The 72,089-nt window shown below is 45.5% G+C and overlaps 1 long non-coding RNA gene across 1 annotated transcript; it reads left to right on the top strand.

Annotated features, from left to right (window-relative positions):
* Positions 1-21,149: 21,149 nt before the first annotated feature.
* LOC115088768 lies at positions 21,150-65,240 on the top strand. Its single transcript, XR_003855856.1, has 3 exons — positions 21,150-21,272; positions 40,430-40,471; positions 65,154-65,240. It is a non-coding gene; the product is annotated as an uncharacterized LOC115088768 (long non-coding RNA).
* The last annotated feature ends 6,849 nt before the right edge of the window (positions 65,241-72,089 follow it).

Raw genomic sequence — 72,089 nt, 5'->3', positions numbered from 1 at the left:
GGGGGGGAACATAGCTTAACAAGATCGAGCAATACTCTGACTGGAAAGGCTAGAGACAAGAGATGTGTCTTTAAATTCTTCCTAAACTGAGAAAGATCACTCTCTGCTCTAATAGCTGCAGGAAGGCTGTTCCAGAGAACAAGGCCTGCCATACAAAACATTCGCTTGCGAGAGGTCGCTAATCGGGCAAAGGAAGATTGATGGAATCTCAACCAAATGCTGTGATGAGGAGCAGAGGCAGTGGATGGGGTGGTGTCTACTTATAGAAGACACACTGGTTAGAGGGGTCAGACTGTGGAGAGCTTTAATCATCAAAAGGAGGACTCTAAACTTCACCCGCCAGGCTATTGGAAGTCAGTGAAGGCTAGCTAGAGTTGGAGAAATATGGTCATGCATTCTGGTACCTGAAATGAGATGCGCTGCAGAATTCCGTATAAGTTGGAGTACCCATAAATAGGTATCGGGGAACCACAAGAATAGAACATTGCAGTAGTCCAGTGAAGACCGAATAAATGATTGAGTTACAGTATGAAAATCTGAATGAGATAAGGAAGGCTTTAGAGAACGCAGTGTTGCGTCAGAGGTGGACCCTTGGGCCGAGGTGGGATTGACACAACCCGTAGGTAAGAACCTATAGGTTCCCACCACCGGCAGGTGGAGTGGGCTGAAGGTAGAGGCCGCTGGAGCTTCACCTATACCAGCCCTCGTTCCCCGCGGGTTGAGCCTTTGGGTGCCGGGGCCGGCAGGACTTGGGTGGGCTTCGAGGTTGATTGAAGAGTAGTTGGTTCAGGCCAGAGACAGCAGTCAATAGGTGGCATAGTCCTACCCTGGACTGGGTACGGTACAGGAACTCGGGCACCAATGGAATGAAGACTAACTGGGGGCGCTCGAGCAAAGATAGGCCAGAGCCTGGTAAGTCCATGTCCAGGGAATAGGTTAGGAGAGGCGTCAAGGACAGGCTTGGATCTGGACCAGCGGCAAGCGGAGGTCATGGCAAGCAATGTAGAATTCTGAACACGGAGAAGTCTATAGCGTATCAATCAAGGCGATGGTCTGATCACGGAGAAGTCTGGCGGTCAGGCGTAGCAGAGGTCTGGTTCTGAAGATAGGCGGTAGAGTAGTCAGGTGTAGCGGAGGTCCGGGTCTGGAGATAGGCAATAGCGTAGTCAGGCATAGCAGAGGTCTGGGTCTGGAGATAGGCAGTAGAGTAGTCAGGTGTAGCAGAGGTCTGGGTCTGGAGATAGGCAGTAGTGTAGTTAGGTGTAGCGGAGGTCCGGGTCTGGAGATAGGCAATAGCATAGTAAAACAAAGCAAAGTTGATATCCGTAGAGTCAGTCCAAAACATAGACAGGGCAGGAACAACGAAGACAAGAACTGGGAACAAGGAAGGTCAGGAACAAGGAATAGAGAGGATTCTCTATCAGCAACAAGTACTCGGAGTACTCGGAGACCTGTTGCAAAGGTAATGTTACGAAGCGAGACCTGAGCTTATATACACTAGAGAGTCTGACGTCAACATCCGGGGCTGTGGCCAGGTTCCCGCCACGGGCCCTTTAAAGGAATTAGCGAGGTGTGCGCACGCACCTAGGGAGGGGCACAGTGCGGGTTGCGGCGTCTCTTCCGGGACCACGCTGAGAGGCCCGGCAAGCAATGACATCTTGACTGGCAACACTGGGGACCATGGCAGAGCCGAAGGCACCGGAGACAGCCCAAGGACGGAGCAGGCGGCCCACCACCGCCAGCGAGGAGGAACCAGGAGCTGGAGTCCATGTAAGAAGGTGAGGGGGCCATGCTGCGGGTCTGCCACGGAGGACACACGTAACACGCAGTAGCTGCAGCTTGTAGTAAGATGACTGGACTAAAGAATCAATATGGGATTGCATGGAAAGAGAAGAGTCTATTAATAACCCCAGTCTTTGTAACATGCCTATCAAACAGAAACTCAACATGGCTATTAACCATTTCAGTCCTGGATTACAAGACTATTTCAGTTTTCTTGATATTAAGGGCAAGCATGTTACAGGACAACCATTACTTAATCCTGACTAAGCAGGTTGCTAATTTCTCTAATGCAGATTCCAATGTGGAGGAAACCTAAAAAAAGAATTGGATTTCATCTGCGAACAACTTTACAAGACATCCAAACAGGAAAAAGCAGAGAGCATCAAGGGGATAGGTAGATATTGAACAAGGTTGGAGTATTGCTAAGATCGACTTTGGATAGCAAGAGGTGTCCACTAAAACAGAGAGATGCAAAGACATAGGTTGATAAGACTACTTATATGATCAAGACTTGTATTTTTGAAAATTGTAGCAATATTAGACATTCACGTTTGGAATCACCACTGGTGACCCATTACCTTGAACACTAACATTCTTTATTTGACCTGTGTTTTTTTTGTTTCGAATGATGTTCTCCCTGTACTCATGGAGGCAACTTGTTTCTAACCTGGAATTTTTTTTATTTATTTATATATATTGTACCGCATAGATCTCAATCAAGATACTGAGTGGTCTGTTTAATTTGACTCTGTTCATGTGCTTTTTCCTTCATTGTATATTCTACAATACACTACTTGATTGGCTGGTTTCTTTGCCCCTGCTTCCCTGCTGGTAAATGTATTATTGCATGCACCTTTTCAGCATCCACTTTAAATTTGATCTGTTACACTCGTCTCTTTGGAAAACAAATCTTTTGCTGGTGGTTATTTGTTTGGGTAATCTAATTCATTAATCTGCTTGGATACATGTATATATATTTTTGTGCAGTTGTGTTTCTGATTTTTTTTTCTACAAATTAACATGACTATGTCCCAGGAGACAGCTACAGTGAAACAAGGCCTATATCAGGGGAAACATATGATAATGTATTTGGATGTTCTTTAACACGATGGCTCACTCTGGGTCCACTAGTTTTCAATATTTGCAGTTTGTGATTTAACTTTCAGTACATTTTTGTTTATGCTGTGTGGTTCCATCTCATTTCAATAATTGGTATATTTAAGCATTTTTTTTTATTAAACAGCAAATAAGATATTTTTTCTGTTTTAGATAGTGTCATTTTCTCTACTGTCAAACCTCTTTTTTGTTTTTGCTCAGTCAACCATGCTTGTTGACCAAGCTGGGATGATACCAGGGGTGATTTTGACTAATATTTGCCCACAGACTAGGCACCAATTTTCAAATGAAAGCTTGCGTGTACTTTCCGACATTGTAATGGCACTCTTGTAAATACATTTCTAACCAAAATAAATATATGTGCCTATATGTAAACCGTTGTGATGGTGCAATACTAAACAACGGTATATAAAAGATTTTAAATAAATAAATAAATAAATAAATAAATAAATCACAGGAAAAACTATCTATGCACATTTACACCTACTAACCTGTGCAGGTGTTTTTCAGTAGAGAAAAGAAAAACATACTTTTGAAAATGCAACATTATGCACGAAGTTCCAAACCCATCCCTAATCCCATCTCCAGGAACATTTCTTGTCACCATGGGCAAAAGTACATGCACAGAAAAACCCTACTATGCAGATGTTTCTGTACTGTACTGCAAATGCTAATCTTCTGAAACCTTGAATACTGCAACTCCCTATTACTAGGTCTTCCAGCAAGTCATTTAAAATCAATACAGCTATTGCAAAATGATGCAGCTGTTGTGAATTAGCTGTTTTAGTGGACCCTTGGGCTGGCCTGTGAGAGACTGGGGAGAGATGGACTATAGTCTCAGCTTGGGGGCAGGCCGGGAGGACGATACCAGGCAGGTGATGGACGGTGAGCTTCACCCAGGAAGCTGGTACTCCACCGGGAGGAGCCCGTAGGAGCCCGGCCGCTGGGACTTAGGAGATCACGGAAGCTGGAGCTGAAGCAGGCGGGCAGGGATCCGGAATCAGGCAGGAACTGAAGCGGGACAGGTACTGGATCCAAGCTGGAACTGAAGCAGGACAGGTTACTGGAACCAAACTGGAACTGAAGCAGGACAGGTTACTGGAACCAGGCAAGCACTGAAGCAGGACAGGTACTGGAACCAAGCTGGAACTGAAGTAGGACAGGTACTGGATCCAAGCTGGAACTGAAGCAGGACAGGTTACTGGAACCAGGCAAGCACTGAAGCAGGACAGGTACTGGAACCAAGCTGGAACTGAAGCAGGACAGGTACTGGAACCAAGCTGGAACTGAAGCAGGACAGGTACTGGATCCAAGCTGGAACTGAAGCGGGACAGGTACTGGAACCAGGCAAGCACTGAAGCAGGGCAGGTACTGGAACCAAGCTGGAACTGAAGCGGGACAGGTACTGGAACCAAGCTGGAACTGAAGCGGGATAGGTACTGGATCCAAGCTGGAACTGAAGCGGGACAGGTACTGGATCCAAGCTGGAACTGAAGCGGGACAGGTACTGGAACCAAGCTGGAACTGAAGCAGGACAGTTTACTGGAACCAGACAAGCAAAGACAGGACTTGGACACAGAAGCGTAGCAAGTCTTAGGCAGGAACGGAGCTGCTAACGCAATAGCACACTCCGGGGCTCGGAGCAACTGGGAACCGCAAGGAACCCCGTTGCAAGGCAAAGTTCTGGGCTTGCAACGGGGCCGCAGCGTCTGATGTCAGGGGTAAGGCGGAGCCTTCAGTGGCGGGAAAAGGCCTTCATAAGCGCGGCTCCTGCACGCGCGGCGCCTAAGGAGACGGCATCCAGGAAGGGTTCCTCGGCGGCGTCCCCCCCCGTGGGGACGCCGTGAAACAGGCCGCAGGCTCTCAGAGACGGACTGGGACCACGGAGGTAAGGGCCGGGTCGCGACCGGGACCGTAACAGCAGCAAGACGATTACTAGGATCTGAGAAATAATGATCATATCACTATATTGGTTACCAGTTCAACCCAGAATCTGCCATAAAGTATTAATGCTAATATTCAACATCATTCATTCCCAATAACACCAGTGTGTTAGGAGTGACACTACAAACTTACAATCCTTTGCGAACACTAAGATCTCAAAATAAAGGACCACTGACTATTCCCACACTACGGAGCACACATCTGACGCAAATAAGAGATCGCGTGCTTTCCATAGCGGGTCCAAAGCTCTGGAATTCTCTGCCTGAGACGTTACGTATTCTACCAGATAGAAAGAGATTTAAATGTGAACTAAAAACATGGCTGTTCAAAACCGCATACAATTTAACTTAAAAACATCAGAATATACAGATCCGCAAAAACAAGAAGGACTAGATCAATATTAATATGGACTAGAAATGTTAACTTGATAGAAAAATGCCTGCCTCTGCATAACACCTCGGTAAGCAATCCCTACTGTCTATTCTTTGAGTTACAATAATGAATGTCACTTTGTAAACCGTTGTGCTCTATAAATGGAATGATGGCATATAAAATGTCTAAATAAATAAAAACTGTCTATGCTGATATTTTATATGAAATTGCAAAAGACCATAGTTTTTTCTTTTTTTGTGTTATTTAGTCATTATCACCTGAACCACAAAACCTCTGCGTTGGCACATTGTTTTTTGTAACTTAAATAAATAAAAATACATAAAAAAATAAATGTTTACCTGCGTGTAGGGCAGGCAGTTTTTAAAAAGCCCATTTCCACATTTTACCAGCGGAAATGACTTTGAAAATTACCCTCATTATGACCACAATCCTGTTTCCTGTGACAGCTCAGGAGTAGATTCTGTGGCAGGAGTTAGCTGCGTCTCTTTTGTGGCACGTTTCCATACATTTGCGTCTTTTTGCATATTAAATAATCATTTTATTCCCAATTTAAAAATCGTTTTCCGATCTTGCTTCTACATTTAAACAATTTATTAAGTTTTTTTTGTGTGTGTGTGTGGGAATAAAGGGTCTCAAATATCAGCACAGGGAAGGAATTTTGAGGATTAGGAAAGGGAAAAGAAGAAGGAGAAGGTGAGAAGACAGGAGAAGGAGAGAGGATCTGGGATCAGAGGTAGGAGGATCTGGAATGGTTGAGGGGAGGTTCCAGGATCTGGGGAAGAGAATTTGGATTCGGGAGAGGCAGGATCCGGATTGGTGGGGAGACAGATGTCCCTCACCAGCCCTGTTCCCCTTTGCATTCTCAGCCCTTGTCTAACCTCCTTTCTCGCTTCTCCCAAAAACCCACATGCCCTCACTCACTTCCCCCTCTGCTGGCACCAATTCCTTCTTTCTCACACATTCACTTTCCCCTGCAGACCCTCCCTTAGTCCCCCTCCTAACTGCCCCAGCCAGTGGTGGTTTTCTGCCAGGTCACTTGCTTCCTTTTCCCCATTGCAGCTGAAGTGGAACTTAGGTGGAAATCATGACACTTAAAAAAAAATTTTTTTAAGAAACTTTCCACTGCCCCCCCCCTCCCCCAGCTGATCCTTCATTATTCCTTCTTCACCTCCTCCTGCTGATCCCCTCTCATCTCCTCCCAGTCAGTCCCCCCTATTATTTTCCTCCATGTCCTCATCCTCCTAGCCTCTCTTCACCATCCTGGTTGATTCCCCTGGCACCTTATTTATTTATTTCTTTTAGTTTTGTATTCCACAGTTTACAAAAGCGTTCACTGTGGATCACAATGAGCATTTATTTTTATTTTTTATTTTATTTTTTGGTTTTTGCATACCGTCACTCGGGTTCCACCATAACGGTTCACAACAATAAATAATAATACACAATAAATATACTAAAATCAACTTCCTAGGACTAAAAAATAAACAAATTCCAACCATTCAAATAAAAACAACTCATAAAACAATTAAATAAATTTATCCTACCATGCTCCCCTCCCCCACCAATGATCCCCTTTTCCCTGCCCACCTATCTCACTAACACTAATTACTTAGGCCAGCAGAAGAAGGAGGAGATCGAGAGTGCACTGAGCCATGTCTTCCTCCTCCTCTGCAGCTCATGACCTGACTATTGCTTTCAATTGCAATCAAACCCTGCACATAAGGGAAACCACCACTGCTTTCAATTGCAAGGCAGTGCCTATTAGGCACCAAGTGTCAGCGGAGCAAGACACAGCCCAATGACCTGCTGATCAGTGACTAAGAGAGAGATATTGTTGGGGAGATCGCTGGTAAAGGGCGGAGGATTGCAGACTGCGATGGAGGAAGAATCATGCACCCCCACACATCCTTGACTCGGCTCCTGGTTCCCACGATTACACAGGATATATCCCTCAATTCCGTGCCTGGATTTTGCAGCCTTTGCCAAGGCTGTGTGCCACAATTATAACTGTAGATGCTAATCAATAGCTGAGAATGGATGAACTTGGTTTCAACTTGAAATATCCACAGAAGTAAACTATGGGCCTGATCCACTGACATTTTCCTCCCATTTGGTGTCTTTGGGAAAAGGCCTTGATGAATCAGGATCTATGGGACCCTGAAAGGTAACATAAAACAAGGCCTATGTATGAAAACTATTTATAGATCCAATAAGAGGTATCATAACTTTTAAAACTATCTAGTCAATACAACTTAAAAGCTAAACCGTCCCCCCTTCAGAATAGAATAAAGTATTGCATGGCTGATGATGTCACCCTGTAGTTTGTTCCTGTTTCATGAAAATGTAAGCGAGAGCCATTCTTTGGTTACCAGTGTGCCCAGGGAAGCACTAGGTAGAATAGGTTAATGGATGGGGGGAGGATCCATTCACATTCAGTCCCTCCCTTTCAGGGGCCTGGGAATGGCCGTCCCCCTAGGAGGCTTTATAACAGCTCTCTCCCGAGAGTCTGGAGGCAGTCGTGTATCATTTTTGGAGAGTTAGAAGGTAATAGGAGCTTACCTTTGTTGAACATTTTAGACCCAGTCAGAAAGAACAGGCTAACCCAGCCTGGGATTCCTAACCAAGGTCAGGAGGGTGTTCCTGCCAGTGTACTCCCTAGCTGGTTTGGATACCCCTCCGGGTTGTTTTTGGGATTTAGAGCTTTTTGTGGTAAGGGCCTCACTGGACACCTGGGCCTTTCTTAGATTCAGGGCATGGGGAATCCTGTGTCTGGGACACCCAGGGATAGGGAAGACCTGCCCTCAGAGGTGGTGACCCATTGTGAGGAGTAACTCCGGTGTTATATTCAGTTAAGGGAAAAGGACACTAAGTTGAGACGTTCAGGAGGAAGATTTTTGGCTGCCCCTTCCTACCTGCAGAGGAGCAGGGCAAGAGAACCTGGTTGTAGGGATCCCTCTCATAAGGGATCCAGAGGAGAGTCAGAGACTGAAATAAATCAAAAGAAGTGGAAGAACCTGCTAACCCTGAGTAACAGAACTGTAAGAATTTCAGAGGATGCTCATCAGGAGTCTTCAGCTCCTGGGGAAAGAAACACAGAAAAGAGCTAGTCGGGGTTCTTGTCCCAAAGAGCTTACAATACTTTTACAGCCCCACCCATGCAGGATGCGCACACCCGGGTGGAATTACAAATATATAATCCTCAGCGAGGGGCACATAAAATAAAAGAAGTCTAATGTTGGTTTTTTTATGCTCCTGATGCCAGCTCTGTAGGTTAAAAAAACACAATTGGTCAGGTAGATGTTGGACTGGACCTGGTTCAGAGGCTTTATGGCACTTATTTCTTCTGCTGGACAGAGAAAATACAAATTTGCTTGTTCTCTCTCGTTTGTCATGATCAGTCAGGCTGGATACTAGTATTCCTCCAGCAGGAGCGATACAGAGCTCTACAAGAAAACAGGGCAAAATCTTCTGCCTGACCAGCCACCTCCACCTTGGGTTGGGCTTGCAGATTCTGGTGGCCAGCAGGACTTTTCTGGCATGGTGCATGACAGGCTGGGGTCAGGACTGGCAGCAGTCAGGCAAGGTCAGAGTCTAGGCAGAGGTCGGGACTGGCAGAGATCAAACAGAGGCAAGTAAGCAGCGAAGATCAGTCCAAGGAAGGCAAACTGGAAAGGCAAGGCAACAGTAAGATAGGGGAACAAGGCTGGATGGGAAGACAAAGATGGGCAGGGCAGGAGCACAGAGAGACAAGGCTGGAACCGGGTAAAAAACATAGGCAAGAACAAGGTAACTCACACACACACACATATATATATATATAGAGGAAGGAACAGGGTAAGATATGGACTAAACCATAATAGGGGTGCAAGACAGGATTCAGACAGACTAGATAGGCCACTGGGAGGCCTAGACAAGGTACAGAAGAACCACTGGGAGCCCACAGGAAACCAGACAAACAAATAGACAGGCAAGGAACACAGGAAAAACAGAACAAGACAAGAACACACTGGAACACGGACAAGGCAAAGGTATACAGATGAGCTAGGCCACCAGGAGACCTAGACCCACAGGCAAGAAGGGCCACAAGAAGGCCCAGACAAGAAAGGACAAAGTATACACTGAAACAGGTAAATAAGAACCAATGGCAAGTCAAGGTAAATACAGGACAAAGAAGGAGGGTCACCGGAAGGCCCAGACAGAAACTAGGGAAACAAACAAATGAACAGGACAAGAGAGGTCCAGAGAAGAAGGAAGAAGAGAAATCAAGGACTGGAGCAGTTGGAGCAGCAGAAGCGGAGCCTATTAACAGCCCTGTTTTGACCAACCCACATAGGCTTGGAACTACCTGTACCTGGGGAACATCACTGACTGAAGATGTCCACGGGGTTTGTTAGCTTTTTAAATTAACTCTACATTAGTATGAGAATATGTTTTGTTGGGTTTTCCTATCTTGTTTCTACCCATTTCTGGGCATGATCACAGGTCCACCACTGTGCCTTTGACCTTTTCTTGGCAGGATACATCAGAATTTGTGATTATCTTCCACAGGCCACAGTTCACACTATCTGGTCTTCCCAGTTGAGGAACTAGCTAGGCCAGACCCTGCATAGCTTCTGAGATCTAACAAGTTTAGGCTCTCCTGGGGTGGACATAAGCAGCTAACTACTCCAAACATGGTGGGTATGAAAATAGCAGAACTTCCACAAATAAATATCTGTTGTTGTCTTGCTTTATTTTCCTATGTTCTCCTCAATTTCTTCCTTCCTAACAAGGTTCAACACTCACTGTACAAACTGCAGTGCCACATCTTCCAATGAGGGACCTCAGAATTTGAACTAATATCTGGCTCCAAACACAGACTTAGCCCCGAGTTAGAAGAGCTAGTAGAAGGAGCTTATTTGCCTTATCCTGGTTGTTCATATCCTTCCCCTTCTCACTAGTCTGCATCACACTTCTAGGAGATCCTGCCGGCTATGAACTGTAGTGACCCTCAGAATTTCGTAAATATTACTCTTGCAGACACTCTCAGGAGCCCGAAGCAATGCGCAGGACCAGGCCAGAAGAGGAGAACAAATGGGACAATTCCTATAGCTAAACTCAAGAACCACTAGTGGGTCACTTCTGCAGAGGAACTTGGGAATTGGGGGAAGGGGGAAGCACAGCTGTAATAATGTTTGAGAGTCAGCAGGGGTTACTATTGCCACTGAAAACATCCTTTCTCTAGACTGGGGCTTCAGATTAACAAAGTGCCAGACCCTACTAACCTCTGGGCTTGGGATGTGGGAGACTCTAGAGAGCAGCTCGGGGCATGAGACAAATTTTTCTCAAAGCAGCCAGAGTGTCTCTGTTCATAGCCAGCCAGCCAGCCAGCAGCTGAAGCAGCTTCCTCTGTGCTGTCCATCTAGCATCCCTGCCATGTCATGCTCAAGGACAGGTAATTTGTGTCTGTCAGCTCAGTGGCGAGGATGAGACAGGCTGATAAGAAATACAGGCCCTGTGCAGCAGGGAGGGAGCCAGAGCAGGGGAGGATGGTGACTGCTCTCTCCTGCCCATAGGCTGAGAGCAGAGGTACACCAATCCTGGCTAGCTGGTGATTTAAGAGCCTGCAGCCCCAGGCAGACAGCGCATCACAACCACGTGCGTATGTGTGTGTGTGTGTGTGTGTGTGTGTGTGCGCAAACGCTGTAACACTCATCTTCTGCAGTGATAATAAAGGCAATCCAGAACAATTAGGGACATCACTTCTTATCAGTCAGGCTGTATATCATATTTCCACAGAGGGTGATTGGGAGCATGGCCCTCTGCTTTATCATTCCTCAGTCTGCGATGCATCCAGCAGGAACACCAGCCAGCTAACCCATGCTCCTGGGCTTGGAGAGAGCTGAGTCCCAGTCTGGCCTTTGTTACGAGTGCCACCCGCGGCAGATCAGTGGCACGGCCCTCTCACCTTCTTGTGCGGACTCCAGCTCCTGGTTCCTCTCCACTGGCGGTGGTGGTGAGCCGCCAGCTCCGACCTCGGGTCACTTCCTGTGTCTCCGGCTCTGCCATAGTACCCAGTGTTGCCAGCCAAGATGTCCTTGCTCGTCAGGCCTCTCCACATGGCCTGCAGAGAGACGCTGCCATCGGCGCTGTGCCCCTCCCTAGGCGTGCACGCATCGCTGATTCTTTTAAGGGGCCCGAGGCGGGAACCTGGCCGCCACCCCGGATGCTGATGTCAGACTCTTCAGCGTATATAAGCTCAGGCCTCGCTCCATAGCATTGCCTTTGCAACAGGTCTCCGAGTACTCGTTGCTGATAGAGAATCATCTCTACGTTGTATTCCTGTTTCCTGTGGTTCCCGGTTCCAGTCTGCCTTGTTCCTGCCCTATGTGTTGGACTGACTCCCTGGATTTTGACTCGGCTTTGTTTGACTACTCCTCAGCTTGTCTCCAACCTTGGACCTTTGCTACGTTTGACTACTCTTCAGCCTATCTCCAATCCCAGACCTTTGCTATGTTTGACCACGCCTGTCTTCTCCGTGCCCTGACCATGGCCTTGATTGACTACGCATGCCTCCTCCCTGCCCTGACCATTGCCTTGATTGACTACGCCTGCCTTCTCCGTGCTCTGACCATTGCCTTGATCAACTACGCAACTGATTACTCTGCGTCCAGAGTTCTTCACTACTTGCCACGACCTCTGCTTGTCGCCAGACTTGACTCTAGCCTGTCAGTGATGCCTCCTTCAGCCTACTTCCTGTACGTGGACTTACAAGGCTTCAGCCTTCCTTTGCTCAGGCACCTCCAGTTACCTTCTGATCCACTGGTGCCCGAGTTCCTGTACCAAACCCAGTCCAGGGTAGGATTACACCACCTATCGACTGCTGTCTCTGGGCTGAATCACCTTACTTCATGAACCAACCTCGAAGCCCACCCAAGTCCTGCCGGCCCCGGCCCCCAAAGGCTCAACCCACGGGGAACAAGGGCTGGTATAGGTGAAGCTCCAGCGGCCTCTATCTTCAGCCCACTCCTCCTGCCAACAGAGGGGACCCGTAGGTCCCTACCTATGGGTTGCGTCAACCCCACCTCGGCCCAAGGGTCCACCTCTGACGCAACAGCCTTTGGTTCAACTTCCACCGCAAAACAGGCCTGGAACCGAAGTCCCACCAAGAATGGCAGAGAGGTGCCTGAACGGGGTATCTAGATGGGTGGAAGTCAGAGAGGCATTTCAGCTCCAAAGTTGACCCCTGCCCACCACCCCCAAATCCCTCGGTTGCCACCTGACCCAGATCAGTCCTGAGAGGCTGATCCCATTCCTGGATTTTCCCCGCTGAATCTAACAAGTTGTAGTTCCAATGCTTCTAAGAAGAGCAGGAACTACAAGCTGATAGATACCACCAGAAATAAAACATAGAGTGGCTCTGCTGATTCCTGATAGGGTTGCCACCTCACCATAGGTCAACTGAACAAGCTGATCTAATCCTGGCTTTTCGCATGGCATGGATTTGTAGTCATGCTGTGATGTATGGGGTTTTTTTTGCCATCAATTTCTCTAAACAAAGTGGGAATTATAAATCTATGCATGCAATAGGGCAAAAGCAGGACTGGAGTAGCCTCTTTTGGTTGACCCAGGTGAGGTAAAACACATAGTGACAGAAGAGCTAGATTTTGCATGTTCCTTACAGCTTAAGGCAGCATCAGCCAATGGAACTTGTAAGGAGAAATCCTATGTTGGCTAGGAAAAGTTGAAAAATAAATAACTTAAATATCTAACTCTTAACAGCACATCCCGCTGATTAGAATATACAGAATGCTGTCCTAACCTCCTTTACCTCTGCTTCCTAAAATATTATTAATTATTTTTTTCTGAACACGAATAGCATTTCAAATTCTGGCTGGAAACCAGGCATGTTTATTTTATATCGATGAAATGAAATAAACTTCCTGGAAGTGAATGGATAAAACCCAAGATATGAGTTTAGATCCCTATCACAGGTTTGCCAAAGAGTGCCTTTTGTTGCATTCGGTGGTCCGTGGACTGACCCTGTGAAGTGCCACCCTTTCCTTTGTGTCCGGGCCGGCCACTCTGCCTCTAGACATGGTGAAACGCCGCCAACCTGCTGCCGAACACCTTGCAACAGGACACCATCAGACTCAATGCACTGCTCCTCTCCTTAGGCGCACGCATGCCTGACATCATCCTACTTAAAGGGCCCACAGTGGGAAAAGTCCCGTGGCACCTCCTGATGACCTCACATGCTCAGCCCTCACAGCCTCAGCAACAGGTCCAGCTATTTAGTCGTGTGTGTTGTTACCAGCCCTCTCCTCAGCCTGCTCAAGTCTTTGTCTGCCTTACTTGCTTCAGTCTTTGTCTGTCCTGCTTGCTCCAGTCTTCGTCTCAACCTGTTCCACCCTTCACTTGCCTCAGCATCATCCATCCCTCTTCCTTCTCCTCGGACAAATTCCTGATTTTGACCTTAGCCTGGATTTTGGATACACCTGATTCCCGCCTGCCTTTGACCCTTGTCTGAATGTGGTTATGCCTGACCGCCGCAGGCCTTGATCCTTGCCTGAACTTGGATTCGCCTGACCACTATCTGGCTTGACCCCTGCCTGAACTTGGATATTTATTTATTTATTATTATTTACAAGTTTTTCTATATCGCCAATAGCAGAAACGTCAGTCGTAGGCAGTGTACATCAAATATGCAAACAGTACATCATCATAATAAACATCTTTAATACAATATGACGCAGCAAAGACAACATGTATTAAAAACATATCAATAGAAATTCAGGAAAAAGCTAGATTTAAAAAAATGTACGTTCAACTTTATTTAAAAGATTTGTAATTGGAGAGAGTCCTCACGTCCAAAGGTCACTCATATCCCAATGTGAGTCCGAAGGCACAGTGGCGGATTCCTGATGAAGACCGGCCCGGGGATTCGCCGTCCAGGCCATCCCAGGAGATACCACGTGGTCTGTCGAGCACGACTCTGCCAAGGCCGCGCTTGGCAGACCACGTGACTAGCGCGACCGGCCCACCGGGGATGCCCGATCCCCCGATAGGCCAAACCGCCCCTGCGGAGGCAGCAAAAACTCTAGAAGGGGTAAACTGAAGAGGATAAATTTTAGCAGTAGGATCAGAAAGCAAACTCTTATCTGCCGAGTGAGCGTAAGGCCCGCGATGGAGTGTGCCTAACAATTTTATTAACCAAAGAAACAGGAGAAGCAGAATAAAATGCCTTATGTATAACATCCATAAGTTTAAACTGGATCCTATATTTAACAGGAAGCCAGTGAAGTTGAGACAAGGCAGGAGAGAGATGCTCTTTAATAGGACCAGAAGCGATTACGCAGGCAGCAGCAGCATTTTGCAATAATTGAAGGGATCCAATCGTATATTTCAGCAGTCCTACATAAAAGTGAGTTACAGTAGTCCAATGTATTCAATATGAACGCTTGCACCGCTATTCTGAAATTGGAGACCGGTAACAAGCATTTCAATGGACAAAGCACCCGAAGCTTATAAAATGCTGACTTGAGGGCGGCACACAATTTTCAGTTTTAAACAAAAAGCTGAGTCAATAAGAAGCCAAGATCCCTGATTTCTGGGGAAAACCTCAGTAAGACCCCCTCAATGGTGATGACTGGCAACTCAACCTGCGCCTGATCGCTGCTCACCTATGACCCTAGCCTGGCCTTGGACCACGTCTCCATTCATCAGCAGAGACCCTGCCTACGTCCTGCCAGCCCTAGTGCTCAAAGGCTCAACCTGAGGGGAACGAGGGCTGGTAAAGGTGAAGCTCCTGGCCGGTCTCTGCTTTGCCTGGGTCCGACTGCTGACGTTGAGAACTTGCAGGGCTCCTCCCTACGGGTAGAGCCAACCTCATCTCAGTGCAAGGGTCCGCGGACACAACATCTCTGTTATTTGGCCAAAACAATAATCCTTATTTTGTTCCCTCCTCTCATGTTTAAAAGGGATTTAGTCATCGTCTTTTCTCACTCCACATCTTCCTTTTAAGGGTTCTCTGCAGGTTTCGACTACTTTATATTGGACCAACGTGAGAATTAGTCAACATGAGATTCCTTTTGCGCCTTATCGCATTTGAAGCAGGGACTGTGAAGTCTTGGAAGCTCATTTATTAAAACACCTTTGCATTTTGGTTCAATAAAAAGTACCACGGCTGGAGAAGGATCCAGTTTTCTCCAGGACCAACAGTGCTATTACAGTTCAAAGCACATTTTTTTTGTTGACGTTAAGGTTGGAATGAGTTAGATGCTTTGGTCTTCTGAATACTCTGGAAGATTTTGGAAAATCCTAGATGATTTATATATGTTCTCTGCACCCCCAGTAATATCCCTTTCACCCTGACCCCATCCCATCATTCTTCACCCCATGTCCTCTGCACCCCCCGTGACCCTCCTATCTGGCGTAACATTGGTGTGGTAGGGTTATAGAGTATGTGTATCTCATTCCTGGATGGGTGTCACTGGGAGAGCTTGTCCATAGGCTGAACATGTCCCTGATTCTATCAACATCAACTGCAGGGGAAAATAAATTTCGACAAAAGCGAATCATCAAAGTAAATTTTGTGCATCAGGCCTCCCTCCCCTCACTGCAGCTGTGCTATGTATGGGAAGCTGATGGGCAGGAAGACCCAGTATGCCTTCTGTTTGTGAGGTAAGGTCAGATTTCCAGACTGGCAAAGTGTTTTCATGAATTTGGCAATTAATCATAGGCTCTTCCACCTGGGGAGCTAGTCTGAACTGAGCTGGGAGTTGATATATATATATATTTTTTGTTATTATTAATAACATTAGAATAGAAAGCTAAACATTTCTTTTCTCAATGGATGACAAGGAAAGAAAGTGTCCAGAAGTAATTTCCTCAGAAAGTGGGTATTTATTTAGGTTCAGTCAGAGGGAACCAGCCTTAAAGATCAGAGGCCATGACTCTGTGACCTCTTGATACCAGCTCCCAGGAAACAACCACACATTGGTCCCATACACTACCCTACACAGAATGAAGTTTGATTGGTTACGTAGTAACATATTACTAGAAGATGGCAGAAAAAGAGCAGCTGGCAGGCTGATGCAACAAAGGAGCTTTGTGTGTAGAAAACATGTGTCCCTAAATGGAAGTACTGCTAAGCACTCTCGCATAGAAATCCTCGATGCAGAGAGTTTGCATTTGGACAGCACACCTTTTTTAGCGCTGGAAACTTAACTCCTGGCTCAAAGTTTTCAACAAGTTTCCAGTGCTATTAAAAAAAAAATGGGGAAAAAAAATTGAAAAAAAAAAAAAGTCAGGAACACTCCTGGTAAGTGCTGGCAGCCGCTGTCACTTAGCCAAATAAATACTGATTTGTCTGGCAGCAGGTTGCAGCTGCCAGATAGCTGGATAAATCAGTATTTATTCAGCTATCTGGCACTATTCGCTGTCACTTAGCTAGATAAGTATGTTTTCTAGCAAAGTAGTGGTGAACAGCGCCAAATAGTTGGATAAATCAGTATTTATATTTATTTGCTTAAATGGCAGTGTTACGCACTCCTTGTTCAGGGAACATCACCTTTGGGTGCTAGGGGCCAGTTGGAGTCCAGTGCGGTGACAGTACATGGGAAATCTGAGAACAGGCTGGATAAGGCAAGGCAATGAACAGTCTGGGTTAGGCAAAGCTGTGGACAGGCTGAACCAAGCAAGGCAGAATCTGTGAACAAACACAGGGCAAGGATAAGGACAGGACGCAACAACACCAGGCTTGGACAGGGCAGGACTGGAATAAGACAGAACAGAGGCTGAGCAAAGCAACACAGAACACAGAAGGAATATGCCCGAAGGCAGCTAGGCATATGGCCCGTAGGCTACTGGGTAACAGAATGAGGCCAGATAGGCCACAAGACAGACAAGGCAAGGAGCCAGAAGGCCAGATGGCTGCAGGGCAAGGCTAGAGGAAAAGTAGTGAGAAAGACAAGAGGCTAGGACAAGGAGCCAAAGGCAACTCCATGAATCAACAATGTGGCTATGGCAGGCCTAGATTACATAGGGCAGAGACCAGGGCGTGGTGAGAACAGAGAGGAGAAGTTTGGCCAGCCTGGAGAGTATGGCTGTTGAGGTCCCCTGGTGGAGGGGAAGCTGCAAGATAGGCTGAGACGCGAGACCAGAGGCGAGATGGTGAGGATAGTGCTGAGCGGGGCTCACCAGAGGCTTCTGCTGGTAGGGAGGTGTCATAGGGTACAGTGAGTTTGAGCTGCTGAAATCTTAACAAGCAGCTGCTGCCACTTACCCAGATAATAGCCTGTCAGGGATGCCTCCCCCTTCCCGAGTTAAAATGTGTGCTCGGCCCAGGCTGAATGCACATTTTAAAGTTTATGCTAATTTTTTTAACTCCTGATGCATTTGCATACCATTAGCTTTCTGCATCGGGGAGTTAAAAAATATTTTAAGCTGAGTGTTAAAACCTTGTTCTGAAATCAAATGCAGTGTTTTTTTTAACCCTCACCAACCTGCATTGGCCTGTTAGTTAGTTACTTATTTGATTTAGTCTTATTTTCTTCTAGTTATACATTTCTCTATGCATCCCAGCATCCTGTCGCACTCTTTTGCTACCTTGAAATAATATCAGACAATTACCTTGAGGTCTCTTTCCTGCTTTGTGGTCATCAGTATTTCTCCCCTCCTCCTCCAATCATGCACTGCTGCCTTTTATTTCTGCACCCCAAATGCATTACTCAGCAGTTTTTAGTGAAAGCTAGCAGCCAAGCATTCCCTTTGTATGATGTTATTTGTGATATCATAGCCAATATGTATAGCAGGATTGAGGTAACTTGCAACACTATTTCAAACAAAGGTGCTGAGGGAAACTGCAAAGGAACGGCTAAGCAAATTTGCAAACTAACAAGCTAAAAATAATATTAATCATAGCAGGGACCGAAAGTTATTACCATTTGAAGAATGCTCAGGAGCACATGCACAATCAGTTGCTGGCCTCAGAACAGGTCTCAATGGGCAAGTGTCCAGATCAATATAAATTCACCTTCAGAATGGGCACAAATTGATATCCTTGTAAGCAATGTCAGGCAAGAAGCCAAGGACTGAGTGAGCTTGGAGAATAAATGATCCTGTCATTGTTGCTGCCTGTGCTGTACCAGTTCTGTGGTGGGGCAGTGTGTGTGTGGGAGAAACTTGCATTGCTGCTGTCTATTCTACCTGTTCCGTGCAGGGCTGGTGCAAGAGTATTTGGCACCCTACGGGAACTTTCGGTTATGCACTATCCCTCCCCAGCTTACCTATTGGCGGCAAATCCAGCACAGGGCTTCCTCCTATGGGCAGCGGTGCCTCCAGCACAGTGCTCCCTTTTTTTTTTTTTTTTTACAGTATTAGATCTTGTATAGCACCTCTCTATGCCTCATGCTGTCAGGGATTTTGTCGCCCCCAAAAATACTGGCGCTCTCTAGGCAACCACCTAATTTTCCTAATGGAAGCACAGGCTCTAGTTCTTTGGTGGGGGCAGTGTGTGTTTGTGTGTGTGTGTGTGTGTGAGGGAAGCTTGCACTGTTGCTGCCCAGGCTGTACCTGTTCTGTGGACTTCGGTCGCTTCCGTTGTTCTAACATCTCTCTCTCAGCTCGGAGATGTCTTTCTCCCTGCTCAGGCACCAATGCCTCTCACTGTGCTCTTCAGGGCTGAGATGATGGATGGCAGACCAGCCCTGACCCTCCCCACATGTCATGTGCCTGCGTGAGAGAGATTTAGCTTCAGCTCCACACCCAGCTCAAGGGGGTAATTACTAATTATCTGTGTGATAGATGAGTGAGATGCAGATAATTCCATGTTCTGCTTTCTGCCTCTGGAGTGAGGGCTGCATTCCAATTCCCTCAGTGTAAAAAGACAGCGAGGAACTGGAAGAAGACCCACATAATCCAGAGACAGGGATAGGGGACTATGCCAATACGACTTCCATAGCCTCATTATAAGTATGGGGGGGGGGGGGGGTGTGCAATAAACTCCCATATTGGTGGAAACCCTGTGCAATAATGAATTTATTTCTGAACATTTGCTATTTCACCTTTCCGCAGAGTTGGGTCTCAAGGCAGATTACAATAACTGTAAATTAACAGAGGCAAGAGAACAGCATACAGTCAAATCAGAAATTGCAAGTGAAAGAAGCTTTGGGATCTAGTGCAGGAAATCCCAATCGTGAATAAGTTTCAAGACCCAGTCCTTGGCAGAGGGTTCAGGAAGTTGATTCATTCGAAGACGTGGATCCTGAGGGAAGCAGTTCTGAAAACCCCAAACTGTATTGTGTTGTTGCCTCCCCTGCCCCTGGGAATGCCGCCGTCACACTTTTACTCGAAGACAGGGTGGACAAATGTTAGAATATTGGAATATTACCCTCCATTTATAAAAGACCATCATTGTACACAGGGCTGTATAGTCACGGAGCATGAATTATTATTATCTGTGGACAACCATCATTGCTCTACATCGACATTCATACAATGGGGCAAAACCACTGGGTGGCAGTGGCTGGTGTCATTTGGCTCTGATTTTGGTAAGGCTGGCAATAGGAGAGTCTCTTGGAATTCAAGGACTTTTTTTTTTTTTCTTCCAGACATAGTCGGGACCACAGAAAGACTAACGGGGCTTGGAAAGTGGTTGAAAGAAGGGCGGGGGACAGTGATTGCAGCAGTTCCCGATAGGAAAAAAAAACCCCAACAGAGTAGGGGTAAGGCAAGGGACAATACGAAACTTCGGAAAAAAATGGCTGTTGTTACCGTGCTCAGATTCCGTAGACTTCATTATAAAACGACAGGATCTGGTCAGGTAATGGGAGTGCTCAGTTAGCTGACATGCTCCAGCCTCACAGCTCCTACAGCGTCAGCATGGGCACTGCCATGCGGAGGAGCTGGGTCCTCTTCCAAGGTCAGATCTTCCAGCTGCGGGGGCAGAAAGGGGATCCTGGTCATCTTGTACCATTAAAGAGCAAACAAGATTATTTAAACAGCATCAGTAAACAGACGTGCATGCATACAAGGTCTGGCATAAGCACATATGCAAAAATCCCTTCGAAAGAAGAAAATCATTCAGATGAAAATTCCACATCCAAAGTTGTTAACTGTCTCCATTGGATACCTCCTATGCCCCAGTAGTTTTCAAGTGTCAATACTTGTGGCATGGACATCTGAAACATTATACAGTGCTCTGACTTTGTAGGGTTTTGTAAATTGAGACGTGCCACTGTCATACTGTATCTGTGTCACCATGTGCAGGTTTGGCTATAAGAACTGCCAGATCAGCAGTGCAAGGGAAGGCAAACCTATGGCATGACAGTGATAGCATTGCCACCTCACCCCTCACTGATCCAGTTCTGGTTTTGCCCCGTTGAATGTATGGGTTTGCAGTTCCAATTTTCCTAGGGATGTCAGTGGAAAAAAATTAGTATTTCAAGTCCATGTATGCACTCAGGCAAAACCAAGACTAAATCAGCCTGTTTGGTTGATTGAGGTAAGGTAGTATGGCTAAGCTGCGAAATTTTTAAACCATAAGAATACCACTTCTTATCTTTTCATAAAGCACTTATGAATTTTATATTTATACTTTATTAGAGGGGGCAAAGTGCCTGGCAATTTCCTTCTTTGGGCTTCCAGTTTAATCGGAAAGAGGACTAGAATAAAGCACTATGAACGTTCATTGGCAGCTATCCAGTGGGTTTTATACCCCTTCTCAGCTCACCTCGGCAAGTCCTCGTAGTGCAGGTCTCTGCCAGGGGCCATGCAGCAGGGATCCTTCTGGAAACCTGCAGGCATAGGCTCTAAATCCAGCCCGTAGGTGTCGTCCTTGCAAGATGACCAGGATCCCCCTTCCTGTCCGAGATCTGTGAGGGCTGCCTCCGCAGCTGGAAGATCTGACCCTGGAAGAGGACCCAGCTCCTCCGCATGGCAGTGCCCATGCTGACGCTGTAGGAGCTGTGAGGCTGGAGCATGTCACCTAACTGAGCACTCCCATTACCTGACCAGATCCTGCCGTTTTATAATGAAGTTTACAGAATCTGAGCACGGTAACAACAGCCATTTTTCCGAAGTTTCGTATTGTCCCTTGCCTTACCCACATCCTTTTCCTCAGATTTTTTTTTTCCCCTATCAGTGACTGCTGCAATCACTGTCCTCGGCCCTTCTTTCTCCCACTTTCCAAGCCCCGTTTGTTTTTCTGTGGTCCCGAATATGTCTGGAGGAAAAAAAAAACCAAAAAAAGGTCCTATTGCCAGCCTTACCGAAATCAGAGCTGCCGAGGCCAACTGACACCAGCCACTGCCACCCAGTGGCAGCTTCCCTGAAATGCACCCTGAGCCCTGCAATGAGATTAGCGCCAGACGAGCTCGGCGATCGCCCGAGCATTCATGAGGGGAATCCAGGGGTTTGTGGCAGCGACAGCAAATACGACCCCCCTCCCCCCCCTCCTAGTTGTAGGAGACTGACTCTGTTAGTAATCCAGTAAATGGAATTTTACTCAGATGAATGATATAGGGAATGGAAGGGGAGGGGGGCACATAAAATGCAGGTGATGATTGGGAGTTGGAGAAGTTGTAATTAAAGTCAGATTCAGTGCGCAGCTCTTGCGACTGCGGGGATGCAGAAAGGGGAAACATCTTCCTTACTGGTACTTTTTAAAGACAGATTATGCCCCTTGAAATGGAATCAGACCTGCGGTGTTTCACCGGCCTACAGACTCCTCGCACATTCGTCAGGCTGCTGAAGGTTAACCGTGATTCTCCGTTTGATGGGGGTTAAAGGATTCAATTGAGCAGTGGGTTAGTGTGTTCAGCTGTGACCAGGCATGAAGGATTCTTGCTCTTATCTTGCTGACCATATTTGAGAAAGGTTGACCATGGTATGACAATACTATGACTCTGGTTGCTGACCTATGTTTGGTCAGGGTAATCGTCCATTCTTTCAGAAAAGAGTCTGAAGTCAGTCTATTTATTTATTTATTTATTTTATTTAGACGTTTTTATATACTGATGAACGTTGGGAACATCTCATCGGTTCACATTAAACAAAAAGATCAGCAAACAAGCGCTTTACAGTGAAACAATGAACAGGTGACAATATAGATATAAAAGTTAATCGATATAAAATTAAAGGCATAAAAATAAATAAAGGGAATATAGGAAAGCCTTGGGGTCAGGGAGGGAAAAGGTATATTACAGAAATATATTTATGAGGGAGCCGTGGTGGACAGAGGGGGAAAGGGTGTCGGGAGGGGTGGGGGAGGTGTACTGATCGGGGTATGCTTGTTTGAAGAGGCATGTTTTCAGGTACTGTTTGAATTTTTTTTTTGGGCAGGCTTCTTGGCGTAGGGAGGAGGGGAGATTGTTCCAGAGGCTGGGAGCAGCTAGGGACAGTGCCCAAGCTTTGGTGGAGCTGAGTAAGCGGCCAGGCGAGCCTGGATTGGTTTTGGTAAAACTGGAACCTTTACTGTTCACACAATTACTTCAGGAAGAGCTTTGCTCTGGTAACTTCTTCCTGTAATGCCTTGCTTCCTTTCTCTGACTACCCCCTAGTGGTAGAGTATATACTTACAGTTTTACCCGCATGACAGTTTGGGAACGGTTGATCACGGTGTGACAATAGCTGCGACTGCTCACAACATAATTATATACAGTGCTATCCTTCTGGAAAAAAAAGGTACCCTTAGCTTTGCAGATGCAGGGTTTTTTTTGAGGAGGAGGACCGTAGGACAATCATGCAGGTAGAGGAAAAAGGTGCCAGTACTCAGTATCAGCAAGTACCCCCTGAAAAAAAAGTCCTGATTACATACAATAAAATGGTAAAACAGTACAATACAAGGGATTCAGTTATGAAATATATCAATCATAAAATGATCAAACTTAGGAGAGATTCAAGATGGTGCTGGAGGCGTGAATTGTTTCACCTCAGTGCCGCACTCTTGTATATCACTTTTTTTCTAAATTAAACTTTTGCCTGTTTTATGAGTAATGAAGAGGAAAGAAAAGTTGAGGATTTACCTCGGACTCAGGTGACTAGGCCACGGTTTCTGGGTCCTGTCTGTAAGCTTAAAGGCTTGAGGATTCCCTCATTGTGGAGAGGAAGAAGAGGGGAACTTCACCCCAGCCTGAGGCAGAGGTATTGCTTAGCCCTGAGGACTGCTTTCCTCCTCTAGCTCCAGATCCTGGAAGTGCAGCAGCAGCCACAGAGGACCTGGGGAGGCCTTGTGGAGCCCCTCCTGGAGGCTTCTACGACAGAGCCAGCTGGTGAGGCAGGAAGGGCAGGAGCAGCCGTAGTTGGTGATGTGATGCGAGGGAGTATGGGGGTCTGGCGAGAAAGACAGTGGCTGTTGTGGAAGGTATTGGCTCAGAAAGTGAAGAACTGGGAGCTGGGAGGATAGTGACAGTAAAGAGCTCTGCTCTCCATGGACATTGTATCTAGAGAGACCTAATACTATAATTATGGAGGCCATTTGGCAGGCAGCTGTGTATCCTGAGAAAACAGCGAGTACTAAGATGTGTGGCATGGAAGCCTCTGTCGGAGCTGTTAAGAAACAACCAGCCAAGCTAGAGAAGTCAGCGGTAGAATATGTAGGGAAGACTGAGGCCCTGGAATCCCAATATACCTTATTGCATCACTCCAACTGCTACAGCACAGGATAGTGCATTGTTACATTACAGCTGAAATTATTGGAGAAAAGATTGAGGTGTTTGAATGTGAGGGCTCTCGACTTTCCTCATGTGCCTGCTAACAGGTTGAGAGAGGTGGTCAAAAAATACCTGAGATCCTCATAATTCCCAGGGAGATAATTCTCCCTTTTGAATAAGGTATTCTGTCTTCCATTTAGGAAGCCTGTGAAGGGGTTGTTTCCAAAAATAGTTTAGATCTGACCGCATTCCTGGAGGATTCTGCTGAAGAAGGCGACATCTTTGATGAGACTTTTCTATCATTCTAAAAATAATAAGGTCCATATTCAAAAGATTTATCCGGATAAGTTTGGGAGTTATCCACTTAAATCTGCAAGATTAAAAATATCCCACTGCTAACTGGATACATTTTGTGTGGGTGAACCTTTGCCTAGATATCATTTACCCACATACGAAGAGGCGGAGTTGGAGACGTCCCTGGGGTGCGGTTACACTTTAGCTGGACAGCACAGTACCAGAGTTTTTGGGCACACAGGCCCCAAGTCTCCTTCAGGGTCTTTCGGGCGGTGAAGGAAAGGAGAGGCCCAGTGAGGCTGCCATGGACCCCAGCCCACAGTGGCTGAAGAGGGGGGCCTGACAGGCTGCCAAGGACCCCATTCTGTGGCAGCTGAAGAAGAGGTCAAGAAGAGAGGGGGAGGCCTAGTGTGAGATCCTGTGTGCTTGAGTGAGAGGGAGCATGTGGGATTGAGTGTGTCTATGTATGAAGAAGCCTGTGAGATTGAGAACCTGTGTGTATGTGTGTGAGGGGGCCTGTGGGAGTGTGTGTGTGCGCTTGGACATGTGGGTGTGTGAGAGCAAGCCTATGGGATTAAAAGTATATATGTGAGTGTGATAGTGAGAGAGAGAAAATATATTTATTTATTTATTTATTTATTTATTTATTTATTTAACAGTTTTATATACCGACCTTCATAGTAAATAACCATATCGGATCGGATTACAATTAACAAGAATAAAAAACTGGGGTAACTATTCAAGTAAACGAAAGATAAACAGTAAGTAGGAATGAGTCAAAGTTACAATCAACAGGGAAGAGAACTTGGAAGCTTGCAACAAGCTGGAAAGAAGAGAGTGGGAGCCTATGGTGTTGAGAGCATGTGTGTGTGTATGTGTGTGTGTGTGTGTGTGTGTGTGTGTGTGTGAGGGAGCCTGTGGGTTTGAAAGCATGTGGGTGTGTGTGTGAGAGAGGGAGCCTATGGAGTTGAAAGTAAGTGGATTTGTGTTTGTGAGAGGGAACCTGTGGGATTGAGAACGTGTGTGTGTGTGTCAGAGAGGAAGTGTGTATGAGAGCATGTGTGTGTGAGAGAGAGGAAGTGTGTAGGAGAGCATGTGTATGTGTGTGTGTATGAGAGAGAGAGAGAGGAAGTTTGTATGAGATTGAGAACATGTATATGTGACAGAGAGGGGAAATATATATGAGAACATGTGCCTATATGTGTGAGAGTGTGAGTGAGAGCATGTGAGAGTGTGCAAGAGAATGAACATGTGTGTTACAGAATGTGTGATTACGACAAAGAGAAGATAAAATGTGTGACTCTGTGACTGGAAATCAAAAGTTTCCAGGTATGGACAGTGGAGGAATTTTATCCTTATGAGTTTGGGTATTATTTAATGTGTCTGCTATTTTGAGATATTTTATTGGTGTTTGGTACATTTTAAAACATTTGTATGAGTTTTTTTATTGTGTTGAAATATTTTTATTGAGTTACATAATCCAAATACAACGAAGAAAAATATAACATAGCACGGATCAGCATAGTAATCAAACAAAGCAAATCAAACAATACAAAAAACAACTAAAGAAAACAAAAACACAAAAATAAAACAAAAACATCAGAGAAATACCTGATCTGGAAAACATTAGGAGACAAAGGAGGGACATGCAACATAATCGTCCAAGGGCTTCCATACTTGAGACCATTTACCTAGACGGCCAGTGGCCTTTGCCATAGCCTTCTCATATTTAGAAAATAAACAAACAGTGTTCCACCAGAGAGAATCAGATAAAAACGCACTATGCTTCCAATTGGACATGATATTGTATTGAGCTATTGTTAAAAGAAAATCTATCAATTTACATTGTGGTCGCCGGAGCTGTAAGGACGGCTCGGCACCTTTCAAAATAGTCAAAGCATAGGAAAGGGGAACAGTGACCCGCAATATGCGGGCAACCGTGCGCCAAACCTGACTCCAAAAAGCATAAACCAAAGGACAATAAAAAAACATATGACTAAACGTGGCTTTTGGGGCCGAACAGGACCAACAGACATGTGAGGGAGTAACACCAGCACGATGCATCTTCCATGGGGTCCAGACTGCTCTATGAAGGATAAAAAAAGAAGTCTGAATCAGACTAGCAGACAAGGAAATACGGATACCAGAGGACCAAATATGATTCCACATTGCTGGAGTGACCTCCATCCCGAAGTCAGAAGACCATATCTGGGTCAAAGATCGTATACAAGAACGAGTGGATTTGTATGAGTTTTTAATTATTGGATATTATGCTATTCATCAGCTGCTTTAAACTATTTATTATTTTTATTAGTATTGTTTTACTATTATGATTGCTGTTTTATATTTCTTGATTTTATTGTTTGATGTTTTATGAGGAATGGTGATGTTTCTGTTTTTCCATTGTTGTACTGCATACAAAGTCTGGCTTCTTATGGTTTTCAATTCAGTTTTTGTTTGCACATTTGTTTTTTGATTTTACAGTCTATTTATTCTGTATTTGGTGAGGGTCTGTTTGTGTTTTGTATATATGACCAAGGTGAAGTATTCTGCTGGCATGTAGTTTCTGTATATGGATCTACAGCAGCCTGACTTGTTCTGTTTTCTTCATAGGAGGTATATTAGCGTTTTATGGCCTGATATAATATTTGCAGTATTGCCTTTTCATAGATAAGGTTCTGACTTTTTGAGTCTGGTAGTTACTAGGGTATTATAGTATGGCCGGTTTCCTATAGGTTGTGATGTTTGTAGGATTTTGTATTATACAGTGTTCCTAGTAATGGAGAGTTTGTATTGCTGTTATTAAAGTGACACCAGAATTTGAATATTATTTTCTATAATGAGTGGTAAGGGGAAATATCCTTATTCTGCTCTGTACCCTTTGTTGGGGGAGTTTCTATGAATACAGGATATTGTAGACTTGAGGTACAGGTTTTATGTTGGGATTCTATTTAATGCCTACATAGAATATTTTTTATTGATTGAGGCTCGTGAATAATTGTAGAAGTATTTTGCTAGATGGTTGTAACAGGCCAGGGGTTTCTTTGTTACTTAGAAGGTTCTATCTAGAGACAGCTGTATGGGAATGTAGACCAGAGATCATGTGTGTGATGTCCAATTATGAGTTTTTTATAGGACTGGGGGGGGGGGGGGGAAGGGAAGCTGCTGATTGTGACTGAAGTAATTATCAAAATCTTGGGAGTGGGGGGGGGGGGGGGAAGGAGGGCTTATAGGCCCATGCCCCAGATCTTTTAAGAACCTAGCAATGCCTTTTATCAGAGTTCTTTGGCTAAAGTTAGCCATTTAGACTGGCCGCGTCAGATGCCTGTCCTACAGTGAGCCGGGTAGCATTGTCTGGGTATATTCGGCACCAGAATTAACTGGACAAGTGCGGCTGAAGATCTAGGCAAAGTTGCCTGGGTAACTCCCCCATTCACCAGCCCACTGGATGTGGCCCTCGATGTGATTATAGCTCAGAAAATATGGCTGTTCCCGGATAGTAGTAAAGGTAAAATGTTTCTGCAGGTGCAGCAAGCAACTAACCTCGGCGGTGAATTTTTTTTCTGTCATATCCCTAAAAGTGTTTGATTAAATTACCAAATATTAGGTATATTTTCTTTCACCCTAAACACACAAGAAATTTTCTAGATAACAAGATTACCTGACAATGAGTGTCTTGATTTAATAGATACTCCAGGGCAGCAACAGCCTATGTGATTAATAGTGAAGCCTCCAGTGAGGTTATTTTGGGGTTTTTTCCCCTTGAGTTTATTATTTATATCTGATTCCCAATTTTCTGTAGCATCTTGCCCCTATGTTGAGGACTTAGTAGAGGATAAACAAACATAATATATTGTAATAGGGATTATTGCCTTTTCTTTTTGGGTAAATGCTATATGCTTTACTCTATTTTCTTGTACTGCATGTAACCCCCTTTTTGGCGGGAATCCTAAATACGGGGGTACAGGATTGTCCCCGGGGCCACTTTCTCCTCACCCCAAACAGTTCACCACTTGCCCTCAGGTGCCAGGGTTCTGCCTAGCAGGGAGGGGAATTTTACCTCCAGAGCCCTAGGCACACAGGGCGGACACCAGCACACAGCCTTCTCAATCTTTCTGCTGTTTCTGTCCCAGCTGTACTCACTATTCAGATGTCCTAGCTGTAAGGACTCTCTGAAGACGCTGAACACTCTGTTGGGGTGTTCCAAAATACATTACTGCAATCAAAAATACTTCAAGTTCAATGATCAACATCGCTTCTTCAGTTGATGTCACAAAAAGTAATGTAGGGAGACCCCTAAAATGGACCCCAAGATAGTGCACTCTTTTTAAGTCTGGTGGCCTTACAAGAGACTCTGAGTGGGAGAGATACCCCTTGTGACTATGTTAACCATGTTTTGAAAAACATATACCAGATGGCATTTTAGAGGTGTGAGCATTATATGGAATGGTTGATGTGTTGTTTGGGGAAATAGTGTGTATGTTCCTGTAAAGACTTTGGGCTGTTAATGATTGGGTCATCATTGTTTAGTGGGAGCTAAAAAAGTGAGAACTTTTGCCGAGATTTTTCCCTTTTGTTTCTTGCCCTATTCGGGGAAGGGCAGGTAATAAGGACCTCCAGAATGTAACCGACTGGAGTAGTCAGTCCACAGGCTGGCAGAGCCTAGGGACCCTCCCAAGTGGGAGTGGGACCCTGTAGGGGATCTTCCTCTCAAGGGTAGAGGCCCATGGCCTTGGAGTGGTGTGGACCATGTTTCTTCCTCTTCTCAAGGAGCTACCTGGAGGTGAAGGAGAGACATAACCAGGAGGCAAAAGGGTCATTCCTCCCTCTGAGGAAGTGTGCCAGGAGTTCAGGAGTTGGGTGAGTCCCAGAAGAGGATTGCCCCAGAGAATCCCTTGAAGTGTAGTGATCCAGAGAACCTGCATGGGAGAAAGGTGGAGTGGAAATCGTAAGGAAGGTCGAATATCATAGGGGTGGGAGTAATTCAGGTGACTGGGATTTGCATTTGGTCCTCATTGGATGTGAATGTTGATATGGGTATGCTGAAGGTGAATACCTGTCCTTAACAGGGAAGTAGATCGTCCATTCAAGTTGGTCCATGGAAAAGTAGTTATTTGAGAAAAGAGATGAAAGAGAAGGAATGTACCATTATGACCTAAATAAATTGGGATTTTGTGTTATTCTGGCTGTTTGGAAACTCATGAATTTTGGATGTATTCAGTTAATCTGCTTCACATCCTTGTATATATTTGCTGGCTGGTCCATCCAGAAAAATAAAGTTAACTGTTTGGAAGTTTGCAACTCGGAGTCTGCCGCACTCATTCATCCAGCACTGGGTTGGAGCATGGGCTCAGAGTTCATGGAGGGGAGTTGATGGTTATCTTTCCTGTCCAGTCAGTACAAGAAGAGAATGGGATTCATACACTAAACCTGCAGTTGCTATTAAGATCCACTTCACTAACTGCTTGACCAAACTTAAGAACCCACCAAACAAATTTGGACAGGATGATCGTCAAACAATTGGGAAACTCTATTCCATCATTTTTTGTACCCTGTCAAGGGGTTACATCAAACTGTCCAAAAGTATGTCTTTTCTCAGTTCTATCAGCTAAGTCAGTGTCCTGTAGGTGGCATACCACTGGCAAAACTAATCCAACGCAGAGTGAGCTCCTAGCTCCTATTTCTTTCACTAATGTTAGACCTCTCAGTTAGAAAGTTCCAAAATACAAAAATCAAAATCCTCTCTCCTTCTCATGGATAGGAATTGGTAGCAAAGATTTGTCCCAACAAAACAGGAACAAAACTCTTCTGAAAACTGCAACTCTTATATCTACTGGCAAGACACTGCTGACTCTTCTTTGTATGGCAGGCAGGGAATCACAGTTCTTATATCCTGATCTCCTCCAGGCAGGGGGAATTTCCTTTTGAGGCAAGACCAGGCTCCATCAAAAATCTTCAAATAGATTCTCCCAAAATCTCTTCATCCACTCTCTGGTATCCGGTTGGGGGTCCTAAAAATGTGTAATTACTTCAGCAACTCTCCAGCTTCCTTTAACTCTAACACAAGCTGCCACACTACTCCTTGGGCTCTGCCTGCTTTTATGCAAGCTGCTGACCAATCCAGGCATCCTAAAAGGAAGTGCCTGCAAGGGATGATCGGCAAACTACTACCTCCAATCTAATCTTAATTCAGGGCTTAAGCTAGGGCAATTTAGTTAGTAAGGGACATAGGGGGGGGGGACTCTTACAAGTTCGCATATTGGGCTGCTTATTTATTTTAAGTAATGTAGTTCATGTTTTAATATACTGTCATATCAAACCCGTGCACTAGATGGTATGCAGTATAGTTCAGGTAATACAGTATGGATCAATACAGTAATGATGGTAACAAATTACAATACAACAAAGGTGGTGCAATAGCGAAAATAGATCAATAGATCAGTATAGTAATGGTTGTACAGATGTAGAGACATCTAGGTCACCACTAGATGGCCCTAGGTCCCGGCCCTTGGGTTAGCCAGCTGGTGAGGGGCCTACTATTCCCAATAACAATTTCCCAGAGGATGTGCTGGAGAGTTCCTAATACACAAGGGGCGGGGGGGGGGGGGGGGGGGTTAGGAGAGAGTAGTGTGTGGTCATTTTTGGTTTGAAGTTGAAGAGTGAGGCGATGTTTTTTCTTACTCTTTAATATGAGTTTGGGTCTTCTGGCCTGACATTTTTGTCTGGGAGAAGGATTCCTTTCAGTGCACCCCTGGCCTGTCAGGATCTGCCTCCTATTTGGAAAAAGGACTATTGTTAGTAGTTTATGAGGTATATTTTTTACGGTGTTTTTTTTTTTTTCCAATGGTGAGAGCCTGGTCTTTAGTTACTGGAATAAGGACATTCCTGATCCGGAGGTCAGAGGCAAGACGACTTGCTGAACCACTCTCACTGCCTGTGAAGGAGCAGCAGAGGACGTTTTGGGACTCTGGTAGGGTTTGTCTCTTTTTATTGTCTGTGAGGAAATTTTGACACCACCCTTCTTCACACTGAAGCTGGGTTATAAATGCCCTGCATTCTTCCATCAAGAGAACTTTCCCCAAGAGAGGTCCCCAGGAGGAGTTCAGAGGGCGAAGTAACAGAACGAAGAGCAAAGATCTTTGGAAAACCATCACTGGTAGCTCCACCCTTTGGGACACAGGACACAGACTGGGATTTGAGAACCTCAGATACTATTTTATGGGGACAAGGGGATCCCATATACACCTAGGATTTCCCTGTCCTACTGGAGCCCTTGTCCATTCACTCCACAGAAGAGTAAGCGCTATCCCAAGGACACTTACACAGAGAGGGACGAGGAGTCTAGTGAGGAAAAGAACCCACTTCTAACACAGATGTAACTTGGAAAGGTTTTCAAAGTAATTGGACTTTTCTTATTTTGAAGAAATCACAGTAAACTCTAACTTTTGAATGCCCAGTACTGTGTCCTGTCAGTTCCCTGCAGCATTATCGCAGTTTGGGGGATAATAACGCACAAGGGAATGGGATTCCATTCACACGCCCTGGATTCGGAGGACAGTCCCCCACCCCAGAGATTTAGAACCCAGGAACCGGGGCAACAGGACTGGTAAAAGTAAGACTGGGACTCAGCCCCGGGATTTTTCTGGCCCCAGGAGAATTCCGTTGCTACCCTGAATGCAGGCTACACAGATACGGAGGCAGAGGAAGCGCACTGGGCTGGCTAAGAGATGGGGAGGCGTCGTAGTCGGTTTCAGTGCCCAGAGTGATTAGGGGGTGAGAGGTGTCTTGGGTAGTTTCATTACATTCTGGAATGTAGCATTAGGATTGGTCCAGGACAGGTTCTGGGAAGAAATCATTAAGCAGATTAGCTTAAGGGTGGGTCACGGAAACTGCAACATGTTTTGGGAAAGTGGACCTAAACAGTCAAGCATTGCAGTGTGTTTTGAAAGCAAGGTAATCTGTGATGGCTCTTACTTCAATTTGGGTCCCAGACAGGAGAATGTTTTGTTGCTGGTTTCAGGCACTTTAGCCTCGGCTGTAGATGCAATGCGCACGTGTACATTTTGTGAGGAATGGAGCGTTTTGGCTGGAACTTGTTTTATTATTGCAATTTGATAAAGAGCATGATCAAACTTAAATATCCAGTTGAAAACAGTACAAAAATACAAGTGCAAAACCTAATGGTCATAAAACAGTCAAACACAGGATAATCATAAAATAAAAGCAAAAAGCCATAAAACCATAAAATATAAAGTCATTGAGCTGAAGGTCACCGTGATCAAGAGACTAATACATAGCATAAATCCTGGTTGCCTGATGACAGCTAATAAAACTTTTAATCACTAAAATCAATTATGGAAACTTTTCAGGGCCTTTATTCTTTAAACGTGGTGGCAAACAGCCAAGTTTTCACTGACTTTCTAAATCTGAAATAATCAATTAAGAGGCGAGCCACTTTTGGGAGACAATTCCATGAATGGGGAGCAGCAAAATAAAAAGCTGAATTTATTGTCCCTTGTAGTTTCACCTCGGAGACAAGTGGGATTTTGAGGAAAGCCTCCCAGGCAGGTTTTAAAGCTCAATTTGGAGTGTAGCTTTGTAGCCATTTCTTTACATGCAGGAAACCAAAATTAGGGCTGTAGATGAATTAAAACATCTTGAATTGTGCCCAACAATAGGTAACCAATATGATCCCTAAAGGTCAAGTTTGTCAATAAATGTGCGGCATTCTGGACTACTTGTAATCTCCTGGTACTTTTTAAGGGTAGACTTACATACACAGAGTTGCAGAAGTCTAAATGGGAAATTAGTAACATCTAGATTAGAATTGCTAGGCCAGCCAGAAATAAAAAAAAAAAAGAGCAAAGCTGATGGGCATGATGAAGTTGACCACAACCACATCTAGCTGTTGTAGAAATTCGAGCTTCCATGCTCATGCTCAGTGCTACATCAATATCAGTTCCAAGAGCAGGTGCAGGCAGGAGAATCTGCTGGCTCAGAAGTGCATGAAAGCATTGCTATAGATTCTTCAGTGGTTTTGCAAGCTGATAACCTGCAAGGTACTGTTTCAGGCTTTTCCTCCATTTTATCCCTGCCTCCAGCAGTGACGCTAGACTCAATCTGGGCAGTTTTGGTCAGGCTGGATACTTCTGTTACAGCGGCAGCTGGTGATATATCTAAGCTGGCAGATTCTGTTAAAGACTTGGCAAAAAAGGCAAGGGGATGATTGCAAGAAGTTTATTAAAGATATTGGGGACCTTAAGGAGAAGATTAAATACATTAAATCTATAAATGGTTCCTTGATTCAAGGTAAGATATTTGTTCCCAGGTGTCTGGAACAATTGAACTAACCAGACAACTGAATCTACATTTTAACAACTTTCCCAGATCACTGAGTTCATGCCTCTGGAAAAAAGCACTTTATTGATATTTTGTCTATTCCATCTGATGCCTTTCCATCTTTCAATAAAGTCTATTACATGCCTTAGAAGAAGAAATCTATACAGTTTGGGAATGAGGGTGTTCATAACCTGGAGAAGGACTGAATGCAACTGTTTTGCGAAATGACGCAGAAGAATCCAACTGGGCTACTTTACTGGCTCTGTTTCTATTTAAAGATGATCTGGACTTAGTTTTTCATTCTTTTTTCAAAGGGCATCAGAGAAGTTTATGCGTCAGCATATATTGGTTTTCCCTGATGTTGCAAGATCAACTCAGGAGAGAAGAAAGTTATTCTTAGCTATGCACCGAGAGAGCTCAGCGCTTTTCTTTTGCATTACCCACACAAACGTTAAGTTACATATGCAGGGGCTAATTATGTTATCTTTGCTCCAGAACCATTGAGAAAATTTCTAGATGTGAAGAAGCTTAGTGGTTCAGTTGCTGCTGAGGGAGGTACTGTTAATGAAACTGGGAATGAGTTATAATAACCCGGAATCTTTGTTAAGCCTTTTCCATTTTTTCATTTTTTTGATTTGACATAGACTCACTCCTTTGATATCTTTTTCTGACCTCTCCCTCAGTTTTTTTTTGGTGAGCTATATTGTTGAGTGCAACACCGACAGAAATAGTGGACCCTTGGTGATGTGGTGTGATTGGCGCAGGCTAGCGAGTGAACCCACTAGGCCTAGGAGAATTCCTTAGGCGGGGGCCAGCTGGAGCTTCACTTATAACAGCTGCCTCCCCTGCAGGTTGAGCCCTTGGGTTCTGGTGGCCAGCGGTCTTAGGTGAGTCCTTAGGGCTATCCAATATGAGAGTCCAGGTCCAAATGGAGGTTGGGGCAGGCAGAAGACAGTAGACAAGGATACCTGGCTAGAGGTCGGGGCAGGCAGCAGACAACAGAGTAGATAGATCCAAAGCATAGGGTCAGGTCCAGGCAGCATTCAGGAAAATAAAGACATATCCGATAGAGGGTTGGTCCAAGAAGAACAAAGCGGAAGGCGATCTCGTATAGCCGAGTCATCAATAAAGAAGGGAATCCTGTATTTGTATTACAGGGATAATTTGCCCATAAAGCTCCCCCTTTTTTTTTTTTAAAGAAAGGAATGATTTATCTGCCCATAAAGCGCCCGACTCTGGCAGAGTTTCGTCCTTTAGGCTGCGTCAGGGGCTGTACAATGGTACAATATACAATTTAAAAATAATAATAATAAAAGCACAATAAAAATGAAAGACTATACATATATAATAGATAAGAGATATAAATAGATTATGGCTACTCCAAAAAAGGAACAATAGCAGACAAAGAAAGAAATATGTAGGGATAATGAGATAACCTTATAGGTCAGCAAAGGTACGAATCAATCTATATACTCCTGTAATATTTATTTGCTCAGTATATCCTCAATATTTCCTTAAAAATAAATTTATAGGTGCACAAACTGTTATGAACGCTGCCCGCGGGTCCCCCCGCGAGCAGGCTCACTTACCCATGCTGCCGTTTTCGCCGACGCGGCAGGACGCCGTCGTCGGCCTGCCCACGCAGTCCGGAGGCTGCCTGTGCTTCCTCTGTCTTCCGCGGCTGGAGCCGCGGCCTTCTTCAGGGCTGGGAGTGCCCCCGACGTCATCTGCCTCTTCGCGGCGTTCAGGCTGCAGCCCCGGGCTGGAGTAGCAACATTGTTCCATGTCAAGTCTTCGTGCCAGGTGTCTTCATCCTCTACGTCCTGGTGTTCCTGTCTTCCGTGATGTTCCTTCCTAAGCCATGCCTCGTCTTTGCTCTCAAGCCTTCAGGTCCGGTAGGCCGGGGGTCCCTCAGATGCAGTACTCCTGAGAGGACTAGCCTGCCTGTGGACGGTTGTCCTGTGCTCCTGAGCTGTCCTGTCCCGGATGTGTGTTCCTGTGCTGTCCCGCTCCCGTCGTGGTCCGTGACCAGTCTGTAAGGGCTGTGTAGGGCGCATAATGGGACAGGGTGGTCCGCGACTCAGTCCCGCGGGTGGCCTGAGTAGGGCGCCCTGAGAGACAGTGCCAATGTCCATGCCTCGTGTTGCCTTTATGGATGTCAAGAGTCTCATCTTGGATGCCTCGATCCCAAGTGTCTTCGTCCCTGGATGCCGTTGCATCAGCCATGTGTCCTCGCCATGGATGCCATCGCATCAACCCTAGTCTTTGTGCCATGGATGCCGTCGCATCAACCCAAGTCTTTGTGCCATGTGATGCCGTTGCATCAATCTTCATGTCTTCATGTCAAGGTCCGTCTGCCCTCAACCTCAGGCCAGGCCTGCTGCTCCATGTTGCTCGCAGCAGGTCCGAAAGGGCTCGGAATGGTCGGAGGACCATTCACCTTCCAACATTCTCGGATGTTGGCCATGGAGCTTGCCGGTCTGGCAGAGGGTAGACCATCAGCCATGCGGAGCCACCGTCAACCCTTGGCCCGGCTCAGAAGGTCTGGGTCAGGCTGAGGCCCAAGGGCACACTAAAACACCGTTCTCAACACAAACAACTCAGACCCAATATTAGACACTCACCAAATAGCATATCACTATAAACTGTTCTACTTGTACAAAAAAATTATAATGTGGACTGGATTGTGTAAATGTACCTAGTAATATTAAATAGCTACTGGATCTTATGCATAAAGATATTTGTTATTAATGTGAAAATAAATGCACAAAATGAATCACTAATCTGAAATTTAAAAAAATAAGTTGTTCACATGCATAACCCAGTACATATCTTATAATATAACTTTTGTACATACCACGTTTGCCATTATAATTCTGCAATATTGATTCTATTTATAATTAGTGTGTAGACAAACATAAATATTGTGTCGGTAGAAAATCGCAATTTCTGTTGTGCTGACTAGTGATTCACTCATGTCTTTTGGCATTGTAACAGTATTGGAACTTTTTAATAAGTTTAGTTTTGTTCTCTCTGGATCTGTGATGGGAGGGATCCCCTTGAAGCAAGCAGTTCGCTTTTGCTTCAAATAGGAAGGAAGGGCAGCCAAAACTTCCTCCTAGATATTGAAATCAAAATCTTTCCCTCAACTGAATTTAAAACCGGAGTTCTTCCTTGCAACAGGTCACTAACACCTCCTTCCTCATGGAGGTATAGAGGGCAAGTCTTCCCTAAACTATACAGCCCAGACACAGGTTTCCCCGTGCCCTGGGTCCAGGTGGTGTACAGGCTCTCACAAGGCTCATACCACTTAAAATCTTAAACCGAAAAGTATAACCAGAGGGAAAATCCTAACCAGCCAGGGAGTGGACTGGATAAGGAACCCCTCCGGACCCTGGTCAGAACCACCAAGCAGGGTTTGCCTGGCTCCTCTGACTGGACCTGAAAAAAACTCAAGAAAAACTCCTCTTTACCTCCTAAGTCTCAGCAAACCTAAAGGGACTGCCACCTGAGATCTCTGTAGGGAGCTGCTATATAGACTCTCGGGGGACGGCCATTCCAGACTCCTCAAAGGGAAGGGCTGCATTTGAATGGTATCCTCCCCCTTACACTAACCTGTACTCTCACTAACTGAACTAGCCAGTAGGCTACCCCTGAGCCTTTAAGGGGGGGGGGGTGTGTCTGTTGGTACCCCACCACTCAGGCTGAGTGGTGCTTGACAGAGAGGGCTGTGGACACAGAGGTGGAGACACTCTTTTCACCACGGCACATCTTCAGAAGGGGAATTTCCTTCTCCCCACTCCTGGGCCTAGGGGCACCTCAGAAGTAAATATTGGCCCTCCTTGTGAGAAATCTAGCCAGCACGCCAGGAGGACGGAAAATTGTTAACTGGGTGAGGAACTGGTTAAGCAAATGAAGTCGGTGAATGGTAAACAGTGAAGTCCAGTCCACTCTGGTTAAGGTAAAGTGATCAGTGGATACCTCGGGGCTCAGTGCTGGGGCTTGGTCTTTTCAATACCCTTTCAAAAGGCGTTGAAGGAAAGGTAAGCCTGCTTACAAATTATAGAAACATCTGTAACAGAATAGACACATGGGGAAGATGGGAACGATGAAAGGGGACTTGAAAAACCTAGGGAAATGATAATGAATTTGGAAGCTGTGCTTGAAGGCACTGCCCTAGGGCTACTGCCTACAGCTCAAGCCGGGTTCCTGCCAGCCAGCCCAAGCCGGGTTCCTGCCAGCCAGCTCAAGCCTGCCTGCCCATAGCTGAAGCCGGGTTCCTGCCAGCCAGCCCAAGCCGGACTCTTGCCAGCCAGTCCAAGCCGGGTTCCAGTCCGTCTACGACCCTAGCCGGGTTCCTGCCTGCCGACAGCCCGAGCCGGGTTCCAGCCTGTCTACGACCCTAGCCGGGTTCCTGCCTACCTACAGCCCTAGCCGGGTTCCTGCCTGTCTTCATTCCTGCCTGCTTCAGCCAAGCCTGATACTCGCCTGCTTCATCTCCATCGATCGCCTCGCCTAAGTCCCAGCGGTTGGGCCTCTACTGGCTCCTCCCTGGGGGGCTCCGACTTCCAGGGTGAATCTCCTAAGCCCCAGCGGCTGGACTCCCAAGGGCTCCTCCCGGGGGAGTACCAGCTTCCAGGGTGAAACTGCTTCGACCTGCCCGCCTGAAGTCTGCCTCCCGGCCTGTTCAGTCGAGACCAGTGAAGTCCTTCCCAAGTCTCCTGTAGGCCGGCCCAAGGGTCCACTAGCCCGTATTCACAACAGATACTTCTCCTGACCAAAACTACACACCTAGTTTTCAAAATCCAAAACTATGTGCGTAGTTTTCTCCCCCGAACTAACCTCACCCCACTGCAATGAGGATAAAAGTAGGTGCCTAAAGTAAAGCACAACTTAACCTTCTAGCCTACCCTGTCTTTATCTGAAAAAGGTATTTCCCAGTTATGGGATTCATTGAATCGCATTTCTGTGACAGCCACAATATCTAGATCTGCCTCCACTATTAGGGCTTGCAAATCTGGAATTCTATTCCCCAGCTTATGAGCATTTTGTGCTCAATATTTCTCCTTACCTCGTCTTCCATTCACATGTCCTTGTACCTTCCCCCTTCGCCATCCCTGTTCTTTCTTTGTGTGACACACTTTTGTGTTTTTCATTTATTTTTAAGGGGCCATTGCCCCACTCTCCAAGTAACGACTGCCTGTGTGATAGCCAGCTCCAGGGCTGCAAGGTTTGTGCTCTTCCACAACAACATCAATCAGTGGCCCTAGCTTAGGAGGTGAGTTTCAGGGATCGCTGATCAGATCATGGTGCACTGGTTATAGACAGAGATCAGGTACCAGCAGACTGCTGACCACAAATTCTGCGCTTAGCTTCCCACGATTCACATCCTCCTCCTCCTTTTTCATAAGAAAGAAAAGAAGAAAGATACAGAAAAAGCTCCGTGCAGACAAAGACTATATTTTACTGGTCAGGGCTGGAATATGTTTATGGACTGTCATAACTGTGTGATTTACAGAGCCACTACTGTCTGTGCCTGAAGAAGGATGGGCTCCGTATGGCATCACAATATGCTTCTTCTGCTCCTTGCAGCACTGTTCCTTCGGACTTTAATATTCATGAGCAGTAAATGGCATCTCAATCATGAAGTGGGTCCCTGCGTGGGAGTCAGTGCTGGCAACAACGAACCAGACTTGTGCGTTTGTGTTTCGGTGTCTGCACATGTATACTTGTGTGAGTGTGTGTGTGTGTGTGTGTCTCTGCAGATGTCTCTTGAGTTTACCTGTTTATATGTATTTATCTGTATGTATGTGTTTACCTATATATGTATGTGTTTTGATAGGTCTGTGTGTATCTGTGAATGTCTATATGTGTTTCTCTGCCATTCTCTGCCTTCTGGTGTGTGTGTGTCTGTATAATTAAGTATATGTTTGTTTTCACTTGTCTATATGCGGGTCGGTGTGTCTTCACCTGCATGTATGTGTTTGCTTATGAATCTGTCTCTGCTTTAGTCTAGTAACTAAATTAAGTTACAGGATTTCTGCAGAGTTCCTGCTAGTTGGTGCTTGGCCTTTGTACAAGGTCCTTGTTAGTTCATGGCAGATATGTTATATACACATTTACTCTTCTATGAAGTCCCTGCTAATGTGATTTAAATCCATACTGGGAATAACCTACAAATCGAGTTTGCAGCAGTTTTCATCTGCATAGGTAATATGTCCAAATTAAGAAGGACCTATCTGGCCACTGTACCCGAAGAGTGGAAAATGATATCCTGTCTAATGCCAATTTTTTAAAAAGAGCCCCTCAGTGATGCAGGAAATGTAAACACCCCGGGCACAAAACTGCTTCAAACACTGTCACGTTGATAGCCAGTGGAGCCAGGGGTTTCCACTTTTATTTATTTAAGGATTTTTTTTATATACCGGGGCACGTTAAAAACATCACCCCGGTTCACATTGTAATGTAACATAGCAACAAGCTTTACAATAGTTTAATTTTAAGAGATGTTATGGAAATAGTTTGAACACCCAGAGTATTTACACCATCAAAAAAGTTAAAATAGAAAATGAACTCAACAGCACTTCTATAATCAAATTAATAGTTTAATTTTGCTGGCGGATGGATAATTTTTTTTTCAGGTTCTTCACTTCTGGAAACAAGTTTAATTATTGAACAGAATAAACATTTCAATTATTTCAATATTTTCAGTGATATACAAAACAAATTTTAAATTTTATTCTCACTCAAATATTTTTTAACACAGTATTTTGAATAGAAACTGGTTCCTTTACAAGGATTACTTTTCACCAAGATACTATCAGATAAGTATTTTCCTCATTTAGTTTTTCTGAATGAGAGCAACTGTTATATTTTCAACTTTAATTCAAGAAAATCTGATTCTTTGTGTTAACTTTTTATCATTACAGGCTCTTCAGGATATTCTAGAATTCTCCAACATTTCCCTTCAGGTAAATATGGACAGTTTTTTTTTCTTTTTATCTCGTTTAACTCCTCAGTGACTAACTATGAGCTCTTGTCTATATACAGTATGTGTTGCACTAGCTTACTAATGCAATTAACCAAATTTTGTTACAGTTCATTGAGGCACACTTATCTTTACTTCTGGGTAATAAATTTTGAGAGCGCAGCTTGAGAAAGCTGGATAGAGATCGCTGACCCAGGAATGAAGTGAAACTTTGGTGGCTTGTTATTGGGAAACACAGTGTATTGGCTGGTAGCACCAACTAGACTGGACTGCCGCTCTTGATCACAAAGTCTCAGGACACAATGTTTTACTTACTACGCTAACTCAAATCAAATCAATAACAAATACTGACTTCCTCATATCACCTAGTGTGATATGAGGAAGTGTGGGTCTCAATGTCTAATTCAGACCGGAGTTCTTATTAACAGAAATAAAAAAAAATAATTGTATCAGCCCTTTCTAATTATATTTAGAGGCTCAACTTAGATGATATGTTACAGGCAATTTCTTTGTGAGAACTGATAGAGTAAGATTATAATTAATGATTACTCTCTCTCTCTTTCACATTCCAAACTTATACATTTGCCAGTAAAGACAGGAATAAGTTATGGGACTTCTACATTCCAAATTATTCCAAATATTTTTCCTCTAAGGAAACAACACAGAAGTACCTTTATATACAGATAACGTATATTCAACCCTTCAGTTAAATAAATTCAGAATCAGATCACCAATAATCCACTTTTCCTCACATTCACTTAGCTATCAATGCTGATAACCACCGCAAATCAGCTATGAACTGAAATTTACTTTAACTAAATTTTTACTTCTGTCAGCATTAAATTTACAAAAAATACTACTCACACACAATTTCCCACATTAACCTAGTGTTTCTAAGTGTTTTGGGTGCTCTTCCATGTAAACTAGGCCTCTGTGACAGGATTCTGCGACCTGGTCTCACTCCCTCCGACTCCAGCTCAGCTCTGCCTGCAGTTTCAGCACATGCTCAGTGAAAATTTTCAGCAGAGATCCCTACTCCTCTGATGTCATTTTAAGAAATAGTTCTTATCTACTTCAGGAAATCTACTTATTCTCTAAGGAGCCGCTTAAAAACCCCTCAGCTAAGGAAAACATCTTCAAAAAGGATTTTTAATAAGCTCAAAACATTCTCTTTAGGTAATTTATTTCTTTGGCTTAACTCAGTATTGTTACACCAACCTGATCACTTAACTGCTTTGCATGAACACTGACGTGATCTATCGATGCTATGATGCTGCCGAGGGAATTTTTTAATGAGGCTTTTTTTCCTTCTGTGAGAGCTGACCAGATCTTATTCTTAACCACCCTTAACATTGCCCTTTAAAATAAATAGGAACAATTAGTTAAATAAAAACAATAAAAACTCCACTCTCATAGTTTCAAACTACACCAAATTCTCAGTTTAGCTTCTAAATTAATGCTACAGGTGTCCTGTGTCTTTTCAGAACCATATTAGTTATGTTAAGCAGTCTTAATAAAGCTAATTATATTTATATTATGCAAATTAAATATTGTTTTCCAAAACCAGAAGTCAAAACAATGTTTTTATAAACCCATCTGGTGACCACCACCACCAAACCCCACTTTCTGAAGGGTTTTTATCACTTTTTTCATCTCAGGGATACCCTACGGGTGGAATAACTCTCTTAAAATTCACTTCTGACCCTAATTCTAATTGTGGTCAGGTTACTGTAACCCTAAACAAGACCAGCACTAGCAAAGAAATGAACTTTATTAAATTTAAGTTTATTAAACTTATTGCCACCAAGTTTGCCAGAGTGCTTCCCGGGTGCTGAAATTAATGTGGGAACCTCTCTACATGCTCTCCACTCAAATGGCCACATTTTTTAAAACTTTAAAGTTGTTTATTTAGTTTTCATTTTAACTTAAAAAATTCTAAAAGGGCCTTCCTGCACTTCAAGGTGCAGCTGCCTGCAGATGTCTTTGCTGCATCCATAACATGCCAGGGGTGTGCCTAAGGCCCCCAGCACTGTATGCCCTTTTAATTTCGCAGCGTCAGCATTCCCATGACTGCTGTGCTATTGTTTGTAAGGTTTTGGGTGGACCCATGGACACTGTGGCTGCTGACCATGCCCACGGGGGGAAGTCCCGTGAGGGGCCACGGGTCAGGCTTAGCTTTAGGACACACAACACAGATAGATCTTTTTATTAACATTATTGAGGAGCCACCAGAGGTGGCAGTAGTGAGCAGAGATGAAGCCCGGCTGGGCTGTAGTCCCTCAGGGCTCTGGAACAGTGATCCCTCAATGGCTGTGCTGTAGTGAAGAGAAACTGAGATAGTGAGTACAATAAAGTATATGCAGGGTTCTGGAATAGAGCCTCGTTGGTTGAGTACTCACACAGCGGTTTCTCTTGGTAGGAATCACAGGAGCTGGAATAGAGGCAGGCCCTCGAGGAGTGAGTACCTGGTTCTAGGAAACAGCTCTGAGAGAAGTAGATGGTAACTCACTGATGGTTTGGCAGTGGTATCTTCCAGGCAGAAGTGAAGTCCAGGCAGCGAGTCCGGGAACATGGGCCCTTGAGGAACGAGTACCGATTCCAGACAGCGACCTGAAAGAGAAGAGAGAGGTCCCTGAGGAGTGGGTACCCCAATAGAGTAAGTCCAATAATGAAGAGGCAGAGTAGCTAGGTACAGAGAGCGAATCCCATCCGTAAGGAATCCCTTCACCTTGCTAACTTGATTAGCTAGCAGTAGTATAGGCTTTTTATATCTGGGATGCGTGTCGTCATCACAGGGGGATGCCCCTGAGGTTCGTGCCAAAGAAAGTATTTGAAGCAGGGCCACGCGGCACAAGCGCCCTAAGGCAGCTGGACAGCATGGCGGGAGGCAGCGCCCAAGCCGGACCGGGGACGCCGGAGAGGACGGCAGGCAGATGCCGCGGCAGCCAGACGTCCATCAACCGCGGGAGGAGTCGCCAGAGAGGTAAGGAGGGCAGAGTGGAGACGTCGGGCAGCAACAGTCGTAACATGCTGCTGCTGCTGCTGCTTTCTGGCTCCAGCCGCACAAGCAGCATTAATTTATTTAAAAAAAAAAAACAAATTGTGGCCCCCCCAGCTGCATTGGGAGTTGGAGAGGCAATGGCGGTCAGTCTTGCTGCTCGTTCCTGCTCTGGCCTGTGTCCGCTGCCTCCCTTAGGCCGCCAGGATCTCCGCAGGCTCTTGTGGCCCCTTCTGCCTCTGCTTTGTTTTTAAATGCATGAATAAATAGGCCCCTGAGTATCTCACCCAACTTCTTTCTTCCTATACCCTCACCAGACAGCTCCAAGCCTCCCAGCTAGCCATTCTTCCTTCCCCTCCTCTGGAATCTGCCAAACTGACTTCTGTAAGACTGGGTGCTTGCAGCTGCTGTGCACCAAAAATTCCATACAAGGTACCATTACCCCTTTGCCTCAAGCCATCATACCTCATTTTCTGGAAAAAAAAGCTAAGGCATGGCTATTCAACAAAGCCTTCCCCTTTTTCTCTCAGCAGAAACCTTCAGTGCTAAGACTAGATTACCCAGAACTAATTTAGACACCTCTGGGCTCCCATATTCAAGGCTCTTACTTTGCCTGAACCAGGTGCCAGCCTTATTGTTAATATATCCCTACTCTCACCCCTAGCTGCTGTATATTCCTGCTCCCCGCAATTGAGCCTCGATTCTGCTATAGATATTACCAGCACCCAGAGACAGTAAGCGACCTTGCGATTAATGTTACTGTGCTGTTGTTTCACATTCGATTGTACTCTGCCTTGTGCTGATGCTAGGCAAAAGGCGGAATATCAAATCTTTATGAGTAATGTCTATAAACAGTTCTGTCACTCAGTCTCAAAAAAGATATAGCAAAACTAGAAAAGGTACAGAGAAGGGCAACAGAAGTGATAAAGGAGATGGAACCCTTGGACTGCACCCAGAGGCAACTGAACCCTATCTGCTCCTAGTTCTCCTCAGACAGCATTTACATCTGAATGCCAGGGGTCCCCGTGGGGGGAGGATGAATCTCAAGGCCCTTTTGCAGTACCAGCCACTTCCCCTTCTCTGTAAACAGCACTGATAACAGGCCACAGTCTTTTGCATCCAAAACTCACACTGAGAAGCAAACATGGTTTCCAACTTCTTTACTGATGGTTGATTTGATGTCTGAAGAATATTTACAGCACTCAATTCAGAATTTGAAATAAAGCCAAGAAACATATAGACAGAAGAAAGATTAATACATTTGTGACTTCACTCTTCTAGTAAAGTCTTTTAATTTGCTTGAAGCCAGTTCCTTAGAAATCCATATCCTCTTTGTCCAAGTATTCAGCTTTTGAAGAAAGCTTACTCCTCCTTCCAACTTCCAGTTTTACCCCAGAATCTAGCCACTATTGAGTGGTTAGAATAAAGTCCCAGTACTTGATCAGAACGTAAGTCCCAATTCTCATCCCTTTCCTGAAGTCTTCTTAGATCTCCTGAGGAGATACCAGATGGGCACTTTCCTCTCGAGTGTAGCACACCAGAGTCAGCAGCAAACACAGTCCTTGAATACCTTCAGCCCTTGCTTGGATGCAAACCTACACTCCTCAAACTCTTACTAGGTGAAAGGCCCTTTTCCCAATAGAAAGGGAACTGATTCCCTGGTACCAAAGGCACTCAGCTCCAGGTGAAACAGAAATAGGCTTTTACATGTAGAGATGCTTAGGGCTCCATCAGATGGCCTCACTCCCCAGCCCTGTTTAGACATCAGCATTCCAGGCTATGCCATTCACTACTGCTCCTCCCCCAGAGGTTTGCAGGAAGTGTGTGTGTGTGTGTGTGTGTGTGTGGGTCTGGGGGGGGCGGGGGTTAGACCATGGGACGAGGAGGCAGTGTAGTTTTAATTTCAAGGAAGGAAGGATCTGTTTCAGTGTGCCCTCCAGAGTTAGGCCCTCAGCTTAGCAAAAGAAGGGAGAGACACTGCCCTGCCAGTTCTTGGTGATTAGGCGGGAGGGAAACAGAGTGATTTTTGTAATTTTTCCCAGACTGAAAGTGAGGATTTGGGCTGGTTTGACCTGCACCTTCTGGGAGGCTGTAATCCCCCTTTTCAGAGGTGCAGGAAGGACCTGTATACCCCTTTGACCCATCAAGAGGAGGTTGCAGTGCCCGGCAAGTGAAACCCCTTTTGGTATTTTTTTTTTCTATTTTGTGGAAAGGAAGGTAGTTTTTCTGCCCTCCCTTGTTTGCCCAGCGAGCAAGCTATTTTCCAAAGAGAAGAAGACCATCAGGAGACCCCCCAACTGGAGTTTCCACCCTGGGACATGGGGCACAGGCAGGTAAAGATCAGGAGTGCTCCTCTGGAGTCAGGTGCTATTGGGAAAAGGGACATCTGCCCTGGTTAGGCTACCCCAGCCCCTTGGGACAGACATTCGTTCTAAACCATGACTGGATTACAAGTTCCAGGTTTCAGTAAAAAGGGACACTTCCACAGAGGGACACATCATTTAAACTTTTACCACACCAAAGACAAGGATTCTGGATGTATTTGGACATTTCATTTATTCACTTCATTGATTTTCCTTCAATCAATATCAGTAAATATTTTTTGAACATCCATCCAGCGAGTCCTGCCTGTTTTGTCCAGGTCACATGTCCCAAAGAGCAAGAGTAACACACGCAGGCCCGTGCCTGGGCCACGAAGGTTATCCTTCACCCCCACAGAAAGAATCCCCCCCCTCCCCCGGGAGAAAAAAAGAGAAACCCCACGGAAATAAATTATTTTATGGCCTTTTAGAATCTGCACCATTCCCCAAAAAAGGGTTACATTCATGTAACCCTTTGCTGGGGCATTGCTGGTTCCCCCCCCCAGGGCCATAAAACTTTTTATAAGTCGGGGCTGCTCTTGCCATCCTTCCTGAACTTCCCAGGGAGTGAGCCTCTTTCTGTGGGGGAAGAGGAAATCCCTCTGTGGCCCACGTGATGGAGAGAGTCCCTCCTGATACGTGTATATCTTTCTGCTGTGGTGTTCTCCTCAAGTTCAGACAGGCTGGACTCAGGCTGGGTGTTGAAATCATATTTACTGATTAATTCCAAAAGGTCAATCACTGTCCCACACACATTCAACAAATGAAACTGTACAGCTGAACTATTTATACGGGGTCTCTGCTGGGGTGCTGGTGTCCATCGCTCCGGGGAGGGAGCTTGCCCCTGCCTACTCGTCGTGCAACAGCCCAGTAGAGGGAGAATCCTAGTGAGGGCCCTACATCACAAAAAAAGATCCTACCTGAGTCCAAAGTTCAGTCTGACGCCCACAGCCTGTGTCCCGATCCCCTTGGGGTGGAGATCCGATTGGGAGTCTCCCAAGGCTTGATGGTACAACCTTGAAAGGACCTCTCAGGGAGAGAGGCGAGATGTTCCAGTTCAGCTCACAGCTCTTTATCTCCTTCACCAGTTTATGCAGAAGGGTGAGAAAAAAAGCCTCCACACAAACTAAAAAGGGCAAAATCCAAAAAATCTCTGTCCAAAAAGTCTCATGTTGGGTAGTGCTGTCGCTGGTCTTGCTTCCTCTTGGGCAGCGATTCTCAACCGGTGTGTCACCAAGCACCGGCAGGTGTGTCACGTGCTGCCAGTCCCCCACTGCCCTTCCCTCCTCTTCCTTCTCCGAGCGAGAGACAGACGATCTTCCACTGCTGCTGTTGCCGCCCGGTCTATCAGCACGTTCAAGCCCGGATGGGAACGGCAGCAGTGTTAGTGGAAGCTGGCAACTGCGGCTGGGCCTTTTCTTCTTCCCGCACCTGCCCCCATGGCCCGGAACAGGAAGTGATGTGCAGTGGGGTGCACGGGAAGAAGAAAGAGCCATGCTGCATGGAAAAGTAGCAGCGGCAACATCAGCCCCGAGCAGTAGCGTGGGCCCAGAGCAAAATCAGAAGCAGCCGGCAATTGGCAAAGGAGACAGCAGATTTAGCCTCTAGCTGCCAATGAGATTCTTCTTTCTTGGCCTGCGGGGGCTGGAGAAGGAGGCTGCTGCAGTTACCATTTGTGCTCGGTGAGGGGAGGGGCAGGAAGTGAGAGATAGAGACAGCCAGCCAGCCTGTGTGTAAGTGAGAGCATGTATTTGATTGAGAGCATATGTGTGATTGAGAGAAAACTGGTCAGAGAGGTGATGTGTGTATTTGTGAGAGACAATGAAAGTGACTGGTCAGGGAGATGACTGGAGTGTGTGTGTGTGTGTGTGTGTGTGTGTGTGTGAGAGAGAGAGAGAGAGAAAGAGAGACTGGTCAGAGAGATGGCTGGTGTGTATGTGAGAGAGATTGGTTAGGGAGTTGACTGATGTGTATGTATGAGAGAGAAAGAAAGTGATTATGGGAATGAGAAGCCTGTGCATGTGGAGAAAGCAAGCATGGGAGTGAGAGAGAGACTGGTGCATGTGTGTGTGAAAAAGAAAAAGTGAAACCTGGGTGTGTGGGTGAGAAGCCTCTATATGTAAGATAGAACATGGGAGTAGGAAGCGTGTGTGTGTGTGTGTGTGTGCATGAGATAGAACATGGGAAGGTGACTGGTATGTGTGTGTGCGTGTGTGTTTGTGTGTGTGTGTGTGTGTGTGCGTGTGCCTGTAAGAGACTGGTTGGGAGATGACTGGCTGGGAGATGATTGGTGTGTGGTGTGTGTGAGAGACAGAAACTGGGCATGGGAGTGTGACTGATATGTGTATGTGTGAGAGACAGAGAGACTGGTCATGGGCCCTAAGGAAGAGGACTATGAGTACAGAGCTACAGCCACTACTGCTGCTTCTGGTGTGTGCAACTGACCTGTATGGAAGAGGAGTAAGAGAGCTGCTGGAGGGGGTAAGTAAAGGTGGCTTTTTAAGTTTATTTTTCTTGACTGACTGCCATTTTAATTATTGAATATTATGTGATGTGTCTGCTGTTTTGAAATATTTTATTGGTATTTGGAGAATTTTTAATAATTTTTATGAGTTGTTGGATGTTATTCTGTTCATAGTTGTTGTGAAACATTTATTCTGCTTATTAGTATAGTTTTACAATTATTTCTGTGTGGGGATCTATAGCAGCTTGGCTTGTTCTGTTTTCCTAATAGGAGGTGAATTGGTGTTTAAGGCCTGATTTAATATTTGTAGAGTTGCCTTTTCATAGGTAGGGTTGTTACTGTTTGAGTGCATTCCATAATACAGGTGTAACTGTGTGCAGATTAGTTTGTGTGCATTACTGCAGATCCTGGGAGTATGTTAGGTTGGTTCTGTGTGTGACTGAGGTGTGGTATTTTACTAGCTTGTAAGCATTTGTTTTAGTCTTATTTGTTGTGTTTTCTCAGAGGACATGCATTGGTGATAAACTGCTGTCTTTTCATAAGTAGGGCTATTGAGCCTGGTAGTTGAAGGAGTTTGAGTTGCTGTTACTGAGATGACACCAGCACCAGAATATCTCTTTTGTAGGGTTAGTTGTACGGGGAATGTCATAATTCTGCTTTACATCCATTATTGTGCGACAGGGGGGTTCCTGTGGATGCAAACTGTACTTTTACGTTTAGTCCAGTGATGGTCACATGTTCAGTGTGTCACACATGTGAGAACCATCTGTCAGGTGTGTCCCCACTGAAAAAAGGTTGAGAACCACTGAGCTAGGGAGAAGAGGGGTTGCTCACAGGTCTCCAGCCCCTGCTCTCAGGATCAGAGGGGGGGGGGGGGTTGCTCCTTTCCCAAGACACAGGGGGTTCCCCAGAATAAGAAAAATTCCTCAAAAGCTACAAAAATCTTCACTCTAAAAAAAAAAGGGAGGCAGACCCTCTCAGACAGGGAGTGCACTGAGAAGGGATCTCCTCTGAAAGCAAGAAAACTACCAAGCTCGGGTTAGTGGGCCAAGCTCAGCTGGGAGAAAAGAAAAAAAACAACACTCTTTACTCCTCAACCTCTAACTCAAAATGGCCACACTCTGTACTGCTCTAACTCTGCCTTATGAGCCAATCCAGTCAGCTCAGCGGAGAGACTGAAAGAGATTGGACAACCCCATGCTGTCACAGTCCACATGGTAAGTGACCTAGGGATATCTGGTGACAAACCGAAGGGTTGGTCACAGACAAAAAGGGGAAAACAACCAGAGACAGGAAGGTGTAAAATCTTCCTTGTCTCACAGCTGAGGAGATAGCACAAAGGACAGATCTTTTAAAGTTGAAACTCCTCTGCATTGGCTCACTAACAGGTCTGTCTCTGGGAGGAGTGATACAACTCTGCCAGAATCTTCCCTACCCTTGTTTTTACCATATGCAAAGACTTCCCAAACCTCTGTGCACAGTCCATGCAAGGTCTCACAAGGGAAATCTCCAAAAATGACTTAAAAGAGCAAAAACAAGGAGTAGGTCACAAAAGGAAGTAGGCCACAAAAGGAAGAAAACAGACAGTACATTTAAATAACAGGGGGCAGAGAGCTCCTGCCTTCGGAAAAATCCAAACTACGATCCACACTCCTAAGATGGCGCTTGGTGGTTGTAAACAGACAGAGCACACCATCTGCAGCTCCCACACGGCGGAGTAAAACCCAAGCCTCTTGTCACTAAACTATCTTTGCACCTTCCCATCTGGTTAGTTCATTCCTCCTGGTATGGAAAACCAGAGGTCCCTTACATGAAGAAAGGCTAAACGGGTTAGGGCTCTTCAGCTTGGAGAAAAGACAGCTGAGAGGGGATAGGACGGCTTATAAAATCATGAATGGTGTGGAATAGATAAATAGGAAACATGTATTTACTCTCAAACGGTGCTAAGACTAGGGGATACTCCATGAAACTAACTGGTAGTAGATTTTAAAACAAATTTAAGGAAATAGTTTTGCAGTCAAGGTACGATGAAGCTGTGGAATATGATGCCGGATGATGTGGTTATGATAAACATTGGTGCAAAGACCCACTGGGGTTCATTTCCAGTAGTGCCTTTGGTTTAACCCCTTTAGCTAGAGACAGGCGCCGGCCGTCCAGTGCGCCTACCATGTGACAGGGGCCAGCCAATGGCACGGTTACCCTGCCACATGGTAAGGGCAAAGGGCCATCGGCGCCATTTTTATTAGTGGCAGCCGACGGCCCGAGAGCGGGAGATCACTCCCAGGGCCCATTGGACCACCAGGTAATTTTAAAACATTTTTGGGGATGTCGGGAGGGTGGTGGAGGCTAAGGGAGCGGTTTTAAAGGGACGGGGTGGGTTTTTTGTTTATCGGCCGACAGCCCGAGCACGAGAGAATGCTCCTGGGACCCCCACTGGACCACCAGGTAATTTTAAAACGTTTTTGGGGGGGGGGTCGGGAGGGTGGTGGAGGCTAAGGGAGCGGTTTTAAAGGGTCGGGGTGGGTTTTTTGTTTATCAGATCGGGCACAGCCGATAAAAAAAAAACAAAAACGATCGGGCCGGATGAAAAAAAAATGCACGATTTGAATCAGAACCGGAACCGAACCGATTCCGGTTCTGCTTCACATCTCTAGCAAATATTATTGGGGACCCATCTCTGGGATCTCCACCCTTTGGGACTCAGGACACAGGCTGGGTTTTGAAGAATTGGACTCTTGTAGACCTCAGGTATGATTTTTTTCAGAAATAAGGGGATCCCACCCACACCTAGGATTTCCCTACCCAACTGGGAAAACTTATCCATTCACTCTAGGAGGGGTAGCTCTAGCCCAGGAGCCTGTACTGAGGACATCTACACAGAGATAGAGAGGGAAGAGCAATCTAGAGAGTGCAGAAACCAGTCTGAATACAGGTGTATTTTGGACCAGTTATTTCAAATTGATTGGACTTTATTTATTCTGAAGAAATCATGATAAACTTTAATTTTGAATACCCAAACTGTGTCCTTCTGGTCACTGAAGTATCATCAATGGGAAGGCATATAACACAGAAGGAAGGGGATTCCACTTCCCTGCCTGGGCCTTGAAAGTCATCCTTCCCCCCAACAGAAAAGAACCCATATCCCTAGGAACAAGAAGATTGGTGAATGAGACAGTTGGATTTAGCCTCGAGATATATAAATTCTTTTATGGCCCCAATAGGATTCAGTTATCACCCTGAGTTGGGGTTACAAATAGAATACCAGCATGCTGGATCCATATGTATATTGACCCCCAAATACTTTAAATCCACATTTATTCCATCATAGAGGAAAATGCTGCCAATGACCTCTCAACTGACCAAGAACATCCAAAGCTTCTGATTTATCTGGATTTAGTTTAAGGCCTGAGACCGCTCCATAGACTGCAAAAAGATCAAGCACTAGAGATAAAATGGCAGTGATGTCAGGTAACATCAGCAAAATATCATTTTGCTGATGTTACCTGACAGATAACAGGGCCATTAATCCAGCTATTTTAGAAGCCATCTTTGATTTAGCTAACAACATCTCGAGCTGGTGAACCAGCAGGAACAGCAGGAGGGAGAGGGGTAAAAGAAAATGGGTCAGAGTAAGATCCATTTATCCATACCGTGCCATAGGGTTAGAGTACAAAACTTCAGTACACTGGAACCTAAAGCCCTGAAACTGTATTTTGTAGAGTAGTTGCCAAAATCCTCCAGGAAACCCTGCCAAAGGCTTTCTCCTTGTCAAGTTCTTTGATAAGTGGGTCCAGAATAGTACCACTATGACACTTTTCTAAAACAGCCAAAAGTCTACGAACATGAACCATGGAACTTCGCCCCTTCATAAACTCCACTTGTCGCCCGCACCCCCCCCCCAAGACCCAGGGATGATAACTTTCAATGCGAGTCATGGGTGCACGTGTGTCCAGGGACACAGCCATTTTATAATATACGCGTTTAATATGCGCGCATCTTATCAGATAACCTGACGGCATGCACATATGTGTGCGATTTTTAGTGGGCACGCGCCTGTGCTCACAAATGCCACTTCTACTGTGCTAGCGGGGGAATTTTAAAAGTCACGCGCACCAATGCCATTGGTTATTTTCCCAGCTCGTTCCCAGTTCTCCCTGTTAAGGGATAGGAGTTCCAAAGTCCCCTAGTTCCTCCCTGTTAACCCTGACCTTTAAAACCCTGCTGATCTATCGATATGTTTTTGTTTTACTTCTTACACATCATCCAGAGCAAAAGTAAAATTACGAGGCAGGGGACCCCGGTGCACGCCAGGGCACGTAAGTATTTACGCACAATTTTCATGGTTAAATCCCAGAACATCCATGCCCTGCCCAGACCATGTCCATTTCCCGTCCCTTTTTAAAAAACATTTCATTTGGGCACATCGTGGCAAGTACGCGCGTATCCAGCCGGCTTTTAAAAATCTCGGCGCGCACCAGCCCAACATATTCGGGCATCCCCTAATTTTGGTGCACGTCGGGCTTTTAAAATTCACCTTTAAGGAAGGGAGGAGATTGTTTGGACAATTAGTGAACACACTTCATATAGATTTTAATAACAAGGTTCAAAAGTGAAATAGGCCTATAAGGCCCTGTGACAGTAAGATCTCTTCCCGTTTTGGGTAGAACTACAATAGTAGCTTCCCGCAAAGTTTCGGGCATTTTCCATTTTTTCGAATAAGCCGCGCAAACGCGACAAACAATGGGCTGAGAGATTTATAGAAAAGAGGATGGAGGCCATCTGGACCCGGTGATTTGAAATTTTGTAATTAAGATATGACCAAACCAATCTCCATAGGATTCAGAGGGAAGTTTAATAAATCCAACTGCTGCGTGGACAATTTAGGAAACTGTACTTTTCTCAGAAATGCCTGGATTTTATTCTATCAGAAACCTCAGCTTGGTATAAAGATTGGTAAAATGCCTTAAAACACTTATAGATATCCTTTGCTAATCTTTTAAATTCTTCCCCTACATTCCTTATCTGTTTTATAAATGTGAAACAGCTTTTGCTTTAACCATGTTGCCCATTATTTTCCTTGCTTTATTACTAAACAGATAGAGCTTATATTTGAGTGAGTATAATGCTGAAGTAGTCCTTTGAAGTAATTTTCATTTGAAAGCTTTTGGACAGCAGAAAATTTGTCCACCATGTCATGAGGATCTCTACTCTTCAACCCTTCTTATACTGCTCCATTTCCGTAGTCAGACTGAGAATATCTCAGTCTAGTTCTTTTGTCTTTGCTACAGCATAACTAACAATCTTCCCCCTAAGGACAGCCTTTACTGCTTCCCAGAAAAGAACTGGGCTGTTCTTTGCATAGCATTATTGGCCTTAAAGTCAATCTATTCCTTTTCCAAGACCTCTGGAAACTGTTTATCCAAATAAAGCTATGCTGGCATCTGCCATTTCTTCCCTATAGTGCCCCCCATTCCCTGCCCCAAAATACAAGATACTGGACAATGGTCAGAGTTCCCCAGAGTCTCAATTACTGAACAATGAATCTTAGAAAGAAGCTACTCCGAATAAAGTAACTAATCTATGTGGGACTTTTTAACCACGTGATCTGGAGAAGTGAGGGAAGTCCTTCTCCATTGGGTGTAGCATTTTCCAAACATAGAAACATAGAAATATAGAAAAAGAATACCCTTATTTTCTCCCAAGGCATTTACCCCTATAGTTGAACTCCTATCCAGTTTGGGATCACAAATACAATTCAAGTCCCCTCCTACTAGAATTGGAGAAGGTTCCAAAGCAACAATTTGTGACAGAACTTGTGCAAAAAAAATGATGATCATATTGATTTGAGGTGTACACCAATGCCAAAATATACTTTTTACACTGTAATAAGCCTATTACCAAAATAAACCTAGCATTAGGGTCAACAATAAACCTTTCCATTTGGAAAAGTAAGTTCCTGTGAATCAAAATAACTGTTCCACTGGTCTTTGCTGTCTTTTGTGCTGCAAATACCTGATTTACCCAATATCTCTTCCTTGGTTTGTTATGTTCTGTATGGGTCATATTGGGTTTCTTACAAGAAGGCCACATTGAGATAAAACCTTCTCCCTTTTTACTGGAGTGCCTAAGCGCACCACATTCCAAGTTAAGCACTTAAATTGGATCGCCATCCCAAATACAGTATCAGAAGCATAGCATAGCTGTTCGATGTGATTCATTTTTCATGAGTACGAACTGCATCCCAGTGCCTTCAGTGCCACTTGTGCTCTTCCCAGTAGTCTAAAGATAGCCAAACCGCTAGCAATAGATACTTCACGCGAGGGCTCCTTAAACTCCCCCATCCTTCCTTTCCCTGAATCGCTCTTTATTCCCATTTTCTTAACCCCCATATCCCCAACCCTTAGCCCCTGCCTCCCAGCCTTCTCCGTTCCACACCCCCCCTAACCACCTCCCCACTGTGTATTTCAACCCGAATTTAAAACTGCTTTTGAGTAAGAGAGAGCAGGACTCATGAAGTAACGTGTTCGGGTGCCATCTCCCAACTCGGGGCCCCAACACACACCAAAATCTTCAAAATATACAGATGGATATATAATCTGAACACCAAAAAACAGTCAAATCCACTCAGTTCCAAAACCTTAGCCATGATATGCATCCCTCATGATACCACAAGTGGCCTGTCCTAGCCCCTGAATGTCCATCAGTCTCGAGATGGGGTTTCTCTGTGCCCGTGCCACCAAGCATTCTCGAACCAAGGTCCCCATAGCGATATAATAAGTATGCGTGTAACTGCAAGCTCTCCAATCTGTGAACTTTCTGTCATAAAACTCTTTAGTCCAATAACGTATTCTGATGCGGCACCGTGAATCAGAATCTAATTTTTAACACCAACAACACTGAGTAAAATTTCTGAGCCGTGAATGAGGAACTGTCACAACTATAATCGTGTCGCCTTATCCGACACCCCATCATTCGAGCGCAGCATCAGCATAACTCTGTGTGGCTTAACAATTGTACTGCAGTAATAAAAAAAAAATGGATTCAGAACTTGCACAAACTTCAACTCAGAAAATAGGAGAATGCTGACATAAACCTACCCTGAAGGCTCCCACAAAAACATGGGGGGAAACTAGGGTTGATGCACAAAAAAGCTGATCTGTGGGCTCCATTTTACACACTGCCCGTGAAACATTTCGCTGCTTCCACTTTGTCACAGATCTGAACTGATCCACCCTGCCAAACCTGCAGTCATGCAGGAAATTGCAATGCGAACCAAATCTGTTTCTGCACTAGTGCGAACATATGGGCACAAATTCCTTTCGCTTTTAGCAGAGAACTTATATGAATAATTTTGGAAAATCTGAATACTTTGATTCTGGTAGCACAATTTATTTTTCTTATGGTAAGCTTGCATAATGGACTGTTAATGGGCATAATTAAGTAGTTTAGCAATAAACATAGAAACGTGAAGGCAGAAAAAGACCATATGACCCATCCGGTCTGCCCATCTATCCAATCAATTTAGTATTATAAGTCCCATCACTTCCTTTGAGATCCCTTGTAAATTATCCCATGCTTTCTTGAATTCAGATACTGTTTTTGTCTTCACCACATCCACCGGGAGGCTGTTCCACACATTCACCACCCTCTCTGTAAAGAAATATTTCCTAAGATTACTCCTGTGTCTAACCCTTTTCAACCTCATCTCATGACCCCTCGTTCTAGAGCCTCCTTTCCATTGAAAGAGGCTCACCTCCTGTGCATGGAAACCTTTGAGATATTTGAAAGTCTCTCTCATACATCCCCTATCTTGTCTTTCCCCTAGGGATATACATGTTTAACCCCATATGCTTTAGAATGAAGACCACTAATCATTTTAGTAACCTCCCTCTGGTCCGACTCCATCCTGTTTATATCCTTTTAAAGGTGCAGTGTCCAGAACTGTACACAGTATTCCAAGTGAGGTCTCACCAGGGACCTATACAGGGACAATATCACCTCCCTTTTCCTGCTGACCATTCCGCTCCCCCTATGCAGCCAAGCATCTTTCTGGCTTTTGCCGTCGCTTTATCCACCTGTTTGGCCACCTTAAGAACATCAGATACAATTACCCCCAGATTGCTCTTTTTCTTTCTGCTTAGAAGAATTTCACCTCTACTACTTACCTTTCCCTTGGGTTTTTGCATCCTAAATGCATTACTCTGCATTTTTTTAGCATTAAATCTTAGCTGCCAGACCTCAGACCATTTGTGTGTGTCTGTCAGGGTGTGTGCACATTGTGCATATGCAGGCTGAATATAGATGTGTGTGTGCATGCACGGGGCATGTTTATTTGTGTGTACATGTTGCTGGGTGTGTGGAAGTATGCGTGGGCTTTCATGGGGACAGCTAACAACACAGCGCTTATTCTCCTGGGGTAACAGCCAACAGCTGAGAAACTCCACCAGTTAATTAACGAGCCATTGGACTGGAAAATGGCTAGTTAGGTATAAAAGCTGAAAGCCCTGTTCCTTACCCGCCTTCCCTCCCCTGCTTAAAATCAAACCCAGAAAATGGAGACACGCATTATATATTTATTACACTTTATTTTTCTTTCCTCCTTTCATTTTCCTTCCTTTTTTTCATTTTATTTTTAATTTTTAATTTAAACTCAGCCCCATTTGCTGCCACTGACCTTAACGGCTTAAATTAAAAATCAATGTAGTGTGCATGCTTGCCAGTGCCAGCACTCAGCGTCTTACGGAGCTTCACAGAAATATTACCAGCTCCCTCGCTTCTGCCATCGCTGTACTCTGCTTTTTTTTTTTTTTTTTTACATTTTGCAACATTTATGTTTTTAATAACATCAGAATGGTTTTGACCTTGTGCATTAAAATTAGAAGCTACAAAGAGAGTTGCAGGTTCTCTTCCTGCCGTGTTCAGAAATTTCTCTCCTCCTCTCCCAGTCCCCATCTTCTTTCACTCTTTAGCAACACATCCCCCCCTCTCTCTCTCGCTCTCTCTCTTTTTTTGTCTGTTCTGCTTCTCTTTATCTCTACCCTCCCTCCTCTGCTGCTGCACACCACTCTCCATTCGTCTCATAGTTTCCCTCTCCCTCTATTTCCCTCTTTCTTTCTCTCTCTCTTCCCCCTTTCTCCCTTGCTCTCTCTCTCTCCCCTTCTGTTACTGTAATCTCCCTCCATGGTCTCTCTCCTATATCTTTCTCTGTCTTTGTTCCCCACTCCCTCTCTCTTCTTCTCCTTTCTCATTCTCTCTCTCTCTCTGGCTCTGGCTCTCTCTCTCCATCTCTTGTTTTCTCAAACCTGCTTTCTCTCCCTCTCTCAATCTCTCTCTGTGTCTGCTTATGGAAAGTTTCTTTATTGAATAGGGACCCATGTGTCTGCATCTTTTGTTAGCACCCCTCTTTCTCTTTCTCTGTATCTCTGTCACCCTCTTTCCTTGGTGCTGTCTCTCAGTGCTGGTAAGAGGAAGCAATGTTTTTCTTTTTTTTTTTTTGTTCACTCTGGCAGTTTTTTCCTGCCCCCTTTGGGCTTTCGGCCAAGTCAGAACCAGATCTGGGATCCGGTGCCTTCATTCACAACCACCTGAGGACGTTTCCTCCTATTTTCAGTCTCCTCCCAAATTATTTTAATCCAGTAATTGTGGTGACAAATCCAGAACCCTGTAACCATGGGCCCTAAATCTGGCCCCCTAGATGTCGCCACTGGCACAATGACCCTCTCCCCTCCACCCCAGAGGCTATGAAGGCTGCCCCCATAGCAACCCCAGCCCCAGGCGACCTGGGGAGAGGAAGTCTCAAGCTGGGAATCACGGCCAGTACCCTCCACATAGAACAAAGAATTTACTAGAAAGTGGGTGGGATCAGAAGCCAGGAGGAGGAGCTCAGTGAGCTGCCATGTCCAGCAGAACCCCAGAAAGAGCAAGCAAACTGCTGAGCCCAGAGAATAGCCCACATAATCCAATGATTTATGAAGGCGCATGGCCTGTTTATTTGTACCTGTATAAAAAAAAATATTGATCGGCAAGGCAAAATTAAATCAAATGTTTCACTTGAGACTAGGAGGGACAGGGAGACAAATTGGCTTGCTCAGGGTCACATGGAGTCAGTGATCTAAATGGTTGGGCTGCAACTTCCTGTTGGCTTCAGTACTCTGTCACCACAACGCAGGGTCAGGAAGATGTTTTTAAAGAACTTCTGTGAACAAACCAAGTTCATGATTAAGTCCCTGCAAATTTTGTATCAATATTTCTACAACTAAATTCACAAAGCAAATGTGTAAATTATCTTTTTTAAACTGTGCTCTTCCCTAAGTACTGCTGAGGTGTCACTCTCAGCTATGACAAGGCAAAGGAGATTAGAAACTATCTCACCTTCTGAGATCAGAATCCAGCTTGCCTCAGGGTTGGAATATGTCCCGAAACCGATTCGGGAAGCATATTCCAACCAGGCCCGTCTCCTCTCTAACAAATATTTTTGTTTTTCCTCTCCCCCACACCCTACTGCTGGTCCATCTCTTCTCACCTCCAAACTACCTTCAGCCTCATCACCTCCCCCTTGCTGTCCCCAGTCCCACCATCAGTTCTCTCTATCTCCTCTTTTGTCTTTCCCAATCTTGACTTCTTCCTTTCCTCTCCCTCTGCGTCCATTGCCCCATATTCCCCTCATCACCTCTGTCTTTCCTCTCCATCTCCTGGTTTCTTTCCCTCAGTGCCCTCTCTCATCTTCCATTTCTCTGTACTGACCCTCTGGGCTCATTAACATTAAGGCCCTAGTGAACTTCTTTTAGCTGGTGCAATATAGGTGGCAATTAGTAGGAGGTGCCATTCATAGGCAACCCCTTTCTTTGAGGGAGTTGGATGGCTTTGCCCCTGGTGAGGCAATAAAAGTAGCTCTCTGCTGAGAGACTGGAGGCAGTGGTTTTGGGTTTCAGAGTTAGGGGCCAGTGCAGGAGCGTTTTTCTTTGTTGGATTTTGGGCCTGCTTAAAGGATCCAGGCAAGCCCTGCCTGAGGTTCCTGAGCAAAGTCGGGAAGCTGCACTATCAGTCCACTGGCTGGTTGGGTTTGCCTTTGGGTTATTTTGGGGTTTTGGACAATTTTCGTGGTAGAAAACCTTGTAAGACCCTTGGCTGTTACCTGGAGAAAGGGCACGGGGAACCTGTGGGGCCCAGGATAAGGAAGATCTGCTCCTTTGTAATCTTTTTAGGGGAACATAGGAATAGTGGTAATCTGATTCAAGGATCTTCTGGTAATTTTGGACCCAGGCGTGGGGAAAGGGATTTTAGTTAGAAGAACCAGGAGGAAGAGTTTTACTGCCCCCTTCCTACCTGAGGAGGAACATCGAGAGCTGAATGCTCCGGAGAGGATCCCTTCCATTGTAGGATTCGCGAGGAGTGAGAGCAATTGAGAGTGTGAGAGCAGAACTGTGAGTAAGACCAATCTGAAACCTATTGAGGGCACCTAATTAGAGTCTTCACTCCTGGGGAGAGAGGAATTGGGACTCTCTGCAGAAACTGTTACGTGTGCCGTCCGCAGCAGACCCACAGCATGGTCCCCTCACCTTTCTACAGTGACTCCAGCTTCTGGTTCCTCCTCGCTGGCGACGGTGGGCCGTCAGCTCCGTCCTCGGGCCTCCCATGGTGCCTCTGGCCCTGTCACAGTCCCTGGCATTTCCAGTCCTGCTACCACTTCTCGTCTGGCCTCTCCACGTGGCCTGCAGAGGGACGCTGCTACTTGCGCTGCGCCCCTTCCTAGGAGTGCGAGCGTGCACCATTGATCCTTAAGTAGGGACCGTGGCGGGAACCTAGCCGCGGCCCCTGATGATGTCAACTCAGCTACAGTATTTAAGCTCAGGCTCTGCTCCCTAGCGTTGCCTTTGCAACAGGTCTCCTCACTGGTCGAGTACTCGTTGCCTCCTAGAGATTCGTGTCATCTCTCCGTTCCTGTTCCTCGTTGTTCCTGGTTCCTGTCTCCTGTTTCCCTCCTTACTTCATATCTCGGCTTGACTACACGGACTTTGACTTTGCTTTGCCTGACTTTGCCATTGACTCTCTCCAAGCCCAGACCTCTGCTTCGCCTGACCACGTCATTGACTCTCTCCACGGCTGGACCTTGGTCTTGCTTGACTACGTTCTTGATTATCTCCGTGATCAGACCTCAGCCTTGCTTGCCACTGCCTTCAGATTGCCGCCAGCCCTGACTCAAACCTGCTCTTTGACGCCTCTCCAGCTTACTCCCTGAACGTGGTTTAATCAGGCTTCGGCCTTCTCTTGCTCGAGTGCCCCCTGTCTACCTCCGTTACATTGGCGCCCGAGTTTCCGGGATATTACCCAGTTCAGAGTAAGACTGTACCATCTCTCACCTGCTGTCTCTGGGCTGAACCAACTCTTACTTCGACTACACACTGAGGCCCACCTAAGTCCTGCCGGCCCCTGCACCCAAAGGCTCAACCCGCGGGGAACGAGAGCTGGTATAGGTGAAGCTCCAGCGGCCTCTGTCTATCAGCCCACTCTGCCTGCCGACGGTGGGGACCCGTAGGTCTTTGCCTACGGGTTGCGTCAACCCCACCTCGGCCCAAGGGTCCACCTCCGGCGCAACAGAGACTGTATTTTACCCCTTTTCACCAGCATTAGAGGGGGTTTTCCTGCCCACGCAAGGATACCCTGCCTACCTAGGATCATCACTTATCCAAGCCCTGGAGGGTGAATGCTTCCCATGCCCTGGTAACAGAGACCCAAGCACAGATAGAGGGAAAAACTGTTACAAGAGATCATCTGTGGTGCTAAGGACTGTGTTAACTGTGAAATACACTCATTCCAATCCACCATCAGTAAAGTATTTAATTTGGACACTCAAATCTGGGTCTCCGGTGTGTTGTTTGGTACTTGCAGCACTCACAGAGGGAAAGAAAGTATATATCTCTAAAGTCACCCCTGTCACTCCGGGCACAGAAGGACCCTTTCCCCCCATCCACCAACAAAAGACTCAGGCCCTGGGGAGAAAGAGACCCTGCAAGAGCTAGTTTGTGTGACCCAGCCCCCAAAAGAGACAAAAATGTCTTTTATTGCCCCATCGGTGTGTATCCAGCACCCGGGGATGGGCTTACAACTCTATCTTGTATTCCTCCTCTCCAATGCCCCTCTCACCCTTTTATCACCCCCTCCTATATCCCTTCCAGGCTCGGGTTATTTTAGAGTTAGGGTTGTTTTAGGTTAGGTTTGGGGTTAAGGGTATGTTAGGATACAAGCCGGGTTGGGATAAATTAGATTGTAATAAGGGCTAGGTTAGGGTTAGGTGTAGTTGGTAGGGATTATGGGGAGGTTACAGATGGCTTTAAAGTTAGGCAATAGGTGTAGGTGTAGGACTGGGTTAACTTTGAGTTGGGGTAGAATAGAGTTAGGGTTAGTTTCAGAGGCTGGTTTATATTGGGGGAAAGGAAAGGGGGTGGTTTAGGGTCATGACAGAATTAGTTTTCAAAGGGATAATGGTTGAGTTAGGGGTAGCATAGGATAACAGTTGGGTTAAGGATCTCCTGCTGAATACAGATATAGTGCTAGTGAATGCAGCAGAATATGGCAGCAAGTGTGTCACTTAAGCAGATGTTCCTACTCGGTGAGTCCTTTAATTCTCTGACCTTCTTCGATGTAACAAAATGAATGTTGATCCTGCTTATTTCCTGTGGCTTAAGCTATTTGGCAACTATTGCATTTTTATCCTCTCAGTCTGAGCTGTTTTAAATGACATTGCCGACTCCAGTTAAGGAACTAATGAGACAATGGACTGTCTTATGCACCTGACCTACAGTCTAGAGTGGGAGCTCCTGATGCAGCAGCTGGGCACAGCTCTCAGGGCTCACAGAGTGCCCACATTACTTCCAGGAATCTCAGAGATAATTAGGCAGAGGGGACAGACTTCTCCCGTTCCAAAGCTCTCTGGGTTTTGTAGTCGTATTTTCTGCAGGACCATGAATACAAGAACCCTTGCTACATTTTGTAGTTCTGCGTCTCTTGTTGAGAAAATCAGGATGATGCAAAAATCCTCTGAAATAGCTGAGCCACTAGCCCAGAATCTGACGACCGTATCCCAAGGGATTCTGGAACTGAAACTACAAGGCTCAGTTTGTGCTAGGTCTGTTCAGCCAGTCCCAACCAGACATGGAACAGGGCTGGCAACATATATATATATATATATATATATTTTTTTTTTTTTTTTACTTACAATCTTCCAGATGTATACTGACAACCCAGCTTTCTACCGACATATGATTTACCATCACCATTTTGTGCACAGCTGGATTTACTGTGCCAAGAATCACCCCTTCATGCATCGAGGAATAGAATCCTAGCCTCATGGCCTCGTGCACAGCCTAAGCCGACAGTATGGGAGATGCAGACCCCGTTGCTCATGATGTTTGCATTCACATGAAATTATTTTTATGGACATGTCATGTTAGAATTGTTTATTGATTTATTTACTTATATTTTACTGACAATAAATTTACTGACAGTTGGCACATAAACCTGGGTTTTATACATTTAAAATAGCAAGTACATTTTTGGAGGGGGGTAATTTTCAAAGCCATTTTAAATGTATAAAACCCAGGTTTATGTGTCTACATGTCTTGTTATAAAATTGCCCAGCATTTGTGCGCATAAAAATATGCACAAAACCTGATTTCATGCGCACTTTTATGTGTAAAGAGAGGCATTCTGGGGAGGGGGAGGGGGAGGGATTGGATTTATATGCACACTTTTGATTTCTAAAAGCCTGTGCAAAAAATTAACATGCACAATTTGTACCCTGCAAAGATGTTGTCTGGTGATTTTGTGAATGTTGTTTTTTTTTTTTTTGCATTATTTTCAAAGCGAATTTATAAACAGAAGTTTGATTTGAAATATGGTGTAACTTCTTCACGTGCCCACTATGTATGTTACCCACAGTGTTACAAAATTACCCTTTGTGTATGTTGTTATACCAATGTCAAAAACATAGGAGACTCCAGATGCCTTAGGTCAGAACGGTGGCATCTGGAAACAATCTCTGAAAAGATGCAAAAAAAAGCAAACCAAAAAACCAAGCGAAAGAAAACGTGTCCTCCCCCTCTCTGCCTTTTCCATGCATACTCATAGAAACAAATACATTATGCGTGCTTGCGCGCGCGCGCGCACACACACACACACACGTGCGTGCTCTTTATTGTTCTTGGAATTGCAGGATCATTAAGTAGATAAATCTGCAGGCTGTGGACAGGAAGCAGTTCCACGTGAAAAGCCTGCGTTATCTGTAACTCATTCGGTAAATGAGGCTGCAGACAAACTCTTATTGCAAACAAATAATCTAAATAATGTCTGAGCGCATACACAGTGTAAGAACCGTTTAACCAATTTATTTATGAAATGTGAAACTCCTCACACATTCTCCTACTGACGCAAAAAGATTCGCACTTTCGCATGCCGACGTTTATTTTATTTATTTTTTTGATTTAGATACCACCTTTCATGCATTTCATAATAGATTACATTCAGGTGCAGTAGGTACATAAACACATTTAGTTCTGGCACTCAAACTCACGTACTGATTAATCTCATACACACACACACACACACACTCACCACCTCACATTAATCTCACACACACACACACACACACACACACTTACCACCTCACATTAATCTCACACACACACACACACACACACACACACACACACACACACTTACCACCTCACATTAATCTCACACACACACACACACACACACACACACACACTCAATTGCAGCTACATACAGTCTCACATATCCAAGCAGTAACTCATAACTCATCATCCAAACTCCTAGGGTAGGCTTTAGCAGTAGTAGCATCCTGTGCAAACAGCAGTAACAGTGCCCTCACCCTTCACTGGGGGGGCAGGGAGATCCAGAGTACTGAGGGTAGCAGTGTCCCTGAAGTGGTAGCACAGAGGTCTCAGTGGCCAGAAGGTGGCTTCTCCCTGGAGTGTTGCGGCGGTACCCCTGAAGCCAACCCTGCACGCACTGACCCTCCACACGCTCAGTCACCCTTATTCACATCTCCTGTTTTTCCTTATTTTAGCAAGAAGTATAATCTACCCGCTTTTGGCAATTATTGTAACATTTTCATCTCCTCGATGGCTGTTGGGTGCCAGGGCATTAACCCCCACCCACCCGAATATAATACAAGTTCTCAGTCTCAATCAAAATGCCAAGGAGGACCATCTTCATTTCATAGCTCAGATCCTGCACTGGATCTTAGCCAAAAATAAGCCAAGATCATAATCTGTCTCACATACGTAATCAATTACACTCACACTTCAAAGACGGTATCAGGTTGCAATTCATCTCCCACATATACTCAGATCTCACACTCACAAATTATACTTATATTTGCTTTCACACACACATTCACCTCACACAGATGATCACGGCTGTCCTCACTCACACACTCACAGCCCAAACACAAATACGCACAGTTCCACGGCATCACTCCCTCAGGTTTACAAAATGACTCCTGACCACTGGAAACTCGTTGGGGGGTGTCCTGTTACATTTTATTTTCTTTTTTTACTACCACATCTTGGGAATTTGTGGTCTTCATTTCCCATGAAGTCAGGTGAGTGCCAGCTTTGCCTAATTAGAAATTCAGGCTTGGTTGCCGGTTTTAGAAAGAGAAAATCATGGGGGAAATGTGTCCTCACATATACCGGTAGCCAGTAACCTGCATAGGTACTTTACCAAAGAGAGACATTATACCTCTGTATTTGACTTTTCCTAGCGAGAAAGATTCAAAGCAGAAGCAGCATCATTAATAGAACTTCTATCTCCATTTAAGCTAAGGTGCAGCAACCTTTGGAGGACTATGGAAGTCATTCTTTGTGAGACGTACATTCTGAGCTGAATTGGTGAAGAGTAAATAAATCAGTCCTGTTTGGAATCACTTTGGATTGCCAAGTCTCTTTATTTGAGTCTTCCAGCAGCGAAGCACCGTACAGGGACTACTAACAAGAATATTCTCCCAATTTTGAGTAGCCATCTGAGATCCAATTCAAGATCTATTGATCTAACAATCATGAACCCTGAGCTGTTCAGGTCACCTTTGAACAACAGGCTGTGTATGATCTGTTAAAGGTCATCTCGTTTCCTAATTTTGGAAAAGCATGAGCCACCACATAGATTTTGGTTTTGACTCTGGTTTTGCCCCAGGAGCAGCAAACACAAGGTTCACTTTACGGCTATTTGCTAAAAAATAAAAAAAATAAAAAAATGGTTCTATCGAGCTCCTCTCTTCCCAAAGCCATCATTCGGTAGCCTAAAGGTGAAAATAGAGGAATACAGGGAAATCCATGAACCATCTCTTTCAGGAAACACTAACACAACTCATATTGGAAAATGAATGAAAGGCTCATCATTTAATGTAACAACAAACTATCTGGGAGCCCCAAGTCAGCAGGGTGAGGTATGCAAAGTACATTGCATACATGATGCAGTTATGCAAAGTGGCAGCAGCAGTGACCAGGTGGTGAGCTCTACCTCTAATTTATATGTAGAATCTGAGTTGGCTCAGGAATTTGTTGTTGGCTTGTGCCTCCTGTTTTCTTGAGATAAACTTTCAGTGTGATTTTGTAGCTTTGTCTTTGCCCATCATAGGGTCCCTGGCTATGAGTGAGCTGAAGATATTTGACTTGTTTGGGACAGGGGTGGTTCTATCATGAGGCAAGATGAGGCGACCATCTCAGGTGGCAAAAAGTGCCCGCCAAACTCTCCTGCGGTGACCACCTCATCTTGCCATGAGGCCAAATATTTAATGTTCTTGCGAGGTTCCCACTCCTTGCAGGCCAGCAGAAGAACCTCAGGCTGCCACCGATTATATTCCTCCAGTGAGAGGGAAAGACCTGAGGGAGAATGAAGTGGGGGGAGGGGGGGAGTGAGTAAGAGCAGAGGGAAAGGGCTGAGTGAGAGGGGCAAGGAGGGAAGGGGTGAGGGAAGGGGATGGATGAGGTGAGAGGGGAGGGATAAGGGGGATACAAAGAGAGGGTCAATGAGTGGGAAGGGGAGGGGGTGAAGGGGTAAGTGAGAAGAGGGAGATGAGAACAGAGGGAAGGAGGGTAAGTGAGAAAGGGGGTGAGTGAGTGAGAGGGGAGGGAAGAGATGAGGAGAGGTGAAAGATGAGATGGGGTGATTGAAAAGGGACAAGACAGAAGGGGAGAGGGGGAGGGGAGGGAAGGAAAGAGGGGATGAGAAGAGATGGGTGAAAGAGTGGGAAGAGGAGAGAAGTAGGGGTGAGTGAGAGAAGAGGGAAGGTGGTTGAGTGAGAAAGGAAAGGAGGGGAGGAAAGGGTGGGTGAGTGAGAGGAGAGTGAAGGGAAAGGTGCTGAGTGAGAAAGCAGGGAAGGTAAGGGGTAAGAGCGGAGGAAACGGAAGGGAATGTGCCTGAGGAGAAGAGTTGAGGGAGAGGGAAAGATGGAAAAGGGTGGGAATTAGAGAGGGGGCAAGAAAATTTGTGGGTATGTGAGTGAGAGAGAATGCAGAGCTGCCCAGGGTGCTACAGTTTTGGGGCAGCACAGCTGTGTCAGGACTGTTTTTCCCATCTGCATGGTCCCATGAGAGGAAATTACATTTTAGGGGCCTGCCCAGGTGGGAAGAAGAAGGTGCAGTTGCTGCAGCCATAAGGAGTAGGAGTAGTGCTGGCATGCGTAGCCGGGAGCTGCAGCAGCCCATGCATCAGAAAGAAAGAGGAGTCCCATAGGCTGTGTGGGCTGAAGATGGAAACTGCTGCTGCTGCTGCTGCTTGTAAGTTCCGAGGGGAAGAAGAGTGAGTTTGTGTGAGAGAGAGAGAGAGAGTGTATGTGTGTGTGTGTGTGTGTGTGTGTGTGTGTATATGCGTGTGATCAAACATCCGAGAGAGTATGAGCAAGCAAGCGAGCATGCACGTGTGTGTAAAGTTTGCACCAGGCACCTAATACCCTTGGACTGGCCTGGAAAGAGTGCCCCACACACAGATCCCCACCATTCACCCATCTTCCACTTCTCTAGGGGGCAAATGATGGGGAAAGGATGGGAGACAGATAGTAGGGCTCCTGGGAGTGTGGCAGGGTTGCCAGCTTCCTAGAAATATTAGCACTGATATTCTATCTGCCACTCTCCTTGGGAACTCTGACCCCTGCTTTCCCCCTTCTGCAGCATTTCAAATCATCAAAAGGGCCAAACTACAAACTTTGACCTATGCCATGCCTCTTGGGGAGGAAGGGGCAGGGGAGCACCATCTTATCCCTCACTTCAGGCAGCAGATTGTTTTGAGCCACCCCTGGTTTAGGAAGTGGAAAATCGGACATCTGCATGCAAATTCAGCTCAGTGAAGTTGGTACATACAACTCATCACCTCATTGATGACTGTAGCTTCAATGAGAACACTGGAGTCAAAACAGAGATCTTCTCACTTGATGCAAAGGATCTTCCAAAGGCAATGTTGGTACCTTTCTAGCTTTAGAGAAGATATTGGTGTGTCACTCAAGTTTCATATCTATAAAGAAGTGTAGGAATGATTACCATATTATAGACCTAGATCTTGGAGTCCTTCCATGGGTTCTAGTGAATGAAAATGTCTCGAGTTGCAAAGAAAGCACCTTGCACATTGGATTCTGTGCTGAATCTCGTTGATTGCCGTCTGGAAGAGGTGATTACCAAGGTCCGAGATATGCTTGTGATGGATCATTAGCAAGGTCCATGGAAGGCTGATAGAGCATCCTTGTTTGTTTTTCGATTTTATGAGAGAAGTAGGCTTTGGTAAAGAGATAAAGTGCAGATTGGAGGTCATTACATAATGTGCAAGGTAGTGGTTCCCAAATGAATCTTATTGACTCCATAACTAATTTAGTTTTCAGGATATCCACTACATGAGATAGATTTGCACATACTGGGTCTTCAATATATGCAAATATATCTTGGGTTTCAGTCTCCAGATAGGTTTGTTTTACATACACCATGACAGGAATGAAGTTCATTCATAAGCCAGAGTATGTTGGATACAATTTCAATCTCTCAAATTTACTGCTAGCGCTTGAATCATTCTTTGCATTGTACCAAAGAGAGCTTACTTCTAGAGCTCTTAAGATGTAACATGCATAGGCAACATATCGAAATGCAATTAGTTCTTTTTAATCAAGCCCATGGTGCCCAATATAATTGGAGCTATTTCTGTATTTTTCTACCACATTTTCTTGGTTTCTGATTGCATCATTTGATTCTTGAGGATCTTCTCTGTCTCCATACTGTTGCGCCGGAGGTGGACCCTTGGGCCGAGGTGGAGTTGACACAACCCATAGGTAGGGACCTACGGGCCCCCACCATCAGCAAGTGAAGTGGGCTGATGTACGGAGGCCGGCTGGCACTTCACCAATACCAGCCCTTGTTCCTCGCGGGTTAAGCCTTTGAGTGCCGGGCCGACTGGACTTAGGTGGGCCTCCGTATGTCGTCGTCGATGGAGGGATCGAGGTCAGCCCAGAGACATCAGTGGAGAGATGATACAGTCTGGTACTGGACGAGGTAGTGTCCCGGAGACTTGGGCACCAAAGGAACAAAGTCAGACAGGGGGCGCCCGAGCAAGAGCAGGCCGAAGCCTGAATGGCCAAGTCCAGGATGTAGGCTGAAGAGGTGTTGTAGAGCAAGCTGGCGGCAATCAGGAGAAGTGGCAAGCAAGGCTGAAGTCTGATCACGGAGACAGTCAAATATAGTCAGGCGAAGCAGAAGTCTGGTCTGGAGAGAGGCAACAGAGTAGTCAGGCAAATGCAGAGATTTGGGTCTGGAGAGAGGCAGCGGAGTAGTCAGGCGATGCAGAGGTCTGTGTCTGGAGAGAGGCAACAACATAGTCAGGCAAAGCAGAGGTCCGGGCTTGGAGGGAGTCAACGACGTGGTTAGGCAAAGCAGAGGTCTGGGCTTGGAGAGAGTCAAAGTCCGTATAGGCAATCCGAGGAAGGGTTGAAGAACAGGAATACAGGAATCAGGAACACAAGGAACAGGAACACAGGAGCGAGACGAATCTCTCAGGAGGCAACGAGTACTTGACCAGCAAGGAGACTTGTCGCAAAGGCAAAGTTAGGGGAGCGGAGCCTGGGCTTATGTACCAGTGCTCCGCTGATGTCATCATCTGGGGCCGCGGCTCGGTTCCCGCCGTGGACCCTACTTAAGGTTCAGCAATGAGCGCGCGCGTGACCAGGGAGGGGCACAGCACCGAGTTGCAGCGTCTCTTTGCGGGCCATGCAGAGAGGCCCGACGTGGGGCAAAAGCAGAGGTGGCTGGATTGGAGACACCAGGGTATGTAACTGAGCCGGAGGCACCAGAGGTGGCCCAAGGATGGAGCTGGTGGCCCACCGCCGCCAGAGATGAGGAACCAGGCACTGGAGTTACAGAAGAGAAGTGAGGGGGCCGTGCCGCAGGTCTGCTACGGACGGCACGCGTAACACATATGTTGTATGGAATAGTCACTTGGAACTGACATGTCTATTAGCAATGCCGTTCTTGTATTTTTCTCCTTTTCCACAATGTCTGGTTTTCTTCCATCAAGCTTTTATCAGTGGGAAACTGGGAATAGGAACGTTCCAGGTGATCACAATTTCTTCATTCTCCACAATTTTGTCAGGCGTGATCCCAGTGCTTTTCTGGTACAGTGATGGTACAGTATTATTTACACTGTTTCAGGTGGATGAGCTGTATTCATGCCTTTTGACATCAGTATGTCATACCCGTCAATGAGATGTGTAACCATTTCCAGTTCTGTATTTGTCTCTTTTACTGTTTTTTCCCCTCTGCAGGTTATGAACCATATTGTCTGTGGTCCACTGTTCTGTGCTGCAATTATTAATCTCTCATCTTTAGGTTTAAGTTCACTTCTTAACTATTCTTGTGTCAAATTTTGATGTACTTGTGGTTGCATGCAAATCCTAAAAACTCTGTGGAGCTGTGAAGTCGATAGGTTTGGGGAACCACCAGCGGTGGAGCTCTGATAACTGGAGGTAGTGATGTAAATAAATTAAATGGTCATTCTTTCTTACTCGTTGTCTGTCACAGAAAGAACACATTCTTAGTTTATTTTCCCTTTTCAAGAACCAAACTTACGTTAAAGACTCAATTTGTGATAGAGTCAGCTGCGTTGGCTGTCAGAGAGCACGTCAACAGGCACATGGGTGGCTATCCCAAAAGCTCATTCTTTTGAAGGCTCTGGAGTTGACTAGAGCTCATATTGTGTAACTGTGTGCTCAAATGATTCCTCAGCCTTTGGGGCTTGTAAGGTATATGAGTCACAAGCCATGGTTCCTTTTTTGTTCTTTTGGCTGATATGGAGATGCTGGAACATAAAGCCATTTGGATTGTGGCCAAACTGGAAGGCATAAGCTTCCTGTGAAACAACAACAACAACAACAACAACAAAACAAAGAAACCCAGAAAAAACCTGGGCTCAGATACTGCGTGTAAGATCTTTGAGACAGGGACCTTGAACTTTTTCTTTGCCTTTCTCTGGATTACCATACAGTGACTGAAGAAGGCTGGGCTTGATAGACTTAAGTCTTTGAAACGTATGTGGGGTGGCCTCCATTGACTTAATCCATGCAGCCTTGCATACAGTGACAGCACTGAGTGGGTAACACATATTAGTATGACAGTTTGCTGATTATCCTGTGTTTGGGCAGCATTGTGCTGGTAATGGGGCATAGCCAGGATCCTACTGTGCAGTAATGCAGGATGACTTTGTGTGTGCTGTTTCACCCCAGTGGTTAACAGAGAGTGCAATGTTTTCCTCTGTCACATTAGTCACGATAGCATTGCTGTGCCAGCTGTTATATCGCTTGGGGTGGCATTGCTCAAACCAGCTGTTTCATTGATTGGGGTGGCAGTGCTGAGGCCAGCTGTTACAGTAATTGTGCTGGCATTGCTTCCCATAATCACTCATTGCACTAATCAGGGTGGCAGTGCTTGCTAATACCTACTGCTGCATTGATCAGGGTGGTACCACCCATTGCCAGCTGCTGCATCAGTTGGGGGTTGCATTAATGCCAGCTGTTGCATTATTCGCAAGGGAACATTAATGCCAGTGGCAGACATATAGCCCTGCTCTTTAAGATGTTAATGAGGGGTTGAATTGCTTAGGCCAGGGATTAATGGTGCATGGGGTCACTGCTAACGACAGCGATTAATACAGGGAAGTGCTAAATGCCAGGTATTAATGGTGCATACTGATGTGTACCCACCGCTACACAAATGCACTGGCAGGTCCAAGGAAAGCTGGTAATACAGCTTGATATAATTGGCCAATATCAGTGTGCCAGTATGACCCTGGTTACCGCAGGCTTTCAGGTCTGCCAGTTTGGTAACTGGTGACCTCCTCTCGACCTGGTTCTTTAAATGCCAGCCATAGCCCACACGGCTCTCAGCCTGACAGTAGCAAGCCAGCTAAAGCAGTGTGTAAGAATGGTCATACCTGCCTCCCTCCCCCTCGCTCTCTGTGTCTGGAGGAGCTTTAGCAGCTAACTTAGTAGGAATGGAGGGGATAGGCCCCCCTCCCCCCCCCACCCTGTTCGTTTGCTTTCATATTCTGGGCCCGCATGGCCATTAACAGGGAAAGCCGTGTGTACGGAGGGACAGCTCTCCCTCCCCTGGGCTTTTGCAAGGGGTGGGCAATTAGGGTGGGTGCCAGGGCTGCCTTTACAAGCACACGATCCCAAAAGCAGCCCTGGTGCAGAGTGTTGAGTGCCATTTTGTCTAGTGCCCTGCCAGCA

This window comes from Rhinatrema bivittatum, chromosome 3, assembly GCF_901001135.1.
Source record: "Rhinatrema bivittatum chromosome 3, aRhiBiv1.1, whole genome shotgun sequence".
NCBI lineage: Eukaryota > Metazoa > Chordata > Amphibia > Gymnophiona > Rhinatrematidae > Rhinatrema > Rhinatrema bivittatum.
The sequence above is the reverse complement of the archived record's forward strand: the minus strand, read 5'-3'. Positions and strand labels throughout refer to the sequence as shown.